This window comes from Hetaerina americana, unplaced genomic scaffold (genome assembly GCF_022747635.1).
Source record: "Hetaerina americana unplaced genomic scaffold, ioHetAmer1.1.p SCAF_24, whole genome shotgun sequence".
Lineage (NCBI taxonomy): Eukaryota > Metazoa > Arthropoda > Insecta > Odonata > Calopterygidae > Hetaerina > Hetaerina americana.
In genome coordinates, this window is record NW_027286808.1 from 1,668,506 (window position 1) to 1,740,594 (window position 72,089).

The window sequence follows — 72,089 nt, forward strand, 5'->3', positions numbered from 1 at the left end:
TGCAGCGTAGAGGAGATTTGTAAAATATTGTTATGGCAAACTGAAGTAGCATATAAAGATTATTAGGGTAGCTAGGTTGGGAATCGTGAAGTGAAGGTTAACTTACAGATTCAATCTCTTTTTTTAAATTTGAAGCAGGTCTGTTTCGTGACAATATTGAAAATATATTATTATTACCTCTATCATACTATGGTGTGAAGATCATGTCAAAATTAGAGAGGTCAAGTGTAGAACAAATAGATCCAGGGTGCAATGCAAACAATAACTTTCTGACAGCTAGAAAAGACTGGAAAGTCATGAACATTTCTGGGCCAGGTGGTGTTCCTTTCACCAGTAGAGGAAGGAAGAAAGGTGCTCTCATTTTTCTTCTGCTTATGAAGGGGCCACCTCTTGGCTCCAAACATCTGTGTGTTTCACAACAGTTCATCTATAAACTTATTTTTGATGTTGCATGCCTAATGTTGAGTCACTTCCTGCCACACGCCTGCGAGGCACCATGTAGAAATAAAAAAATAGAAATTCATTGTTTCTTATTAGCTTTTCTGTGCCTGAAATTTTAAATATTTCTCATCCTGAGTCTCTTTGACTACTTTTGGAAATGATTTTCTGTCAATCACTTCTTTTCAAACCATTTTCTCTTCTCTCATGTCTGTTGAGTTGTTCAACTCTTTATTCTTTCTCCCAATGTCATCAAACCTGCAAAACTTTTTCTTGTCTCACACAAGGCCCCCCAATCCACAGCCATTCATGGGCCACACATTCCTCTTCCTACCTCTCTTTATTTTTGCCTTTTCATTTGACATGAACTTCATACCCACTACATTTATGTTTACTCTAGCCTACCTATGCTTCCCTTCCATACAGTATGAAGGAATGCACTTTTATAGACTACCTTTTTTTCTAACAAGAACAAGCATTTTTTATGCTCTATTTCTTACCAACAATCTCCTATCACTGTAGTAATTGTTACCAAACAGTGAAAAAACAATTTGAGTACTCCAAGGCCCTGTAATAACCCCAATTTTTATGTCACAATAAAATAGATGGAGATCAAAACTGGTTCCATAGTCATTAGAACGTACTTGGACAATATATTCAGTTCACTGACCGATATTTTTCTGGGTATAATAATAAATTAGTTATTTGTACGTAGTTTGTGTGATCGTTGATCAGCTTAACATCATAAAAATCTCCAATCTTTTTGCTCCCACAAGCAACTGGAGTCATCGAACATTTCCTTATCTTGAATATTGCTGCTTTGAATATTAAGTAAAAATAGTTAACAGCATTAATCGCTTAATTCGGGTATATAAAATTTTAACTTAAGGAAAGATGCAAATTTTACTCAGTACCTTGAGGGATTGACCTTGGATGTTGCTCTGCAAGAAAATATTTCAAAGAATTTTTTTATCAGATAGTTATTTTATTCATTCAAATACTTATTAGGGTAAAAAGAAACTTAACACTTCCACAATAAAGGTTTAATATTTCACGACCATAGTTTCCATGCTCCGCACCATTATCAGGTGTTAAGTTTCTGTTTACCCTCATAACATTCAAATAGCTGGTTTATTTAGCTCAGATATTTGATAATTTATTCCTTGACCACTTTCATTTAAGTCCGTTGCCAACCAGGATTATGCGTTGGGATGGAATGATATTCGTGGGAAAAGATTAACGAGGATAGGGAAAATGGTTGCATCGGGGAGCATGATAAAACCAAGTTGGTTTCTACAATTTTCCAGGTGGCTTCAATCGTCATGATCGTTAAATAATTTTACAATGGACGGAAAGGTAAGAATAATTTCACGAATTGTATTAGAAGTACGCATGAAAAGTTTAGAAGTCATTATATATTTTAAATAGAACCATAACCCCGAGTGGCGGAAGCTATCAATGCGCTTAAACAACTAAACATGGTCTAAGACGAAGAGCCTATAACCTTTACATTTTTACTATCCTTCCAGTCCTTGAGCGCATTTCATTCAGTACGGTGTCTTAGAATTAACAATATAGTTGTTTAATTATTCTATAGGGGTTAGGTGATAAATTAAGATTAAAATCCGAATGCTTATTTGAAACGATTGTACTTCTAACGAAATGGTATATTTATTTGCACATACTCGTTACGCAGGTAATACGCCTCCTGCATCAAATAGTTCGTTCAGCGGTAAAGCATGTATGTATGAGTAGCACATTCATTTAATTGAGAGGATATATTCATGTCGTATGTTCAGTTAAATGCCTTCATAAACTTAGACGATGATAAGCTTTCACCCATGTATTGATAAGTGATTTTTTACGCAGGGTTGTTCAATCGCCCCAATTCAAATATCGCAAACCGCTTAACCGACGTCACCTGACAACGAAAAGAGCGCATTGTCTTCTGAGAGGTTATTTTGAAAATTAGAAAACAGTTCTTAGGACAGGTACCATACTTCCCTGGGGATTTTCAGGTATTAAATTATTTTCTCCAACAAAAACCAGAAATGGAAATCACCTTTCAACTTGAGGACTTTTCATGTGATTTAGAGGAGTTACTTATTTTGAGAAGGCTGAAGGTAGGTAATGTAGATGTGACGAAATTTCATCCATGGGCTCATTTTTCTGACTATAAAAACCAGTTTTTACAATGGTAGAAATTCAACCCGTCTTTAATAAGCATATATAAACAATAGTTTTCAATGATATACTATTTGAATATTTCTACAGAAAAAAATGCTTGTTTTTTAGTATATCGTTCTTAGTATACGTCAGTGTTCTCTACCTATATTTGTTGACAGTAAATGAACTCCCTATCATTAGAGCTGTATTTCTAAAGGCTTTGTGTTTTTTTCATTAATATTTAATTATATTGAGGAATTTACTACTGTAACAACCGATTAAAAGTTTTTGTTAAATATCTTCAATCTTTAATCAACCTGGTTATCAGAGCCTGTTATTGGAACATAAATTCAATATTTAAAATTATTTTAAGTATAGATGAAACTCATGAATACCTGCGGAATACACCCTGATAGCTTATGATTCATAAAACAGGCCCTTGGAAAACTTTTGAGTCATGTACCCGAAGACAACATATCTGCTACAGAGTGGAAGTACAATGATCTGGCTGTGCACTTATCCTCCGAAGACTTTATCTCGCATGATTCTATAAGGGTTAGGCTTTTAACAGCGTATAATCTTGCCCAAGTGTTGCGCATACGTCGATTTCAGCATCCATTTGGTCCTCAGTTATATGTAAGTTCAAAAAAACTATTACAGTTATTAGTTAGTTACTGTTTGAATGTTACGGTTGAATTTCAAGGACCATATTGTTCTTTTGTAGATTATGTTTACAGACTAATTTTATAATTTGGACTTTAAAAGGCTGTTTTATTTTTGAGTGAAGAACTAACTTCATGGCATTGATTTAAAAGAGTGGAGTCTGAATTAATTCTTTCTGTTAATTTTCAGCTAGACAATTGAAAAAATCAGAATAAATTATATTGACTTTCGGATTAAATTCCTAATGCCTAATTTAATTATGTTCCCCAATTTCAAGTATTTATTGTTATTAGCAAAAGCAATCCTTTTGCAATAATAACACCTGTGCAATAATGCTAGATACAACTTCGAGTAAATTTATTATTCACTTAATAATGGATTCAAATTCTATAAAAAAGAATACCCATTTGTATATGTCATTGTGTAGAGATTCCGGTATCCCTGGTCAAAGTTTGTGATAATTCAATAGTTGCATAGTGTCATCTTTCATTAATGTTATACATTGGGCAAGAAACTAATCTTAAATATTTTTTGAATAGTATTTTTGGCATATATTTCATCTGTATTAGTCATTAATGAAAAATATTTTCCATTTTCAGAATGTGTTGCTTTTCTTAATTTATCAACTTGAAAGGGTAGCATCTGAAAGAATTGATTTCCAAAAATATCAGGAAAAAATTGTAGAGATATTGTTAATGAAAGATGTTATTAAATTGTTTTGGAATTTAAATAAACTCAAGAATCTTGCTATTATTGCATTTTCAAGTATAATTAAATTGGTACAGTAAGTATGCAGAATTAAGATAATTTATTATTTATTGATTTTTTCTCCATAAATTGGTTTTGATTTCACCATTGATGTGTGTTCAATGAAATTTCTGTACTAAAATTTTGTTGAAATTTAATTTTCTGTTAGCCCAGACATGTCTTTAACCACTAAGGAAAGGATGATAACACTTGTAGGCACTATGGTTGAACATTTGCCAAATGTGCCATCTGAGATTATTGAGTTGACATTAATAAATTGCCAGAACAAAAACAAAGTATCAAATGTAATGGCATATGATGTAACAGTGGAATTCATCTGGAAATACAAAGATACTCTTGCCCCTGCAGTTGGAAAGGTAAGTATTTATAGTAATCCATTGCATATGGCTCTTAGTTGTAATCATTTTTAAAAGTGTTTTTATTGGGTATGTAATTATTAAATTGTATGTAACTAATACTATTTATCACAAGACTGTAAAGACATTTTGGCTTGTTAAATACTTATAAACAAATATGAATGTTGCTCATTGATTCCATATTTACTGTAAATAAATGGTGAGCAGATATAAGTAATGAAAATCTTTGTTAAAGTTCTACTGAATGAAAGAAATTATAAATTTCATTAGGACTGAACGGTGATTTATAGGACAAAACGACATTCTTTTAACTTTTTTTTAACAAGCTTTAGAAAATTATCACCATAAAAATAACCTTATTAAATTGTGTGCCACTTGTATCCATGTAAGATGGACACCCTAGTTTTGAGTGCTGTATATGTCGAGTGTGGGTCGCGGTAGTCCAGAGGTAGAGCATTGTAAAACTGACCAGAGGGTCCAATTACGAATATCCTGCAAGCCTCTATAGGTACCTTCGGCTCCACCCAAACTGTGTGATTTTTCAGGCACCAGATATTCCTGGAAAACCATAAACAGTACTGGGAAAGGAGCACGAATTCCACATGCCATCAGGCTTAGTAATGGGTTAACTCTACCATCTCATGCCAAACCAACCTTTGGGTTGTTAACTGTGTCTATGGTGTATATGCTGAGAGTGGCCTCTGTTTTTATTTTGTAGTGGTCTTACCATACCATAATATATAGTGTTACCATATAAAATCATTTAGTTATCACCCACGCATTATGTTTGAGCATTTTAATGTTCAGGAAAAACTAAAACACTCAAACATTGATGGATATCTTAATTCAAAATGGCAGCCAGCTAGCATAGATGTTTCCGCGTAAACTGTTACATCATCAATATCATGCCAATATCAACAACAGCCTCAAGAAATCAGTCGCAGGACTGTGTAGGTCAAAATTCCCTTTATTGGAAGAAATTATATGTCTTTTCAAAGTTAAACTAATCGAAGGGCAGCTTCACAATAGACTCATAGAACAGTTCAGTGAATATAAGGAGTAGATTTTTTACAGACCTTTAATTTTCATCACTCTTGCTATCTCTCCCTGGAGGAACTTGTGTTTAGCCTAAATGTAGTACTGCACCTATCCATTTTAGGACATATGGATGTTATGGGAGTGTGCTGTTTAAGCAGTATCAAAAACTTAAAGTGCTTGGTAGACACATCACAGATGCTGGGAAAAAACCATTCTTAATCTGGGTGGAATAAATGATATACCAATCCCTACACTAGATGGAATATGTTTTCCTGTACCTAACACTAACAACAGCAAACTTCAGTACAAGCCAGAGCTCACCACATGTAGCTTGGAATCTGTTTTTAGACTGACACCCTTTAGCAGGGACACTTGCTCCCTCAGTTAAAGAAATCAATGACAAATTTCAGCTTCATCCATGTAATGACAGCAATGCAAGATATAAAGTTCAAAGCAATAACAGTCTCAAAACACAAAATTCCCTTATAAAAGACATAAGACAAAACTGGAAGCAAATAAATCGCTAATAGAAGGATGATACCTGAGGGTGAAAGCAAGTCTTGATGAACATAATTAAGAACTATTTATGCCCCCTCCTCACTCCCAAGCACCTCATATTATATTTCTAAGTCCAAGACATGAAGTGGTCAGAAAAATTATAACCTTTTTCATATTAACCTGGATAATGACATCATGTAGGAGAGGAGGCAAGTTTGAGGGGAATACTTGTACGTAGGCTAGAGGTCTTTTGCAGTGACCCTTTTTGGCCTATGTGAGTCTAAGTTTAGAACGTTGCCTATCCAATAGAATGCATTTTGTAGTCATATTAGCTGATATAAACAAAATCACCTACTCAAGTGGAGGAGAGGAAACTGGCCTCTCTTGTTTCCTTTACCATTTCCTGTCTGAATCTATGCTTGTATATACTCTTGTGTTGATGCATGTCTCCCCAAGTGAGAGTTACCACTCCTATATCTAAGATTGACTAGATGCCTCAGTGGTAAACAGATTGTGGTGTGAAGGCTGTAGACTATTAGGTGTCATCTAGCTTATCCTGTGCTATGCCCTGGTACCTTTTAATTAAGCTGATATTACAGAGGAACTATTACTTGAGCTTTGTAAGATTACTTGAGAGAAAAAAGTTATGAGTAGTACTGGCTTATTTGGTATGCATGATCATCTTGATGAATTTCATGCACCAATGAAATAAATAGCTATATCTAAAATGTGCATATTTGAAGGCTTTTCTTTTGAGGCATCTAGTCTTGAAGTATCTATTTAAAATATTCAGATTTTCATTGCATTTGTTTTATTTTTTTATAACTGAATGTGTACAATATTTGTCTCAATAAATATTAGCTATTTTTAATGCATTAATACTAATATTTATGGTATTTTTTAAATTAATGGTGAAAATAGTCTACTGATCATTTTAGAATACAATTATTAAGCATTTATTATGCATTATCCCCTAGATATTCTAATTTAATAATACTTAATTTCCATCATGAATTGATCATTATATTAACTGGAAGTTTGGAGTTAAAAAAATGAAATTTTCATCATTATCTGGAAAAATAAATTATAATTAAAAACACATGAGGTATTTTGTTGAAATATATAAAAAAAGGATTTGTTGATCTCTAATGGATATTATTTTTTTGTTGACACTAGGTTATGTTCAAGGATATGTCAGAAGCATTCAATTGTACTCCACCGGAAGAGAGAGAAAGTAGTATGTTAATGTTAGAAACAATGAAGCGTTGGATGGCTCGTCTCTGGCGGTTACATGCTATTTGTAGTGATTTAACTATTTCTATACTGAGGCATCTGGAGTCTTCACTCTTCTCAAAGACGTATAAATGTCGTTATATTTTGATACTATTTCTTGCAAAAATGTTTGCAAAACCTTCCAATGTTCCTCTACATAAAGTGTGTTCATCTCTGTGGAAGAGCTTTCTTGGCAGGTAGGCATGTTACAATTATTTTATTTTCTAGAAATGAATAAGCAATACGAATGAACAGTATGAGTATGGTTGTGGAAAAGTGGAAATTCTGAATATTAACTATCAACTGAATTTGATGAGTATCATATGTTTTTATATTTCACATTTTCCTTATATACAAAATTTTATCTAGTATAATCTAGGCATAGAGTTCTGTTGATAGGTAAATTCATTTCATATTGTTATTAATTGTAGGCACTGGTATTCTTCTGCCTTATCATACATACATATTCATGCTGCGTTCAATTGATGACAAAAAATTGAAAGTTTTATCTGTACCAAAATTATTTTCTTAGTCGTACATAACAAGTTTGTTATATGAGCAGTTAAATATTGAAATGAATTTATTTTTTCTATTACATTGAATTTTTGCATATAGACCATATATAAAATATTATAAGACCTTTGAAATTTTTTTTGTCCCTTGCAAATAATTCTTCAACATATCATTTCGCTATGAATTTTATATATTTTAACAATAACTGTTACCCTTTCAAATTGTACTATAGTACCCCTGATGTAGTTGCTACTAAAGTATGATTAGCAAGTTAATTGTATAATTATAATACATTTAATAGCAATATCATTCACAATAATGGACATAGTGTTTTAGGATTTTTGGTATAGTATGTTGGAAAGGAATAATGTTAAAAAAATGCTGATTGAAAACGCTCTAGGAAATTTTCCTTCATCGATGGCTTCTTTTTTCAAACTTCCCCTAAGACTTAGACCTTGGTGTGGTGAGACTATTTATCACGAATAGGATACTGAGGATAGATAGTTCATGCAATGTATGTTCATCAGTAAGGTGCCTGCAAATGCATGTTATCTCAGTGGAATGGCCATTTAGAGGATAGATAGGTAGATTTAATCACCATAGAACAAGATATTATTGTATGGGCTTTGTTAAAGATTCAATCAAATTTACAGGTGCATTAGATTTATATACATACAAATTCATACAGATATGGATGGATTTGAATTACATAATAACAGGTATTAAAGATTTTAAAACACAATTTCCCTGCATTAGCCCTTTCTATGTATCCTTGGACACTATAAAAAACTTTATTTAGAAAGAAGTCTTTTAACATTTTTTTGAATTTATTTTCTTGGGGAAGTATTTGTTTTAGCTCTTCAGGAAGTCGATTAAAGATCAGTTTTCTTGAAACTCCTGGGATTTTTTGTTGTACTGCTACTCGGCAATGGCCATTGTAAAGATTATCCATACCCCTCGTGTCGTAATCATGAACATGCCTATTTCTGACCGGAGATGGGGTTTTGGTGCAGGCATATAGAATCACAATTTCAATTGATATAGATATTTAATCACGCAACTCCATATGTGCTTCTATTTTCTCACCAAAAAAGTGTTAAATTTAGAAATTCTTTTCACTCAAGAAATATTATATATATATATATATATATATATATATATATATATATATATATATATGTATATATATACATACATACATATATATACATATATATATATATATATATATATATATATATATATATATATAAACACAACACTTTTTGAAAGTCTCACGGATGTGAATAATAATGTATAACACTTACCACTAGTGGACACAGACAAAAACACACAGAAACACACAAAAAAGAGACTCACTATTTTTGTGTGTTTTGTCTGTGTCCACTAGTGCTAAGTGTTATACATATATATATATATATATATATATATATATATATATATATATATATATATATATATATATATATATATATATATATATACACTCATTTATATAGAAACAGATATAAGGAAAAGGGATAGGAACACACAAAGGATGAACACAATAAAGGTGGGGAAGGCGGAATCGAACGGATCACAAGTATTGTGTTCGTCCTTTATGTGTGTTCCTATCCCTTTTTCTCATATCTGTTTCTATATAAATGAGTATTTATTTGCCGTTTGGCGGGATTTTGTGTTTGAATGTGTATTTGGCCAATGTGGCTCATCTCTTTCTTCTGGCTATGTGTGCCACGAAACGCACTGTTCCTATCTTGTATGATGTTGTATGAATTCTAACCAACCCACTGTCCTTTCCTCTTGTGTTGTGTCTATTTCTCCTTTGGTGGGTGAAACAGCCCCCTTACGCCATCTCTTGGCTAAAGAATTGGGGCGCTTGGCGACATATTAAACCCACGGATCTCATGGTAAATTACGTTTCCTCGAGAGCTCAAGTGGTTAAGAGCATCAGCCTGGCAAGTGGAAAGATCTGGTGTTCGAGTCCCGGTAGTAGTAGTAGTAGTTTTTAGGGGAGGCGACCGACAGCTAAGGTCATTTGCGCCATAGGGGATGGACAGGAAAGGATGAAGGGTGGAGAGAAACCCGGCGTCGGCATTAGCCTACTCTTTACGAAAGGCGCCAAGGGGTCCGCAGCTTAACGTCCCATCCGACGGACGCCGTACTCACTCAAAGTGCCCTCCACAAAGCACCTCAAGTAGGGTTCGAGATACCTCTGAAAAATATTCAACACCGCCGGGATTTGAACCCGCGCCCTCAGGGTGGGAAGCCAGTACGTTAGCCCCCGCACCATCTCGATCCCCTTCGAGTCCCGGTTAAGGAAATATTTTTACTCTTGTGATTCGTTCGATTCCGCCTTCCCCACCTTTATTGTGTTCGTCCTTTATGTGTGTTCCTATCCCTTTTCTTTATATCTGTTTCTATATAAATGAGTATTTGTTCGCCGTTTGGCAGGATTTTGTGTTTGAATGTATATATATATATATATATATATATATATATATATATATATATATATATATATAACCCTCCCCGGACTACAACCTTGACGTGGTGGAAGGGCTTGTGCGTTCCGATGACCCCTAGAGCTGTGCTGGCGGGAGTAATAATTATTGCTCCTGGTAGGGTCACCCATGCCAAATAGGTCGAAGGTTAGGAGCCAGACGAAAGGTAGTCCATGCAGCGTCTGTTCCTCAGTGAGGCGGCTGCAATGGCGTCTGACCCCAGTGGAGCGGCTAGTAAATGATAGTGTCACGTTAAAAACACTATTGAGGAAGGCAACGGGAAACCACCTCATTTATCATTCCCAAGATTAACATGATGGACTATACAGAGATTTTGAATCCTGGCAACTACAGGGCTCATCCCAATCGGCCGTGTGTCGTGCCCGGCAGCGGGGGAGGCAAGGCTTCCGCGGTCGTCATCCCACGAAACCCTTGCAAGGGAAAACCAGCAGCAGCAGGACAGAAGACGCAGGAGAAGAAGACCACATTAGTTAGAATAGGAACGTGGAATGTTAGGACAATGATGAGGACAGGGAAATTGGAGAATGTTAAGCGAGAGATGGAAAGGGGAAATATAGATATTTTAGGTCTCTGCGAGGTGAGATGGAAAGATAGCGGGGATTACCGGAGTGATAAGTATAGAATAATATACAGCGGTGGGGACGAGAGCCAACGAGGGGTTGCCATAGTATTAAATGAAGAGGTAGGAAGAAGCGTAGTCAACATAGAGCAGGTAACGGATAGAATACTACTAGTGGAGATAAAAGCAGAACCGACGAACTTAGTTATTATTCAGGTATACATGCCACCGAGCAACCATTAGGAAGAAGAGGTCGATAGGATATACGATCAGTTAGAGGACATGATCGCGTGTGTTCCTTCAGGGAAACATTTGATAGTGATGGGGGATTGGAATGCGACGGTAGGCGAAGGAAGAGATGGTGATGAGGTTGGGGACTACGGTTTAGGCACGAGGAATGACCGCGGGGAGAAAGCAGTTGAGTTCTGCAGGAGACAGGGGTTAGTCATCACCAACACTTGGTTTAGACACCACAAAAGACGCAGGTATACATGGAAAATGCCAGGTGACTCAGTAAGATATCAGCTAGATTATATCCTGGTTAGACACAGGTTTAGGAGCAGTGTGATAAATTCCTGCAGCTTCCCGGGAGCGGATGCGGACTCAGACCACAATTTAGTTGTTATGAAATGTAGCGTACGTTTCAAAAAGATAAGGCAGGGGCGGCGAGTTAGAAAATGGAATGTAGAAGTGTTAAATGGGTTGAAAAGGAAGGAATACAAACAGGCGGTAGAGAAAATCATGGAGGATGGTAAAGGGCTTAGTACTATCGAAGAAAAATGGGAAATGATCAAGAAGGGGTTGTCTAAAGCCGCAAAAGACACTATTGGAACCGTTAACGCTAAAAGGACTAGGAAACCATGGATCACGGATGAGATGATTACAAAGATGGATGAGCGGAGAAAATGGAAGAATATGAATACAGAATTAGGCAAAATGAAGTACAAAGAATTGAACAATAAATTGAGGCGGGCAACAAATAAAGCAAAAGAAGCATGGTGGAAGACGCAGTGCGAGGATATGGAAAGTCTGCAGAGGAAGGGTGAAATCGATGCGCTGTACAGCAAAGTTAAATCGTTATCGGGAAGTAAGAAAGGAAGAGCTATGCTAACAGTTAGAGATAAGGCGGGTAAGGTAATAGTTGACGCAGGAAAGATCCAAGAGAGATGGAAGGAGTATACAGAAGAACTGTATGGTAAAGAACTCAGACCAACAAAGTTAGACATTGAAAAAGAAAATGACGTAGAGGAGGACAGCTTAGGTCCAGGCATACTAGACCATGAGATAGAAAGGGCATTAAGGGAGATGAAACTAAATAAGGCCGTGGGGGTAGATAACATTCCCGTGGAACTTTTAAAATGCTTAGGAAAATGTGGGAGGAAGAGGCTATATGGGCTGATCCGTAGTATTTATGAGGAGGGAATCTGGCCGGAAGACTTTGTGAGATCAGTTTTAGTTCCTATTCCGAAAAAGGTAAAGGCCAAGTCATGTGAGGACTATAGAACAATTAGTTTAATATCCCACGCAGCTAAAGTTGTTCTCAGGATCATAAACAAAAGGATAGAGAGTAAGGCAAATGATTACTTAGGGGATGATCAGTTTGGGTTTAGGAAGGGGAGAGGTACGCATGATGCCATTGCTTTAATGAGATTAATAATCGAGAGGAATATAGAACACAACCAGGAGGTATTTGCCTGTTTCGTAGATTTCGAAAAAGCGTTTGATAGGGTGAATTGGGAAAAACTTATGAGTATATTGCAGAAAATAGGAATAGATTGGAGGGAAAGGAGGCTAATCCGCAACCTGTACATGTCTCAGACTGCTCAGGTGCGGGTAGGAAACGGGGAGTCAGGATGGGCAGTGTTAGGAAGGGGTGTAAGGCAGGGTTGCCCATTAGCACCGTTGCTGTTCAACCTGTATGCAGAGGAAATGATTAAAGAGGCATGGGAAGAACTCGAGGTAGGAATGAAAGTGGGCGGGGAATTCGTAAAATCAGTTAGGTTTGCTGATGACCAAGCCTTAGTTTGTCAGTCAGCCAAGGGGCTGCAAGCATTGCTGAGTGAATCGGAAATTCAGTGCGACAGGTATGGGATGAGAATCAATATTAATAAAACAAAGGTTATGCGATTTTCTAGAAAGAAAAAGGCCAAGCTTAACATTAAAATAGGAGGGCAAAAACTAGAGCTGGTAGAGCAGTTTAAGTATCTCGGTAGTGTTTTGGACCAACACGGTCAAAGTAGTAGGGACGTAAGGAGAAGAATTGCGCTAGGCAAAGAGGCTTTCACAAGGAGGAGGGAGTTGATGACAGGGACTCTGAGTAAGGATGTTAAGAAAAGACTCGTAAAAACTTTGATATGGAGTGTAGCTATGTACGGTGCGGAAACATGGTCATTGAAGCAGGAGGATAGACGTAGATTGGAGGCTTTTGAAATGTGGTTGTGGAGAAGAATGGAGAAGGTGAAATGGACAGAGAAGAAAACAAATGAGGATGTACTTGGTATGGTGGGTGAAGAGAGGGATTCGTTGGGAGCAATCCTATGGAGGCAGGAAAAGTGGATGAAGGGGGTATTGACCGGCAGTGGGATGTTGAAGACTGTGATAGAGGGTAGAATGTTGGGCAAAAGAGGAAAGGGAAGGAACAGGATAGGGATGTTGGACGGGATGAAGGGAGGAAGAAAGTACTCAGAGATGAAGAGGGCCCTGATATAGAGTAGGATGATGGATTTTGTGTTTTGTTAGGAGTAATAAAATATTTGTTTGGTAGTTGTGTCCATCCAAAAACCTACCTTAACTGGTAGATTACCTTAAAAATATATATATAAATAAATAAATATATATATATATATATATATATAAATAAATAAATAAATAAATAAATAAATATATATATATATATATATATATATATATATATATATATATATATATATATATATATATATATATATATATATATATATATATATATATATATATATAAAATTGAATCATTTTTTCCTAGGTTTCAAGATGTAAAAGTAGAGATAAGAATAGGTTGCTTGGATCAGGTGCCAGATCTATTTAAAATTGAGGATTTAAGAAGTGACCTGGTTTCAACATTTGGGAAGAGGAAAATGGATCGGGTCTCAAGAGTGCGTAATAAGTTGGCTTCTTTGGTTTTCATCCTCCTTAGGAATTCGAGTTGCTTAAATCCAGAAGTAACATCTAATCTCTCCAGGATTCTCGAGGATTTAGCCATGGACTGTGAGGTTTGTTGTAAAGCACATGGAAAATGCTCTTGATATCTTTTGACCGTTGCACTTTGCATATCTTTCACTTAAGCATTTCTGTTTAATATACTAGAAGCTGTAGATGAGCATTTCTTAAATTTATGGTTTTTTAAAATCCTAGTGTTTCTTGTTTAAAAAATTGATAAATTTACTGGAATTCAAATTTACTTCAGTCCACATAAATGTATTTATTGATGACTCACTTTTTACAAATGGAAACTGGAACTTGTTGAGTCTCTGCTAAGCAATACTTTCCCTTTAAAAATTCATTACTCTAAAGCAAATTGCTTCTTCCACAAATAAAAGCAGCTCTGTGAGAGAGATAGATTTTTGTTTTTCTCTCAATATGATACTGCTCCCCTTTTATATTTTTTCTCTACCCCCATTGCTGTATATGAACAGCAAATTGCAGCATTAGTCATTGAACTATATATTTCCTCATGTATCTATAAATGCTGTTAATTTGCCCGGGACAATATTTTTGAAATGTATTCTTAACATAATTAAACTTATACAGGTGAATGTGCGATTTTCGGTACTGAAGTACATGGCTGAACTCTATGATTATTCCTGTGAAAATGAAAGAAACGATCTAATTCTGAAAGTAGTGGAAAAATATCCTAAGTACATCTTAGAGCACTATTGGGTATATGAGAAGCAGCTCAACAAAGAAAGGTAAATTAGGGATAATATATCGTATACATATTTGAATTTAAGCCTATTTTGTATTCAGGACAGGAATTAGCAATGCATGTAGAGTAAAGTTCAGTTATTATGCCATGTCACAAATTTTCCTGGTCGTATTAAATTCATTATATATACATATCAATAAATGTGATATATTTTTATTAATTTTATGATATCTTAAGCTGTACATTTTAAGTAAAAATAAAAAGACCCTAAATAATATTATCTCCATGAATTTCTTTGTGTAATTTTCACAGATTGACCGTCATCCAGCTATTGAACAAATATATTGTTCCATATTCAATGTCTCCTGATCAACGAATGAAAAGGCTATTGAAGGTCTTGGCTGCTTTGGACACTCGCTCATGTTTCACATTAGCTAAAATCAAACACCAACAGCATATGTTAGTGTTTATTGGACCATAGTGTTATTTAGGATAAACTTAACAGATAATCAAGACCAAAGTTTAATCTTATGGCATCTCAAAGAAAAGTATTGTTCATACTTTTATATTATTAATTCTTACCATTGCAGTCATAGTAAACATCTGCTAGATGTCATAAGATTTGTGAAAGAGAGTATAAAAGGTGATGATTCTATGAAGAATATAGCCATGTTAAAATCCATGGCACTTTGCCATCACATCCCTCTGCCTTTTGAAACAGCTCTTCAAAGCGTTGTCTCATTTGCTAGAAAGCTGTCTCAAGATGACCAAGAAGCTGAATTGATAACTAATGTCCTGGATCACAAATCTCTTGAAGAAATCAATGATATTTTGGTAAACTTAAATTTCAAATTATTGATGTATAATTTAACTCTTTGAAATTCAGAGAAGGCATCCATTTTTATGAAGATTTTTACATTTCTGTTTTTCGTTTGTTTTGGAATGGTAGCCAAGTGCATCATTAGGAGATTTGACTTTTATATTTAAATTAGTAAGTAGGAACTGGGTGTTGATAGTGTTCTACTGATCGTTATTAGTTGGCTACTGAATTTTAGTTATTGCCTATTAAAATTCAGTAGCATTCTACCAGTAGTCTGGAAAACTACTAGCCACTTCATCTTTCAATAAATATATTTGTAATTTTCCCTAATAAGTATAGCATTCAAATATTGACTGGAGAGTTCCAGGTGCAATGTCACTGGGTACTGATATATCAAGCTGCCTGTGATTTTTTTGTTACCAAAACTATACCTGATGAGTCAAAAGTGGTTTAGGGGAAGAATCAGAATCAACTCCATATGAAATTCACATGCCTTTGAGCTCTGCTTAAGATATGCTCTGCTCCCACCTGTAAAGCCACTTTTATGGGTGAAGACTATGGTTTGATTTGTTTTTTTTTATTTGCATTATTTGTCATCATTTGGTATGATATCTTGACTTGCCCATAAATCCTCTCCTCTTCACTAACTTGTTCCTCCTTCATTCCTATTACAGAAGCGAGTGTCATTTTTATCAAATAATTTAACTTAAAGGTTTCATTGGAAGTACATGTATGTAGTTTCATGTTTTAGGTTCCCTGCATATGATTTAACAATTTCCCTGATGCTACCTGTGTGGTTATGTACTGCATTACCATTATCTATTTAATGAGTTTGTAATTTTCCACCGACTTGCGTCGGTGGAAAATCACAAACTCATTTACTATGGACATCAAACAATTCCATGAAGTAAAGCCTGAAAGTGTACGGTATATTATTTGCTTCAGTTCAGCAATTATGAGCTGTATTTTAAAAAACCTTCAAATGAGGTTATACCTTCATTAAGTGCGTACAAACTATAGTCCTGGAGAGGATGACATCCCAAGTTTTGTGATTAAATTCTGTTATCCTTTCATTAGAGAACCCCTACTTTATTTAATTAACGAATCTCTCCCCCTAGGTATTCCCCAACACAATTCTCAAGACTTCAATAGTTATCTCTATTTATAAAAATAAAGAAAGCAAGAGCATCCTGATAACTATTGACCGATTGCTATACAGTCAGTGTTAGCTAAAATATTTGAGAACATATTTCTAAATAGTCTTACATACCACTTCAATAAAAATACCATATTTTCCAATTGATAACACTCACCTTATGTGTAAAGTGCACCGAGAACTTTGTAGTTATCATGAATTTGTATAGATACCGCCCAACTGGAGCTTCATAGTTATCTTGAATGTGCATAGATGCTGCACATCTGTATATAAATATATATATGCACGTAAAAATTTTATATAATGTGTGTAAAAATACGTCTATATCGGATGTGTGTGTAAAAATATGTCCATGTCTGGATTTTTTCAGTTTTCATTACATAATGTGCATTGTCATTTTTTCGATCATCTGAACATTTTTGTATAGATAATGCAAGCGTTATCAATGGGAAAATATGGTAATTTATTACCGTATTTTCCCATCAAGTCATCAAAATGGGTTAGTGAAAAACAGGTCCACCATTTCAGCCACAGATAAGACCATAAACTTCATTTTGACCCTCCTTGATAATAAGGAGGTAACCGGCTTTTTCATAAATTTAAACAAAGCCTTTGACTCAATAGATCATAGTATTCCTGCTGAAAAATTGCAGTGTTGTGGAATAACAGGGGTACCAAGGTAGTGGATCAATTCATATTTCAAAGATTGTGAGGATATAGTGAGTGATTTTGAATAAATTACCAAAGGCAAATCCAAGCCCAGTCTGAAACTGAGGAATGAGAAATCCCAGGCAATATATTTTTCTCTAAATCCATCCAAGCCGAATCCTCAAACAATAGTGAATAGTCAATGGTTTTGAATACTTTACCAAAGGCAAATCGAAACCCATCGAAGTGCCTCAGGGCTATGTTCAAGGTCCAGTACTTTTCTAGATTGCATTAATGATCTGCACTTACTTTTAATGAGGATAAGTGGGATTAAACCAATTCTATATGCTGATGATACCAATATATTAGTTTCTGCAACCTCCATAAATGAATTTACTTCAAAGAGTACATTAAGATTGCAGCTGGAACTATATTGGCGCCAAGAAAATAGTCTGAAACTGAACAATGAAAAATTCCAGGCAATATATTTCTCTCTAAATCCATCCAAACTTAGTCCTCCAACAACAGTTAATAGCCAAAATATAGAATTAATGCCACCCACAAAATTTCTTTGCATCCATTTGGACTCAAACTTGACATAGGAAACATACATAAACTGCCAATCAAGAAAATTAAGTTTACTGAGTTTCCTCCTAAGATCTTTTAAGAAAACAGTGAGCAAAGATTTGATACTCATGCTTTATTCTAGTCTAATCTGCTCCAATATTGCATATGGTATCATTCTCTGGAGCTCATCTTCTGTCTCCCAAGTCATATTTAAACTGCAAAAGAAGGCTATTTGCATCATTTTATCTAAACCTCCAATTTTATCTGCCCATCCAATCTTTCAAGATCTTGGGCTCCTAGCTTTCAAATCCATATACATCCTTTTCACAATAACATGTATGAAACAAAATCTGTCAAATTTCCATGCTAGTTCTCACTACCGCTGTCACCATACCAGAACCCAGTCATACCCACATATCAAATGCAATCAAACCAAAGCAGTAAGCCTAGTACCAAAATCAATGGGACTAGGCCTGTACAATAAATGATCACAGAAATACTAAGATATTAGAGGTGTAATAGTTTAAATGACAGAAAAATTCCTAACATAAATATTATGACAGTGAGCCTAAATTTATTATTGATAAAATATGATGTATGTATTAAATAAAACCTATGAAAAGACCTATATGTACAAGTATATGATAAAAATGCTTATATGTGAGTGTGTATGTATATATATATATATATATATATATATATATATATATATATATATATATATGTGTGTGTGTGTGTGTGTGTATTTATATATATATATGTATGTATGTGTGTGTATATATATATAATAATAATAATAATAATACTTTATTCATTTTAAAAATGGTACAACCATATTAAATGTCGTCAATCGTAATATTACTTAATATATAAACATAAGTTCTTAAATGTGATGAAGATTGTCACAAAAGAATTTATCCAATGAGTAAAGTGGGTGAGCAAGTAACCAGGTATACACCCTATTCTTGAAACTCTGGATACCATCTGATTTCAACTGAGTAGGCAGATAGTTATACAGTCGTATGTTCATATTGTGAAATGTGTTGTAAGTTGATGACAATCTACAATAAGTAGTATTTAGATTCGATTTACCTCTTGTGGAATAGTTATGGAGGTTGAATCTTAATTGGTAAGTTTCTAGATTAACTTTCACATGAATCAGAGCCTTAAAGATATACAAACAAAATACAGTCATGATTCTATACCTAATAAAAAAAGGTTTGCAGGAATCACGTGGTGGTATATTAGCAAGAGAGCGAATAGCTCTCTTTTGCAGTAGCAAAATTTGTTTAACATGAGGGGAATGACCCCATAACTCAACACCATAATTCAAATGACATTGAAAGAAGGCATGGTAAAGTGTTAAACGATACTCATTTGAAATGATAAAGTTGAGCTTTCTTAACATATAAACAGCTTTACTAAGTTTATTACAGGTCTGACTGATGTGAGTCTCCCAATTAAGTTTTGTATCAATATAAATTCCTAGTATTTTAGCAGTTTCAATATCAGTTGTTTTTGATTTAAGACTGCACACAATATGCTGAGTTTTGTTAGTATTTAATTGTAAATGATTAACATCAAACCATTCCTTAGCCTGTTTTTGGGTAGCGCTAGATCGTAACTTTGCATCTTCTGGATGTTGACACTTTTGCACAAAAGTAGTGTCATCAGCATATAAAACAGATCTAGGTTTTATATTACAGGGCAAATCATTAATCATGATAATGAAAAGCACTGGGCCAAGCACAGAGCCCTGTGGTACACCACATTTTACTTTAAGAGCTGCAGACCGACAGCCATCAAGTTCAACCAATTGGTGGCGATCATCCAAATATGACTTCTATATACATATATATATATATATATATATATATATATATATATATATATATATATATATATATATATATATATATATATATATATATATATATGCTTTCGTAGACGTAACACGGAAGTGCCGAATAGTACAATACACAGTAACACACAATATAGAAACACAAAAAAAGAAGAACACTCACACGTTATTTCTTGATATTTCGACGGAAACAATCCGTCTTCCTCTGAAGATATAGAAGTAATGCAATGCAATCCAATGAAGATATAGAAGCATTACTTCTATATCTTCAGAGGAAGACGGATTGTTTCCGTCGAAATATCAAGAAATAACGTGTGAGTGTTCTTCTTTTTTTGTGTTTCTATATTGTGTGTTACTGTGTATTGTACTATATATATATATATATATATATATATATATATATATATATATATATATATATATATATATATATATATATATATATATATATATATTTCCATGTAGGCTTCCGCGGAGATTATTGATGTAGGAAGTGGTTCTTTCGGGTTTTCTTCCGCGTGTATCCATTTTTCGGACGATATTTCGCCAACGTTCCAGTTGGCTTCCTCAGGTCCACTGAAGTGCCGATGCAGGTTTTGGTCCAATATATATACCCTCCGTTTGGCGCCTATTTTTAGGAGGTGTGCTCTGATTCGTTGAAATCCTTGAGGACACGTTTCCACGCGCTGGCGAGGGGGTAGCCGTCCTCGCGGTTGAAATTTCTGGGCGTTTTTGCAATTTCAATTGCCTCTCTGATGATCCTTGGGTAGTAGCGGCCTTCTTTATTCAATAAAGTGGCGTTGTCAAACTCAATATTATGTGTCGGTCCACTCCAATGATGTTCAGCCACCAAGAACACAGAAGGGCCGTAAAAAATAGACAGTTCCAGCAGTCAGCGGTGGCTGAACATCATTGGAGTGGACCGACACATAATATTGAGTTTGACAACGCCACTTTATTGAATAAAGAAGGTCGCTACTACCCAAGGATCATCAGAGAGGCAATTGAAATTGCAAAAACGCCCAGAAATTTCAACCGCGAGGACGGCTACCCCCTCGCCAGCGGGTGGAAACGTGTCCTCAAGGATTTCAACGAATCAGAGCACACCTCCTAAAAATAGGCGCCAAACGGAGGGTATATATATTGGACCAAAACCTGCATCGGCACTTCAGTGGACCTGAGGAAGCCAACTGGAACTTTGGCGAAATATCGTCCGAAAAATGGATACACGCGGAAGAAAACCCGAAAGAACCACTTCCTATATATATATATATATATATATTCACATTCTCTGTAAATGAATGCTCTGAATTTCTATTTTTTTGACATATCCTAATTGTTGTTTTACACCAATCCTTGGGTAAATATAATTATTATATTATTACTTCCTTGGGAATTGGTTTGTCCATTTCAATGTATGCGTAACAATCTGCTTAAGTGTTATGGAATTTAGTCTTTAGTCTACATAAAACACATGTATTTGTGTAATTTTTGAGGAAATATTAATAATTTTCCAAAGGCAGAATGGTGGAAACTCCTACATTAGTGACTGGTCCAGACAGCATTTCTCTATCTCTTGGCCTCTATAAATACATAATATTGATATTTTATAATATATGACACCTTAAAATAATTTTTTTTTATTTCAGGAATCCTTAAAAGCAAATAGAAATTACTCCAATGAATTCACTTGGATTTTGGAGTTGTCTTCTGATTGGCTATTTGATGAGTCATCTTATAAGGTAAATAGAAAAATGTTGTCTATAAGCATGGTCAAATTATTTATTTAACCATTATAGGTATTTCAAGGATTAATATATTCTCTCATTCAACCTTTCATATTATAATAATTATTCATGGTTCTGTATACATGTGCAATATAAATTTCTTCAAATAAAATTTATGAATCTAATCCTAATCAATGAGTATGATAAAAATGGGTTCCTAAGTTGGGATGAACTTAAGTTCTCGAGTTGGGCTCTGAAAATGAATGTTAACTTAGAACATTTTCTAATGTCATGGAATTAGAGGGAAATTTTCATAGTGAGGTTATAAATGTACAATGATTGTGCAATCAGAAGAACAATATAAATCCTATATACCTCCCCCTTCAAATGATTCTTATTATTTTTATAATTATGGTTTTAAACATAAAATAATATTGTTGGCGGACTAGTATTTAAGTCATGTGTAACTTAACAGGTAGTCACAGTAAAAACAAATCCTGGAGTATTGTTTCCAATTGTATATTTTCTTTCCATCAAAAAGTAATGAAAAGCTAACAGAAGAATGGTCCAGTGCTCTGAAGCATAGAATAATGCCATTATTTTCAGAAAGTATTTAATCTTCTGGAAGTTTCAATGCTCCCTGTAAACAATTAAACATTATTCACACACTCTTTTGTTATTTTCCAACTATTTAAAATATTTACTCTAAAAATCTATATTTTCTATTTCAGATATTGGTCTCATATGTTGATGATATTATTAGAGGGAGAACACATTTATTGGAAGAATTACATGTCAATGAATTTTCTCTTAAGAATACATTTAAAATACTTGAGGTAAGACTAAAGATAAATTCTAGTTAATTAAATACATATATATGTGTATTTTTAAAGCCATTGCTCATGTAAAAATTCAACATAAACCTCTGCTGTTGCCATTGCTTATTTTTTTGGAGTTTGTTTTTTTATTTGGCATTCACTGATTTATTCAAACTGTAATTATAGCTTTAAAAATCTAATTATTAACATTCCTCTTAATTAGAGTAATCAACTTGGTGGTTTATTTGATTTGGTCAGTTGCATAAAATCCTGTTTGCATAATAATGAACATTTACTTTAAAGCCTTAGGTGGTACATATAAGTGTTCCATACATAAGCCTTTCATTTACCAAGCTCAAATTTTGTGCTCAAGGTTCATGAAAAGATTGTTTATGTCAAGTGAATTAAAGCCTAGGGAAAGGAAACTATGTGCCGGTATTCGTAGGCAAGTTTTGGTGGCAGAATTTCTAGAACCTCAATTTCAGTATCTAGCACAAGAAATCTGTGAATCTAATGGTTCCCGTTTAGAGCCCTACCCATACTTAGTTGTATATTAATGGTTAAACATGCATTTTTTTAGCAATTTCTACTTCTTGACATCTTTGGAGATGCATTTCATTGAAAATTATAAACACACATCCACACCTCACTATCCTAAATTTAGAAATGAGCATGTTCCCATTTATTAGTGTCTCAACATCTAGTCATTTCAGTTAATGTATTTATGCATTTGGTGTCTTTGGTCAATAAAAATCTGAAGCTAAGGTACATGTCCATCAGTCTATTGGAAGTGAAAAAATATTCAAAAATAAAAGTTTTATCTTTTCATTTTATTTTAATTTCATTATTGTCCCTTTAAATCCATATCAAATTACCAAATATATTTTTAAACTATTATAAAATATCATACTTATCCATTTTCACCACCTTCTCAATATGTTGCGTTTTTTCTTGGTTACTCACAAATGAGGTTCTCCTTTCTCCGCCTTTGTATATTGTGTATGTATTGAATTGTCGTTGAGTTATAATATGATTTCAGGTATTGACTGTGACATGCTTATCCAGCTGCCATGATCGTGAGTTGATGTGTAGATTCATGAGTTGGTTTCGAATGACCAAAGATCAATCTGTGAAAATCCATGTGCTCAAAGTTCTCACTCTCTTGCAATCAGAGGATGAAGAATTAAGTATGTATTATTAATTGTTATAATAATGATAATCGGTTTTTTTGTTCAAAACTTAAACATTAAGAATCAGGTGTCTACTCATTTTGGAATTCCAGGAAAACTGGGAAAAAATAAGGAATTCTCACATAAACCTAGGATGTTAAAAGGGGCTCTAATTTTTTCCTAATGGGGGATTTGATTTCTTGGAAGGTTTTCAATGGCCAGGGGTTGCTACCATCAGCAATTAAAAAGAACCTTCCTAGTAATAACATTAACGCAGAATTTTTGATGATGTATTTCAATATTCTAGAATCTTTCCTTCTCTGTTATGTGAGATTTCACATTACTTGAATGTAGATATAAGCCAACATTTTGATAAATAACTGACTCTATTGTGGTCTCAAATTAGTCTTCACGTATCCCTAAATACTACAAAGTTCTATGGAATGTGAAATTCACATATTCAGGATAGATAAGAACTTCTTTCTCTGTACTATCTGTGATTTCCCCAAAAATCACAGCTTAGCTTTAGCTTGGTGTGTGCAGAGGCATCACCCAGATTTGAGCTTAGCCCTGTAGTTAGAAGCCAACAGCTCTATGAACTTGGCAATCTTATTATCTGTCACAGCTTCTGCAAATGAAAAGACAGGAAAATCTGAATGATGAATGAATCACAGTAATACTATTTTCAAGTTACTCAGATGATAGATACTTTAAGATAGTAATGATGGCAATGATATTGATGATCATATTATATTAATTCATTGCTACTTATTGATTCAAATAATGCAGGGAAATTGAAAAGAAAATTTAAGATTTAAAGATGAATTGATTCTGTTACGTATATCTTTCAAAATTTCAGGGTAATAGCACTTCCAGATGTTATGGATTGAAAAATGCTTTGAACAATTATATCAAACAAGGGTAAAATATTTTATATTCCTCCAATCTTAGGTGTAATTTGATCTATATTTTATTTACATCTACAGTTTCTTCATTTATAATGAGTTGTTATTTTTATTTCACACCAAATGAGGAGATACTGTTTTTCATCATGCACTTTGAGAGACAGAGATTGAAAATAATACGAGGCAAGTTATCACTCTAAAGGGAAAGATAAATTTGAAATTGTATTTTATTCAAAGGCTCAAATTTTTCTCACCTGGCTGATCTTTTCCACCATTTGCTTATCCTAAGTGAGTTTCAGTAGATGTGAGCTACTTTGCTTTAGTTGCACTCTGTTCTCTACTATGTCAAGGCCGCTGTCCTAAATTCTATTGCCTACACTTTCCTTCCCTAATCCTCTTCCTATTCAGTGGCTTCTCCAGCTAGAACTGGAATGCTGATTGCAATTACTCATAATAACTGCAACCATCATTTGGGTTTGTTAAACAGGAAGCACAGCACTTTGTTGTCTGAGCTGTGATGGTTGGGGAAAACAGGTATTAAAGGTATTACTGACTTGGATTCTCATTGGTAGATAGCTTTTGCCATTCTACAGCCTTCATATATGAGGCGAGTGAATTAAAGCAATTTGATACTCGTCAGGGGTGCCTGTCGTCATATGAAGTGTATCTCATTCATGTTCCTTTTCCATAATGTCATTACCTTTTGTGCATACTTTGATGCAGACTTTTTGAAGGCTAGTTAATGAATGAGGCAGGTCTTGTGCAATAGAAAAACGTTTTGGATGTTGTATCCATTAAGTTTGAAATTATCTACGTGTGCAAAATGGAGAACATGAATTAAAGTAAAATCACCAGACGTTATGGTTAATGGCCATAATCTCTTCACCATTTTGAAGACAAAAGGAAAAATCAAGTCTGCTTTCATATCATTGAACAAATATTTTGAGTGATGCAAGCCATAAATTGCTCCCAGATGCAAGACTTCATGCATTTGGGGAAGTGGGAAAACAATGTTTTCACCTTCGTTGTTATTTATCTTTGTTATTCAATAACCAACTATATTTTGTATGAGTTGCTCACTTAATTGATCTCAATTCTATGTATTTGGTGAATTTTGAATGGCTCTACTTACGTTGCATGGCATTCCTTAATACAGACATGTTCAACTATAGTTGGGGAAAATCCTGGAATTTATTTCTCTTTGTTTGGGGAAACCTTTTGGTAAGGGCCAGACTTGGGGAAGCGCATTTAGTGAAGTTAAATGTAATATATTTATATAGTTAAGTTAAAAGCTAAAACCAATAACATTTATTTCAGTTGATTTAAATCATGATAAACTTTTAAGTTAATCCTTAAGTTGTTTCACTATTCTTGTGCTTGTATACACCCTTCCCACAATCTCACTATACTGCCATTCTTCTCAAACAACCTGCCCAAATGTAAACTCATTCACCACTTCCATCTTCTTCTCATGCATACTAACTCAACATCTTGCAGATAATTTCCATCTGCGAAAACCACCATGTTCTTATCCACATTCACCTTTAGATTCATCCAGGAGGGACAGTCATGCAGCCTCTCTAACATGTCTTGCAACCCTTCAACACTTTCAGCCAGCAAGGCTGCATCATCTGCATATGAAAGCACAAACACCCTTGCATCCATCACTGGGCCTCCATCCACTCCTTCATATGGTAACCTCATGCACTCATCAAAAAAGATCTGGGAAAGCTATGGGGACATAACACACCTTTCATCACTTGTAATCAGCCATTCAACTATAAAATTCAGTTTTAGACCTCAAAAATTCTTTGTAGCTTTATATAGTGCTTCAGTTGCCAACAAAAGTCTGCCTTGAACCTCAAACATCTTAAGAACCTTTCATAGCAACACCATTCCCTTCCTTGTGAAATGCTTTTTCCAGTTTTACACACTCAAAACAATCTTTTTCTCATATTCATGTAATTCCTAAGGCACTACTGCATGTTATAAATCTGGTCTGTGCATCCATGGCCAGCTATGAAGCTACCCTACAGCTCCCAAATCTTCCACCCAGTCTCCTTTCTCACCCTGCTAATCCAAGAGTTTCCTTGAAATACATTCTTACTGTAATATTAATCCATCACTGCAGCAAACTCATTATTAATATTGTAGGACAAATATTTATTATGACTATTAGTAAGTGTATGAAAGTTTCCTTGGCCCATCCATTTTATATCTATATATTTATTGTATTTACTAATCTGTTTCTACAATAAAGTGATCAAGTATCCAGAAGTCATGAATGAGCTCATACTAACCTGTCAAGAGTTATGCACCACATCAGATACCACAATGGCCAAATGGTGTATTCGAAGCCTTATGATTGCTGAACCCAAAAGGGAAGAATTATCTCATTATCTTCTTTCACTTGTTCAAGTAAGTTTGGTATTGGAGAGAGTTAGTAAGAGCTATCATTAACATATTGACCTCTTGTTAAGCATCCTGATTTCTGTTTGCTGTGTTTACAAATATGTCAAATTAATTTGTGGATACATGGAGCGTCACTGAGTTCATTGCATCATCTATTTAATGACAGTGGAAGACTTGTAAATATAAATGATTTTTTAGATGATTTATTTATTTTTATTATCAAATTTTCTTTGGAAAAAGAAAAAGAATGAATCTTGAGTTATTGAAAATAACTCCATAGGTAGGATAAAATATTATTTGAGTCATGGATTTACTTCCAGGAACTGGTGGCAAATATGACTTCACCTGATCTGCTGAGGTCTTACTGCTCGATTTACTATTTGGGATACATATCACTATACATGGGTATATACTTTAAAGATGTATTACCCGATGTTCTATCTAAACAAGTAAGTCCTATGCGATTTAAAATGTGTTTACGCTCCAATAAGGTAATATCAGTAATTAAGTATTTAATGAGTGGGATTTAAGCCTCCTACCATTAATTTTATTTAAATATTTGCCTGTGTATAAGATTTTGCTCTTAATATTATTAATTTCACATAATATCTACTAAGAATATATTTAAGTATTTCTTTACTTCACAGAATGATTTTGAATGTTTGTAAAACTTCGGTCTTATGCATTTAAGCCATGCCTTCAGCCAGACAATGGCACAGATTACGATTTTTCAATAGGAATAACTAAACACAATACATTATTTGTCTATAATTATATCATACTCTTGGAAGCCATGGTGGCCTGAGGTCACCACACATTCCAGGCCACCATCTGTAACTCTTAACAAAGGGATTCTTCTGTAGAGCAAACCTATTCTTGGTGAATATTTTGTAAAAGTTTGAGGATTTCAAATTTCTACTTGTACATTCTCTTTTATCACCATTCTGATAGCGCACACATGCACTCATGTATGGGGTTATATGTGTGTATTGGTTTTCTAAAATTTACAAACTTTCACTACTTTTGATGCAGTGATGTCTCTCCAAATTTTTTCCCTTCTGTCTTTTTCCATATTAGGTGTTCAACTTGAACTGAAATTATTTTTTTAATGAATGTATTTCTTTGAATATTACAGGTAATTGATAAAGTTATAATCAGAGAAGAATCTTCCAGTGATGCTTCTTCATTCTCCTTTACTCACCCTTCACTCAGCATCGAAATCAAGGTAAATCTCACTCTTCCATTCTCCTCCTCAAATATTTCTTTCTACGTTTTAGATGTAATCACCCTCAATTTCATTGTTGTTTGTCTTGCTAAAGCTAACTAGGGAATTTCTTCCTATCTATTTGAGTTTACAGCCAGAAATACTCTATTTTCAGCATGTAGGAGGTCCATCCATCTCTCACTTATTTATCCATAAAAACCTTGAGCAACCATGATGATGTGTTTCATCCCTATGCCATGCCATATTTTAGTCCTTACTAGTCAGTCATAGTCCCAATCTCTGAAACTCAACTCACTATCTTCATACATCACTTCTATAGTATTCATTAACTGATCATTCACTTCATATCCTTTCACAATCTTTGGAAAATATCCTCTTGTTTTCTCCATTATATGCCTTCTTCAAGCCATAAAATAATATATCATTATGTAGTGCTTTTGATTTTGAGGCTTAATATATATTAGATTATAGTATTTATTAGTAATCATTAGGCACTACTTACTCACTGGTCCAACTGCATTGGCTGGTGTGGTGCCCATCCCATTTTGGGCAACTCTTGAGTAGCTTTGGAGGTAATGTAATATCATCAGTAGTAAATATTACTTGTCCCTGCATATCCTAAGCACTGCTAACTTTCTCAGTTGATGCTGTAAGATTTTTATGCTTTTTTTAGGCCAGATACTTTAAATTCTTGGCCCAGTGTGCTTTTGAAGGGGGGGCCATTTCCTATGATGATGTCCTTGAACTACTGTTTGAAGTAATTGAAAAAGAAGTAGACTCTCCTGCACCAAGTTCACCAAGGTTTGAGACAGAAATTTACTTTATTCTCAGTAGACCTAGATTTTATTTTTACAATATTCATAATAGTTTAACCCAAGATTGACCTTTCATCAATTAATATGATTTGCATTAGTACTATGAGGTCCAAAATATTATGGAGTAATCATGGAGCAGTGCCATCAGCATTAATAAATGTAATTTGATTATATAACTTAACATCGTTATGTATTATTACATGACAGAATCCACTAAATATCAGGTCAATTCAGCTAAATCTCCTATTAATGTATTTCGAGGAGACACAAATTTTCATATATTCTAATGCAAATAACACAAGAATTTGTTTTGAGCAAGTAATTTCAGCCTGCACACCTCCAGGAGTAAGTAGTTTTAACTTACGAAGTGTGGCAATTCATGATGATAACATGGGTTTTACATGATGACAGTTGACTTTTATCATTGAATTTCTCCTTTATTGTCTATACTCTTATGGGTTCCATGTTGTGTAAACATTTTATACATGTCATATTGTGTAAAATTTTTTGACAAATGACTAAATATACTAAAATGTGAACAAATTCAAAACCTCATCAGAAATGACGATGAGCTTGCCACATTTTCTACATCTACAGTCAAACTTAGGTCACTGCAGAATTATTTCATGGATTGAATACATTCTATTTCGAAGAGAAAGTTTCATCTTTGAATGAATATTATTTACTTACCGCACCCAAGATTTCCCAATTAAGTTAGATAGAACTCAGAATATGTGGTTTATTTAGTTAGACATTATAATATAAATAATTTTTGAGATAAAAGTTGTCATAATATTATTTTTTAAAGTGATAATGGAACAAGTAATACTTTTTAACCCTAAATGTCAATGTTAATTTAAAATCTGCAAATAGACTGCAAGAATTCATGTTTTTTATTCGCCTTGATTACCAAAAGTCATTTAACATTTTGACTAAAATGTTTTAAAATTTTGAAATTATTCAACTTTTTTGGAAATTAAATATTTTAATATGTTCCTGGCGTTAGGATCAGTAAATGTAATGATCTGTTGACTGATACAACTTCTCCCCTTCCTTTTGCCACACATCATTACATCACCTTGTCTCCCTTGCCTGAAAACCATATGGTTCCATTTTGAAGAATTAGCCGCACTGTTTACCTGGGATTCTGCAAAAGCCCATTTAATGTGATTCATCTCCCTGTATTCATGATACAATTTCAATGGCATTAGTCACCATGTTTTAAGAAGAAATCGCATGAAGTACTTAAATGGCACACTTTTTCGACAACTTGTTGCATCCAAATAAATTTGTAATTTGTAGGGAATTTAATGCTCAATATATCATCATTTTTCTTTTTTGAAACTTTGACCTGCCATTCAATGATTATGAAAACAGTATGAGAGGATCAAAGTACAAACTTTGATAATCTCCCCTCATTATTAACACATGCTCCTGAAGACCTGAATGAGTTTTCTTTCCATGGCATATCTCATCATATAGTTAATGACTTAACAGATGCAGCATGTAAATAATCTCTTTTTCCATCTTGTGTATACTAACTAAATTGATGTACTGTTTTTGTTTCATGATGAAGCCATCGTAAATCGACTTCTGGTGAATAAAGCAATACATAAATAAATAAACATGCTTTTAACCAGGGACTCCTTCCCCCCCTACTCAAAATAGGTTGTGTATCTGCATAGGGGCATGAGATCCCAAGCATGTTTTGTTAACTGCTGTAAGGATATGTAAGGGAGGGGGCATTTGAGGGGAATTTGATCCTAGGGATTTGTCATGATTCACTAGGGTGAAAGAAGAAGAGGGACAGTTAAAATGATGAGATCACTGGGAAAATCTCTGCAGTAGCAGGCTTTTTTGCTGAGTTTGGGGGATAAGCATGTTTTTATCTACTTACTCCTAATGGATAAGCGAGGTCCTTGAGTCATTACCTTTCCTAAGCAAGTTCCCTGACATATTAGTATTAATATATTTGTATCAAAAAGTTGCAATATCTACTTAAAAGTTAACAATGATGAATAAAAACTTCTGCATTTTGAATTAAAAATTAGGACAATATTTGAACTCTTTTTATGTGTGTTTATTTTTCAAAACCCTAACTCATTAAAGAATGATTTCTAGCAATTAATGGGCCATTTCCAGCAAATAAATTTATATGGTAATGACTAGGTGACTGGGAAAATCTTAGAACACTGTGACATTTTTACTGAGTTTGAGGGATCAGCATGTTTTTATCTATGTACATACCCATGCAGGATTAACAATTGTAGAGCACCTATTATTTGATGCCAGGTTATCTGATGAATGGATGATTGAGATCCAGACAAAAATAGGCTTTCTCTCACCACTCATCACTAATCCCCCTTCATCTTATCCAGCTGAGAGTAAGTTACCTTTAGAGTTGGTGAATCACATGTGTACAAATGAGCGATATTGCTTATAACACCCCAGAGATCTTCCACAGGTGTGGTCATACTAAAGTTATACATAGTCATACACTCTAGTGTACAAGTACAAGTATAAATAGTTGTACATTCTAGGGGTAGAGCATTGGTCTTCTGGCTGGAGGACCCAGGTTTGATTCTCTACATGCTTCTGGGCACACTTAGCTTCACCCAAGTTATGTGGTCTTAAGGGTACCAGATCTTCCGGCGAAACCATAAGTGGCACATGGAAAGGAACTGGACCCCTTACCCTGATGTGTGAATTTCACATTCTGTTGGGCTTAGTTCAATGAACTCTACCCTCACCTATCAAACTTACCTTCGGGTTGATAACTGTGGTATATAAGGTGTGATCAAATAAGACCGGACTGATTTTATTTTGCGCAAATTGTTCAACGGATCAAAACGAGATACAGTGCACCATCTAGCGACACATGTGACGACGAAAACGAGAGGTGTTGCGTTTGTTTACGCCCAGTCGTTACGCAGCAGTAACGGTGTGTGTCTTAACCTGTTCGTTGCCGCGTGCAACGGCAGCAATGAAGGAGCTAGAGGAGCAGCATGTGTGCGTAAAATTTTGTTTTGAACTTGGCAAAAGTGCTACGGAGACTTTGGAATGATTCAGCAAACATTTGTTAATGAAGCTATGAGTCGAAGCTAGTGTTTTGAGTGGTGCAGTCGTTTTAAATCGGGCAGAACCTCGACAGATGAAGATTCGCGAACGGGGCGGCTTTCCACTTTGACAGACCCAAACCATATCAAATTGGTGAACGATTTGGTGCGGACAAATCGCCGTTTAACTGTTAGGGAGATAGCCGAGGAAGTAAACATTAGTTTTGAATCCTGTAAGACTATTTTGACTTACATTTTGGGCATGACGCGCGTCGCATCAAAATTCGATCAGCGCTGGCTCACACGGCACTGTTTGTGACCGAGTTTTTCGCCAGAACCTGAACTTCCGTGATCCCGCAGCCACCCTACTCTCCAGACGTGGCTTCATCAGACTTTTTTTGTTTCCAAAGTTCAAATTAACCTAGAAAGGGTGCCGATTAGACTCTATTGCAGACATTAAAACTAATTGTACGGCAGACCTGAAAAGGATCCCTAAGGCGGCTTACTAGGCAGGGTTCGAGAGCTGGAAAAAACGTTGGCAAAGGTGTGTTGTCAGCCAAGGCATGTACTTTGAGGGCGACAAAATCGATTAAGCTGTATTTGTCGAATTAAACAAGTTATGAAATCAGTCGTGCCTCTTTTTGACCACATCTTGTTAATGGATTTGTGGGGGAAAACTTGATCTTTCTTATTATTTAAGATGCCATGTATTGATTACGTTGAGTGAATTCTCAAGAAATCTTATCACAGCTTAGTTCAATGAACAATGAAATTCACAAAACCTGGGCAGTTGTAAATCATCAGAGGCAATACATACTCATTCCTGCTTATTTACTAAACCTCTAATCAATCTCGTCCCAAAAATATCTTATTATGGTCATAGAGGATACATAATTTTGATGTTTAAGCACTATAAGAAACGTTGAAATGATTCATTTAGAGGAATTCTTGAGTCTGCGATTAGGATGTCATATTTAGGAAAGAGGAGAATTTTCAGTGGCATGAAGGTGGGTGTTTAAGACCAATTACATGTGAAGTATATCATTAAAAAGTATAAGTTTACAAAAGTAAAACTTTTAAAGTATGGGGGAACTGTTACAGAGAAAAATCATCCAAATGATCATAGATGAGACTGATCTTAGTTGTGGCAGTGTATGGAAAATTATTGCATATGTCAAAGGTGTTAGTACACACAGGTTCCACAATTTCAGACTTAATTTAAGAAACAATCATGGTGCGACCTCTCAAGGTAGATGTTTAATCTTTTGAAATAAAATGAGGTTTTTTTGGTTGCCAGTTAACTATGAATGAACCTTGGATCTATCAATGAATGCTGGGATCAAAGAAATGAACAAGGAGTGGATGCACAGCGAATGACCTCCCCCCAAGCAGGCTAAGGTGCAGAAGTCTAGAGAGAAGGTCATTCTGTCTTTTTTAGGACAAATAGTAGTAGTAATTGATTGCAAGTCAAACTTTTTTGAGCAAAAATGTTGTGCCACAGGGGTGCTATATTTGGTCTTCTGATGATCAATGACTTACCAAGTAACATACCTGCTGATTGTATCCTGAATGCTGATGACCCTACTTTTATAAATAAATATCAAAATCCTGTACAGGCACATGAAGAACTGAAAAAGTGTAACAACAAGGTAGGGACTGGTCTCAGCTAATAAACTATTTTTATATAGTAAAAAAGCATAATATCTTATATGAAACAGAAGTGCTGGTAAAGCTCAAAGCTCTGCCAAGTTCCTAGGGTTAGTTATTGGTTTTAATCTTTCCTGGAAAAGTCATGTAACTGCAATCTCCAAAAAATTTTCCAAGAATCTCTTCTTAATCAGGGGACGCAAAATCTGTGTTCCTAGAAACATTTGAGATTTGCCCATTTTGCCTTTTTTCAAAGTCACCTAAGTTATGGCCTAAGGCTTTGGGGTAGTGGAAGTGACCCAAAAGCTCTGCTTGTTACAAAATAAAACAGTTAGGATTGTAACCAGCTCTGCCCATCATGATCACTGTCATCCACTGCTTGTCAGGCTAAGAGTGATAACCGTCTTTAATATATACACTTACCAGTGCTTGATTCATGTAAAAGATAATGTAAATAACTATGTATTAAGAGGCTTTATATACATAGCCATAATACAAGGTCAAAAATATGGTAGACATGACCCTATGCAAATTGTCCAAAATCTTCAACCAATCAGATGACCTTGCCTTAAAATTCTATAACCAACTTCCCCACACTGCAAGACTGACTAGCTATGATAGTTTCAAATATATAATTGAGAATTGGTTGATTTTAAACCCCTTGTATTCTCTAAGTGAATATTTTGAACTGAACTTCTCAAGAGTGAAATTATAATACATGCATATCTTTTCACCATGGTAATTAATGTATGTATTTATATGTTTTTCTTTTGATGGCATCTATAGTTGCAAGTCCTGTTGTTTGATGAATAAAGATTATTATTATTATTTGAAAATTTTAATGTTCTCATAATATACACAATAAAGTTAATTATAAGGGCAAATGCATTTTTATTTCAGCATTGGTGAGAAAGCTTGGATGAGACTTGCTGCTGGTTGTGCTGTGTTGCGTGTCCTTCGAGCAGGATCAATGGATATGTTGACTCGCCATCAATTTTATCTTCTTTCTGACCTGATGATTGTAAGTGATATCTACCAAAATTTCTTGAAATAATGCTCCTAAATATAAAAAAAGAAAATCTCCCGTTTATATAAGGAAAAAGGAAACTGAATAAATGGAAAGTTAGAATTCTTCTAACTTATTTAGTTTGTAAATTAAATTTTCGTTAAATAGCATAATTATCCTCTGCTACAGTTGCTATTATAATGAAACTCAGTGATTGAGAAATATTTAATACTAAATGCTTACTTCCTCCCAATGAATGAGGCTTTTGCTGTAGACATTGCTCTAATTGAAGTAATTCAAGTTGGTCTTAATCTACTCCTTACTCTTAATGTTTGTTTTCTCTCTGCCCAACTGAGCTGCAAATAATATTCCCATAGGTTAAATACTGTAATCTAGGTTCAGAGTTATCATGTATACAGTCTGGGAAGGGGCACATCAAAACTTCACTGATGAACTTAAATCTCTATTGATTGACAAAATAATTAGCCACTTCATGTTACATTATTTTAATATTGCATTTACCTAAGTCAGCATATTTGAAATTATCCAATGGGTCTTCCATATTATTATGCTATATGTGAATAATACTTAAGATTTTGACTCATATAGGTTAATTGGAACAAAATCAAATTCAGCCCTTTCACTTCCCAGATTGAAGTGATTAGATAAGTTGGCAAGGGAATTGATAGACATTTAGATATTTTTGAGGAATATGTAGGTATTGTGGGGAAATGAGTATACCAGTTATGCGGTATCTTTAAATTGCTGACATTTAGCATTCAAAAGTTCATAGAGGATTAATAGAAGAAGATGATATTTTCTTTACTGGTTGGCCATAAACATACGAGGTCTGTCCCAAAAGTATCGTGACTGTTGTGTTTTTTCAAATATTATTTATTTATTCATGAATATCTATTTTGTCCCCTTCAAAGTAATCCCCATTAGATATTATACACTTGTGCCAACGTTTTTTCCCATCCTCGAAGCACTTCAAAAAATCATTTTTTGTGATCTTGTTCAGCTCCTCCTTTGATGCAGTCTTTATCGCATCAATCATAGCGTAGCGTTGTCCTTTCATGGGCCTCTTCAGTTTTGGAAACAAGAAAAAGTCACTGGGGGCTAGGTCTGGGGAATACGGTGGCTTCGGCATTATTAGTCTGTTGTTTTTGGCCAAAAATTCGCACACAAGCAACGACGTGTGAGCAGGGGTGTTGTCATGGTGCAAAAGCCAATTTTTGTTCTTCCACAAATTTGGGCAATTGTGGTGAATTGCTTCGCGCACAACTTGCAGGTAATATTCCTTATTTACCGTTCTACCCTGTGGCAAGAACTCATGATGTACCATGCCCCTGCAATCGAAGAAAACTGTAAGCAAAACTTTCACATTCAACCAAACTTGGCGTGCCTTTTTTGGTGTTGGCTCATAGGGTGCCTGAGGTAGCAATTCAAATTTTAATTCATGAATTTTGGCCATTGCAATTACAGATTTGTGAGCTGGTGCATTGTCTTCATGAAACAGCACTTTCTTCTTAGCCAAATGCGGCCGCTTTTGCTTGATTTCTTCGCTCAAATGTTGCAATAAGCTCGCATTATACTTGCTGTCTGCAGTTTATCCTTTTTTCATGATAGTCAATGAAAATTATCCCACGGGCATCCCAAATAACCGACGCCATGACCTTGCCTGCAGATGAAACAGTCTTCACCTTCTTTGGAGCCGGTTCTGCCTTTTGAATCCATTGTTTTGATTTTTCTTTTGTCTTGGGTGTGAAGTAATGAACCCATGCTTTATCCATGGTTATGAAACAGTGCAAAAATTCTGCTTTTGCTCGATTGTGAGCAAATGCGGCACCCATCTTGCTCACAGCTTTCTTATGTCCAATTTTTCAGTCAATATGCGATGTACCACACTTTTTTAAATGCCTCATATGTATGCTAGCTCATGCACTTTCAGTTGACAATCATCAAGTTTCACTTTGTGGATTTTCTTCACCAATGCTGGAGTTGTCACATAATTTGGTCGACCAATGAGATGCTTGTCTTGACAGCTTGTGCGGCCTCTTTTCTACTCTGCTACCCAATGTTTTATTGTGGTAATTGAAGGAGCAGACTCACCCAGAGTAGAATCCAGTTCAGCTTTTATATTGGTTGGGCTGAGGCCTTTCAAATAAAAGTATTGTATCACATAACGAGGACCAATTATCTCCATTTTCACAATTTCATGAGAAATGTTCACTATTGATGGCTGCCAAACAAATACTAAACCACGTAGCATCTTCAAACTTGAAACGTATGCTTTATAGATTGCATACTTTCTAATACAGTGATATATTTCAAACAACTACCGCCATGTCTAGGTCAGGCTGGGTACTTATGGGCCTTCCCATCTACATCAATATGCTCTATATGAATAGTAAAACAAGGTTTACTGTCAGAGATAACCCCTAAATCGGACATGCTCTGTCAAGGGTAATTACAGGTAAGTAATAATCGAGTAGATTAAATTTAATTATCTGGACTGCATGTGATTTGTGTGGCACCATTCACTTAGACAAACATTACAGAGCTGCAGTTCTATGATGTAACTACGTTAGTCAAGTGGACAAAAAGTATTTAAATCGTCTGCACATAGGTATTTAAGTGGCCAAGGAACAGATCCAATATCGTCAATAAATAATAGAAAAAGAATAGGGTCAAGGAGGGTCCACCTCAACACAAGTTCAACTAATACTATCTTTCCTAAAGATTGTGAAGTCAGGCAAGTGCAGTTCCAAAGGAAGTCCATCCCCATTTCACCAGGTTTCAGTTGAAACAATAGCATCTTAGTCAGAGAAGACAGCTGTCAGATTAATCATGTACAATTTATATTTCAGACTATGCACATTTGGATAATATACAGCAAAGCAATTTTCTTTTTTACTGAAGTAATGTGAGGTTTTTGTCACCGATTCTTTCTCAACAATTTTAGGAACTGTATTTTGCCACTAGGTTATCAGCTCCATTATCATGTTGCACACAAAGTTCATTCTTCAACGCCAAGTTTGCTGTTTAAATTAAATTAAATCAAAGCTTCTCCATTGTAAACACAGGCTTCTTTTATTTTTCACTGTTACCGAGTTAAGATTTCATTCAAGATGATGGCCAGATTTGTCAACCAGACATTGATCAGGCTAGATGTAAGTCACATAAGTCAGAAATATTTACAAAGGAATAGCATTTACTGATGTTTTGGCGTATCATGTGTTCATATGCTAGTTAACTACTTTTGGAGTTCTCTCATCATTATGAATAACTCTAGTTATATTGGAATGTGAAATTCACACTGCACATGGGTGCCAGGGTTACAAATATGCCACCCAAAAAATCGCAGAGCTTGTATGAATTTTTTTTCATTTCAACAAATGTTTCTTCACCACTCACTCCTTGGGGTCATATCTTTCTCATTTCTTAATATTAGAATTTTAAAGACTCTCATCCTTTATACTTACAATTCTGAGATTCAGAAATAAGAAAGATATAAAACCAGGGCATGAATAGTGAAGAAAAAGTTATCAAAATGTTTCTTCGCCACAAAAAGGGGAATCATCAGGAATATTGATGAAAATATCTTAATATATGAAATTTCATTCAACAGGATGAAGTAGCTGAAGTTGCAGAGGTATTTTCTAATAAGCTCCGTACTGCATTGTGGTGTGACTATCCCACTATTACCATGCCACCAGAGCTACTAAGTTTGTTTATATTGATTGACGTTGATGACTCAGATGTTGAAGCAGATGAGGTAAACAATTCTGTCACAACTCTGAGGTACTTATTTTCGATGAAACTGAACTTCGTCAATTTGCACATAAAAACTGAGGCATGTAAGTAAATACTATTATTCATCAGTCAGTAATTTTGTAATAAGGACAAATTCCAAAGAAACTGCGGGAGATGCCGCAGCAGTAACTTTTAATGGAGTCATCCGCCAATGTGCATTTCAATGCAACAATCTCAGACAATAAAAATCATTCACCTTGACCAGGATACCAGTCAAGGCGAATGACTTTTACACTGAAATTTTTGCATTGTAGTAAGGAATTTTAATAATAATCGAATCAGAAATTTCACCGAGTCAATGGAAAAATGTTTGGTTTTTGTGGTTTCATGATTACCATTTCATTGGAATAAAGGATCTTGTCTGTCAATATAGCCCTGATTTTTCCTGGATACCAGAATCCAACAAAACCCTGGTATCCAGAAAATTAAGTAATGTGAATATGTATTCGGTAGATGAAATTTTCCAAAGGGATTCCAAAGGATTTAAATGTGGGACCCTCTAATCAGTGACCAAATGCTCTATCCACGAGACTAATATATGGCTTGTACTCTAGAATATGACTTCACTACTAGGATTTAAACTTATCCTATATGAACAGCTGATCCCACGAAACACTCTTTTGCTTCTTGAGGACTTGAAGTACAAAGGCATGCCTGTTTATAAAATTTAGTTCATTTTTCAAAGAAGATGATTTTTCTTCATCCATGGAAAATTCTGATTTCTACTACCATTCCACTTTATTTCCACTGATGAAAATTGGTGGAAATAAAAAAAAGTTTAAATAAGGGCATGGTTCTAAAAAGGGCTAGCCGAAAAGAGAGCCGAGATCAAGGAGTGGATCAAGAAAGGACCGAGATGACAGATGTTTGATGAAACCAGAGCACAAAGCGTATGACAATCTCTCTTTTATTTCTGGAATACCTAGGAGATCATCAGAGTCCTGAGGAAATATAATGTGGCCACATGGTTCAACTGCATAATGAAGATAGCAGATGCATAACCTGTCTCACAAAACCTCTGCCGAGGAAATATATGGAGTAATTAAAATAACTAAAATACTGGCTAGTTTGATGTCTTTCCTATTATGCAGTGTGCCTATGATTTTGGTAAAATAACCATTGTTAATGCACTATGTTTGATAACTTGCTGTTCTCTCTTTATATGGGTATTTGGCATTGAGATGTTTAGCAGCCTGTGTCACAATGAGTGAAAGGTGGTCATTTTTTGTGAGAAATGATGCCTTGCATTGCTATGAATGATTTGATTAGTATTTGCATTATTTCTAAAGATGAAAAAGTTTAATTTTTGGTTGAAATTGGAAATGGTATTCTGAGGAAAGTTTAGGTCCCTTCATTTTCTATCTTCTATGTGAATTTAATGGATATGTCAATGCCATTGAGTTTTTCCACGAATTTTTTAGTGTTCTCCCTGTTTTCAACCTGGATCCTGGGTCATATATCTAAGAATTTAATGTGGAATTTGCAGTTTTTCATTTCTTTTAATCATGAAGTAGTTCTGCAAATTCATGTGGGAAACCATTTCCAGTACATTGAGTTCCATGTTCATTGGGAAATCATATATTGCTGAGGTATGTAGCTACATTAAAAGTCTACATATAGGATCACAAAAGAGCGGCAAAGTAAAAGGTATTCTAGCTCTCAGCCATCTCTGAGCATACATGGAATAAACCCAGACATAATATTGTTTATGAAGAAGTATAAAAAATAGCTAAGGAGAACAGGAATTTTCTTAGATTATTATAGGAGACCATAAAAATGAAACTCCACAGGAGTTCAAAAGGGATGGATACCACCTGAGCAATGCAGAGAAAGATGTTCTTATAGAAACGAGCAATCACAGACCTGCAACTAAATGGACTGACCAATATAAAGGTGGCCAAAATCAAAGTCTAGCAAATTGGACCTGAAGATGTGACTAAAATGCCAGAAAAACAGTTATGTGAAAAAGCTAATGCATGCAGCAAAAATGGGGAATCAATGCTGAGGGCAACAAATTATTTCCAATGAAACCTTTAAATGAACATTCTCTGGCTGATGTCACTTGGAACCACATTGACTCACTAGGAAAATTTCTTTCCCTGTTGAAAAATTCACACATATCTTTACTAATAGATTTTCAGATCAAATTCTGTGATAAATTATTTTCTAATTTTAAGTGGTAATTTTGCAAACTTCAATACATTATTAATCATTCTTTCACCATGTAGTTTCAGAATATGGACCTCATGTGAATGAAGTATTAGTCTATGGGCTACTGGCTTTATCACACAGCAAAATATTTAAAAAATTTAATGATTTAGAGGAACTACACCGAGCCAAATCAAAATTGAAAGTCTTCTTGAATTTTTTGATGAATGATAAGGATGAAGATAAGAACTTTTATATGAAGCAAGTGGGAATGGTGAAGACACATAAATTAAGAGGTGAAAATGAGAATTCCAATAAGGTATGTTTATCTCTAATATTTTCCGCATCGCTTCTGTAGTCTATCTTGATAAAATGGTGTATATTACATATCCAAAGCAAAAATATGTTGAATTTTTCCAAAAATACCTTAATATTGATAAATGTGGTAATTGACCTTCTTGTAGACATTGTTCACATGCATATGGCAACCTTGATTTTCATTATGGATTAATAGAATGCTCGTTGTGTCATGTGCTGAAACATTTTCATCTGAAGCCATTGTTCCTTTAAATTTTATGAGTTAATGGTGCACATTTATGATTAAATGAAGCTTAATAATATTCTAAAATATTTTTTGGTGAATTTTGGATATCTTGTATTTTTTAAAATATTATTGGGAAAAAAACCATTCTGTAGTTTTGGAATTCTATGTTTTTAACATTGGGAAATAATTTATTTTAGCTTATCAAACGAATGTAAATCAGAAGAATGTAAGGTCATGTAATATAGCCTTTGAGGCATATTCTTCTCTTTTATCTACGAGTTTATAATGGTTATGTGGTTCTGTTTAAAAGCACATAGCAGCATTAAAAACCATAAACAAAGTTATCTACCTGAAGGTCTGTTTGGTAGAGTTCACCCAATAAGCCCAACTGTTTGAAATTCACTCTTCAAGGGGGGTAAACCGCTCCTTTCACTGTACCAGTGATGGTTCCCTGGAAGTTCTAGTAACCTAAAAATCACACATGAAGCTGAGGGTTTGCAGAGTCATGTCCGGGAATTGAATCCAGGTCCTCCGGTCAGTAGTCCAGTGCTCGACCCTTGGACTACCACATCCCTTTAATAACATTAAGAAGTTAATTTTATCTTACTAGCCAAATAACTCACAGCAGTTACTCTGAAAGAGGTTTGTGAAAATTGGTGCATTGAAAAAAACAAATAGCAAATATTGAGGGACTCCAAGTACCTGAATGTAATTTGGGAAATAAACCTCTGTCCCTAGCTTAAGTTCTCCCATGTCCAAAGACTTGGCCATCTGTGGAAAGCAAGTAAAATCCTACTTCAGTGAGTGTTCATGAGAGGATCATGTGAGCTATTCAAGTTTGGTTTGAAAGGGAAAAATGAAAATTATTTTATTTTTACAAAATCTCCTTTTCAGCTTATGCATGTCATTCAATGAAACTCCAGTTTGTGAGCCCCTTCCAAATAACGGAATTGTTCTAACTCTGCAAAACAGGCATTTGTTTCTGAAATCAGCTCCTTGTTTGAATGAAGTCTTCTTCCTGCTAATCATTTTGAAAAATAGTCATTAGTCCAAGTGATGCAAAGATGGAAGGTTGAGGGAATGGAGAATGAATTAGAATTATGACCCCATTAAGTTTGTGTCCACGACTACAATGATCTGGTGTGTTGCCATGATAGAAATCTACTTTCTTGTGTCTTATTCTTGGGAGTTATTCTTGCAGATTGATTTTTAAAAGGTCTAATAATGATGGATGGAAGGTATCTGTAATAGTTTGACCCGGTTCCATATATTCAATGAAGATTATTCCTTGGTTTTCCTGAAAAACCTTCTCCATAACCTTCTCACTGGAAGTAACCATTTTGTGTTCTATGGTGCAGACTTCCAGGTTAAAACCAATTGCTTGGACTGTTCCTTGGTTTCAGATAAAAAGAGGAATATCCATGTTTATTCCATAGTAATGAAAGCCTTAACTCAGCATGATTTTGCTGAAACAGCTTTGAATCAACCTTGAAACATGTCACATGATTTTGTTTTGAATCAACTATGGGAAATCATGACTGCTATCTTGCAGATATTTTTTGCATATTCAAATATTGATACAAATTGTTCGTTCGAAGGTTTCCGCGGCGATGAGTAGGTGATTTCCACATTTTTCGGGCTGCGTCCGCGTATGTCGTTTAAATGTACAACAGTTTCGCCAGCTATCCTGCTGGCGTCCTCAGGTCAAGGATGAAAAGAAGCTTGTTGTCCCGTAGACACACTTGTCAACCGAGCATATAAAATATGTGACTCCGATTCTATTGCCAACGAGAAGAAACACTTGACAAATGCCCTGCAAAGGAATGGATACAGCGCTCATATGATCCAAAAAAGGGCCGAGAAGGAAGAAAAGAAGAGACAAACCACCGCTGTTCCTGACAGGGAGGAAGACTCCAGACCACGTCCGAAGGCTTACGTCACCATCCCCTTCATCGCAGGGACTTCGGAAAGAATCGCGAGGGCTTTAAGGAAACATGATGTGGTGACTAGATTCAACTGCGTCACCAAGATAGCCGACACCCTACCCGGACCCAAGGATGGAATTTCACCGTTAATATCAGAAGGCGTGTACCAAGTGCCATGCTCCTGTGGCAAATGGTACATCGGTGAAACGTGCAGAGCGCTGAAAACACGCATGAGTGAACACCAGAGGGCAACCAAGGCCAAACAGTTTAGAGCATCGGCCATCGCTGAACACGCCTGGAGTGAACCTGGACACTCTATTCTCTTCGACGACGCTAAAATAATAGGGAAAGAAGGAAAATACTTCCAGAGAATAATCAGAGAGGCCATTGAAATCGTTAAAAGGCCAGAAAATTTTAACAGAGAGGATGGATATCCACTCCACAGTGCGTGGAAAAGAATAATTCCGCGCAAATATGAGGACGTTCCCTGATTGGCCAAGAAATTTCCCGGTATTGGCGCCGGATTTTTCCTATATAAGACGGGACAACAAGCTTCTTTTCATCCTTGACCTGAGGACGCCAGCAGGATAGCTGGCGAAACTGTTGTACATTTAAACGACATACGCGGACGCAGCCCGAAAAATGTGGAAATCACCATTGATACAAATTATTATGTGCCCATTCAGCTGAGATACCTATGGTATGAGAAATCTCATACACCTTCAATCTATTACTATCCATCATCATATGGTAGATTTTATCAATGACTTCTGGAGTTATGACCTCAACGGTATGTTCAGAGCATTCAGCATCACTTGCGCTCATATGACCACTATGAAATTTTGAAACCAATTTCCTAAAAAATAATTTTTTATGACCAAGCAGACATAACTTATAAAAAATTACCTTTGCATCTTTTATTTCACAAAATCAATTATTGTTAGTATACAAATGCCTATAGTACTCAAATTTTACAAAATAAGTGAATCCCCAGTGTACTCGTGTAGGTATATGTATACAGTATTGGACACTATCCAGCTAGTTTCATTGAAGATATATGGTTTAGTTTTTTTTGACTGAGGTTAGGTAAAATAGTATACCTTTAAACATGCCGAGTTCAATTGCTCGACTCCCATGTAACCTAGAACTCCTACGGCAAATCTGTATCACTGCAGATTGACTTGGGGTAAAGATTTGCATATGATGGTTGTATGTATCCTGAAAATAAGCACTTTCAAGAAGAATTTTCTTATCATTGATTGCATAAAATTGAACCTGTAATGACTAATAACTGCATTGCATATTTATGACAGAAAATTTAGTAATCCAGGATAAATTATTAATGCATCTTTCTGTTCAATTATATTAAAATCTTGCTTTCTTGGAAATATGAGGTATTTGATACCCTATTACACAATAAATGTTACTAAATGTCTAATAAAGGAGTGCAAATAACTGACTATTGGTCCAAGGGGGCTGGTTCTCTACTGGACGAGAAGCTTTTAATGCCTTTCTTAAACTGAGTTCTCAATCAAGTTAGATTCTATTGAGTGTTTAGATTAAATTGCTTGCTTGGATACTTAAAGGTTTTTTAATGCAGCTTACTGTTGGTACTTGGTGAATCCATGTCAGCACTTTGTTTTAAATGAACTTCTTACTCAGTTAATTGAATTTTTTTTTACACATCCATTCAGGTTTTTATTATCTCAGTGGTATTTTTTCATAATTTTTTGCAGAAACTTTGGACCCTCTGCGATATTGCATTGCTTGAAATGAAAAAACAACCTACAAGTACTTCAAAAGTGACCAAAGAGCCAACCTTGCCAATGAAATTTTTTGAAAGCAAAGCAATCAAAAACAGAAGGAGTTACCTAACAGTAGGTTTATTTTCACTCACTCATGCATGAGTCTGGATTAATGGACATTTTTGGATGGAATTTCGTGGTTTTTGATAACTCTGCATTTTATCTGCTATACATTTAGATGAGATACTTTCTACAACCTTGTCTTGAGATAAGGACATTCTATTGATTGAGTTCAATAGTAATATTGTCTTTTTTCAAAGTTTTTGGTTGGGTTAGGGTAGGGCTGCCACCAATAAATTTGTATGATTCACACACTATGATCCATTTTCATTTCCACACTATGATCCAAGGGTGAGAATTTTTCTCACCCTTGACATTCCAAAATGAAATTTCAAGGTTGTGAACTTAGGAAGTAAAGAACCTGAAATTTTGTCATTTCAATGGTAAAATAAAATCATCAAACAGCCCCTTGTTGAGGACAGTACCAAAAATTAGAAACTGAATAAATGAAATAACTATGTACTCGTATATATTCAAAAGGGAAAAAATGAGAAAAGCTGATCTTGAGCAAGGTTAGGGCAAAGAGTATTCTGCTATGTCTATGGTGAGCTCGCGATTCATCTCATTACATTTGCCACTTTATGTATTATTCCTTCCCTGTAAATTATAACTTTTGTAACTTTTCTCTTTTATTGTATTTGATTCCCCTATCATTTTTGTTCCTCAAAAATTTGTCCTGAGCATGTTGTATTTCCACCAGAGTAAGAAAATGTTATAAAAATTTCATTTCCTCTGCTTACTTGGATCTGAACTTGAGGCTTCAGAAACGCCCTATACTAATAAGCAGCAAGCTTTTGGGCACATACCTTACCTTTCCCAAAGAGCAAGTCACAGGACTAACGTCAGTAGAGATTCCACGGTAGAACTGTGAGTGAATTTTGCAAGGGTTAACGCATCTTCGCATACCCAAGCAGTGGTGGGCCACTGGTGCAGAGGGAAACCTCTCGAAAGCCCTGGTTGTGTGAGTGCCTGCGACTAGCAAGGGCCAATGCTAGTTAGTACATCCAAGCTAGGGTGTATGTGATTAATTTGCTTTTATTATTATTATATTATGTGTGATTGACGGGCCACTGGCACAGAGGGAAACCTCTCGCAAGCCCTGAATGAGTGTGAGTGTTTGAGACTAGCAAGGATCATTGCTGTATAGTATATCCAAGTTAGAGAGTACGTGATTAATTTGCATTTGTTTCACTGTATTACGCGTGACCGGTGGGCAGCTGGGGCAGAGATAATTTTCTTGTAAGCCCCTGACTGCTGAGTGTTTGACAAGGGCGAGGGTCAATGCTATCTAGAACACCTTAGTCAGAGCATAATTTGGTTCTAACTGTTTGCCTCAAATATTTATTTTTTTTTAATTTCAGTTATTTATTTATTGATATTCTACAGATATCCTCTCTAATTTCCCTCACCCATCCTTTGCCCATTTATAAGAGTACGGATGGGGTTGCCTCTTCCCATAATATTCATGCAGCCATAGTTACCATTCGCTTAATACACTATAAGTAAGCCTCAAGCGAGGAACCTATGGCAATGAATTAGTAATATATTCAAGTTTTTCTTAACTTTTGACTAAATCTTGACTTTTATTTATTAAATTTTCAAATATTGTAAATAAAATATTCTTGACTTTATCATAATTATGGAAAATAATGAATGGCAATTGATCCTTTCCATTTCCATTCTTTCCAGTTATTGCTGTTAGGTATTATGCACTTAATATACATAAACATGCATGATATCTTCAAATTCATTACTATTTATAAAACCTTAAATAACCGATTCAATTGTGTGAACTGATCCAAACACTTTTCTTATTCTTCTGGAAGAAAAAGGCAATTGCAGAATTGTTTGCTAAAGGGGATCAAGGCAACCGTAGAGCAAGCAATATGGATGAAAAAGAAGACAGTGAAATTGAATCATATCAGTCGGAGGATGAGAACAATTCTGTAGTATTGGTGGGGGAGGGAACCATGACTACAGAAGATATGGATGATGAAATCTCTGTTCAGATTGATGAAAACACTACATTTGAACGAGGGGCATTTCATGCACGTAGATCCAGCCGTAAAAGGAAAATATCTGAAGTTTGATTCTGATTAAAATGGAAAAAATAATTTCATTTGCCTAGGGTTCACGTATGAAAGTTACTGACTTTATGCATTATGTATAGCAATGGGTAGGTGTGGAATTATTATTCATTACTAATGTAGTGGCTATATTCTGTGAAAACGCTATATGTGCAAATAATTGTACGAAGTAGTTACTTATATTACTGGTCTTGTTCATTGATTAGTTATAAATAGCAATTTTCATTTTCCAGTATGGTGTATGTACTTATTACAATTCTGAGCACTATTAAATAAATAGTATTTCATAAATAAAAACTTAAAAGGATGCATACCTTACATTCTAATAATCTCACTTAATAATTTTACAATTGAAAAATATTTTTCTTTTACTTTATTCTCGAAATTGATGACAAGTAATTTGAGCACTATCTAGGTACTCTGTTCCATTCCAGAGTGTATCCATTAATATAGAGTTCCGCAGTAGTCTTCCCAAGGGTAATTTTTTTTATAGGTAAATCAGTTCTCCCAAGACTGAGCCTGAAGACAAGTTAAATTCACATTCAGGGAAGGTAATCAGTATATATATATATATATATATATATATATATATATATATATATATATATATATATATATAAATATATAATTATTATATTGACGATTAATATATATATATATATATATATATATATATATATATATATATATATATATAAAGCAAAAGAAGCATGGTGGAAGACGCAGTGCGAGGATATGGAAAGTCTGCAGAGGAAGGGTGAAATTGGTGCGCTGTACAGCAAAGTTAAATCTTTATCTGTAAGTAAGAAAGGAAGAGCTATACTAACAGTTAGAGATAAGGCGGGCAAGGTAATAGTTGACGCAGGAAAGATCCAAGAGAGATGGAAGGAGTATATAGAAGAACTGTATAGTAAAGAACTCAGACCAACAAAGTTAGACATTGAAAAAGAAAATGACGTAGAGGAAGACAGCTTAGGTCCAGGCATACTAGACCATGAGATAGAAAGGGCATTAAGGGAGATGAAACTAAATAAGGCCGTGGGGGTAGATAACATTCCCGTGGAACTTTTAAAATGCTTAGGAAAATGTGGGAGGAAGAGGCTATATGGGCTGATCCTTAGTATTTATGAGGAGGGAAAAAGGCCGGAAGACTTTCTGAGATCAGTTTTAGTTCCTATTCCCAAAAAAATAAAGGCCACGTCATGTGAGGACTATAGGACAATTAGTTCGATATCCCACACAGCTAAAGTTCTTCTCAGGATCATAAACAAAAGGATAGAGAGTAGGGCAAATGATTACTCAGGGGATGATCAGTTTGGGTTTAGGAAGGGGACAGGTACGCATGATGCCATTGCTTTAATGAGATTAATAATCGAGAGGAATATAGAACACAACCTGGAGGTATTTGCCTGTTTCGTAGATTTCGAAAAAGCATTTGATAGAGTGAATTGGGAAAAACTAATAAGTATATTTCAGAAAATACAAATAGATTGGAGGTTAAGGAGGCTAATCCGCAACCTGTACATGTCTCAGACTGCTCAGGTGCGAGTGGGGAACGGGGAGTCCGGTTGGGCAGTGTTAGGAAGAGGTGTAAGGCAGGGTTGCCCATTATCACCGTTGCTGTTCAACCTGTATGCAGAGGAAATGATTAAGGAGCCATGGGAAGAACTGGAGGTAGGAATGAAAGTGGGTGGGGAAATCGTACAATCAGTTAGGTTTGCTGATGACCAAGCTTTAGTTTGTCAGTCAGCCAAGGGGCTGCAAGCATTGCTGAGTGAATCGGAAATTCAGTGCGACAGGTATGGGATGAGAATCAATATTAATAAAACAAAGGTTATGCGATTTTCTAGAAAGAAAAAGGCCAAGCTTAACATTAAAGTAGGAGGGCAAAAACTAGAGCAGGTAGAACAATTTACGTATCTCGGTGGTGTTTTGGACCAACACGGTCAAAGTAGTAGGGACGTAAGGAGAAGAATTGCGCTAGGCAAAGAGGCTTTCACAAGGAGGAGGGAGTTGATGACGGGGACTTTGAGTAAGGATGTTAAGAAAAGACTCGTAAAAACTTTGATATGGAGCGTAGCTATGTATGGTGCGGAAACGTGGTCATTGAAGAAGGAGGATAGACGTAGACTGGAGGCTTTTGAAATGTGGGTGTGGAGAAGAATGGAGAAGGTGAAATGGACAGAGAAGAAAACAAATGAGGAAGTACTTGGTATGCTGGGCGAAGAGAGGGGTTTGTTGGGAGCAATCCTATGGAGGCAGGAAAAGTGGATGAAGGGGGTGTTGACCGGCAGTGGGATGTTGAAGACTATGATAGAGGGTAGGATGTTGGGCAAAAGAGGAAAGGGAAGGAACAGGATAGGGATGTTGGACGGGATGAAGGGAGGAAGAAAGTACTCAGAGATGAAGAGGGACCTGATATAGAGTAGGATGGTGGATTTTGTGTTTTGTTAGGAGTAATAAAATATTTGTTTGGTAGTTGTTTCCATCCAAAAAAACCTACCTTAACCGGTAGATTACCTTAAAAAAAAAAAAAAAAAAAATATATATATATATATATATATATATATATATATACATATATATATAATATATCTATGTATATATACACATGTGTATATTAGTATACATGTACTTGTATGTTTATATTTATGCATATGTGTGTATATATGTGTATGTGTGTGTATGTATGTACATATGTTTATATCTGTATATGTGTATATATGTGTATATATGTGTGTGTGTATATATAGTGCGGGATGCTACACTTCATGAGCATTAAATTGTGATCAAATCTAATATATTCATCCCAAAAAAATGAGGAAGAAATACTTCATTAGTTAAACTTCAATATTATGGACAAATCTCTGAAAAATTAGCAAATCTATTTCCAAAATACAAATTTAGGATTACATACTGAAACAAAATCAACCTTAGAATATTTTTTAATACGACAAAGGACAAAGTGGAGAACTTGGGAAAAAGATGCATTTACAAACTAAAATGTGCAGATTGCAGCACAGTCTGTATAGACCAAATAGAGAGATAATTCAAGCTACATTCTATGGAAAACAAACAAAATCTCCAGAATGGGAATGTCACCATTCCCAGATAGTCACCCCTTTTGGAAGTTTCCTTGTTCTTGAACAAAGAACCATTGCCTTCCCTCCTATCCATAATACTTTCCTTCCTACTCATTTTCTCTTCCCCACAGTCAACCACCGCATTGTACCAAACCATGGCACCCCTCCCCCTGCGCAGTCACCTCCTAACTTGTCTCTTCCTGCCTCAAATGCTCTTCCATATGCCACCTTCCCTCCTAGAGAGAATATGTATATTTCTCAGCCATGTTTGCAATTGTATACCTGATGATGTTACCTATGCATTGCAACTGGTAGTAGTGTAATAATGTTTACAGTTAAAAAATAGGAAGTTTACTTATTTAGTGACCACTGCAACAAATGGTGTAAAAATTCAGAAATGCATTAGTTTCAGTTGACAGCATATGGATACAGAAAAAAAGGCAAAGGTTGGCTACATTTACAATATTGCTTCTAATAATCCTATCATGAACAAGCATTCCAGGAAAAACCAACCAGTCCTGTTGTACTTTGGAGAAAAAATGTAAAAAAATTTAATACCCATTAAAATCTGAGTATTTGTTGGCAATAATTTTATTGCCCAAATGCCAGCCATAATTTATAACAAGAAATGAAAACAACAGTACTAGTTTCATATGCAATAATTTATGATTAATTATACTTTAATAGAAGATGGCATAAAACAGGAATATAGGCATTTACCTCACCATTATGATGCACCTGTCACAGGTCAAATTCTAGATCAATGTCAGTGAAAGAAATTAATTTGACATCTGTGCCCATCAGTTATGTCAGTATTAAGTCAGGGTATCAATATAGGGAAAAGAACCTAATATCTTAGGTATACCTTCTTGCACCTCAACAGGATCTTCTAAAAAATATTTATAGATGCCAATTACAATGTACTATGTTACCTACAAGTGCCATAAAAGTGTATTGAATTTTATACTCTATGAATGAGATCCATGACAGACGTCTGGTTCTAGAGATCAAAGTCAGCATCAGTGAGTACATGCAGGACAGATATTCTGAGTTACCCTAAGAAACTAAGATGTTATTCGAGAAACGATGTCCTGAAGAAAAATCAGGCAAGTTTCTTTCCCTGAGGTTAAAATGGTATATGATAACTGGTATTGTTGCATTTAATCATTATGTTTACATCTGAATATTTAATTGGTGACGTGGTCTGCAATTTGAAGAAACATGAGAATTGAACTGATTTGATTATTCGTGAATTAAATGCAAAATAGGAAAATCAACCTCATACCATCAATTACCATGGAAATGTCAATTTCTAACTTTCCAGATTGTAAGCCACTTTGTCAACTACATTATAGGCATTTTTTTTGTTAGAACTGCAAATGGACATAATGAAGTTTAAAGATAAATCAATTGATTCATTCATTTGCCACCCAAGTACAGTCTTCAGTTTCTGGTCGAACTACATTAAAATCTGCACCAGTTTCAGAATTTTAATTTCAATGAAAGTTCAGTTTTAGATTTTTAGATTAAGTAGCTAATAATATTCTGCAGCTACTCTTTGCAGTGGTTGCAGGATTTCACTAGAAATTAAATCACCAGTACATATTTAATTAATGTGGGGGCTAAATTTTAGTTTGGTTTTCATGCCTACGTTAAGTGACATGGGATTGACAATGCCCCTTTAGTCAGAAGATCCAATATTAAGTCTCTGGATGAAAATAAAGCTGATACTAATCATTCACTTTAATTACTTTAATGTTTTCAATTTAAGTACCCAATTCTCCAGTATGCAGCAGGTTATATTACAAACTTATCAGCTAATAGATGATTCTTGTGAGGCTGACACCTCCGTAGTAGGGCATTCTTTTACATCAAATACTGAGATGCTCTTTTTCAGTGAGCCATTAATTCCAATAAAACCCTCACAACAATAAGCCTAAAAAATTAGCCCAGTATATTTATTCTAATTCATACCGCAAATATTTGCTGATTCCCCCACTCCAATGTTTTTTCAGCTAACAGTGGACTATCATGGAATTACATGGGGATAATTAAGCGATATCACGGACTCTTGTCATTTCCTTACGGTATGGAAGGAATAATGCCGCTATTTATTTTTACATTTAATACTATATATTATGTTTTGAATTTGGCTGACAAAACAGAAGATGGTAATACAGAATAAACAGATGAGCAGCGTCATTGAATATAAATGGGTCTGCTACAACCTTAACTTATCCTGTCACTACTTAAACATTCCTCTCATCGTTAAACAAATATGATGTTTTCCGGCTTACCGAATAAAAAGCTTTGGATTATACGATTACATACGCATTATAATTCATCATAAAATGTATTACCCCTGTTATGGATATCCTCCTCTTTATACATCCATGTATGTGCGGGTACATATATATATATATGCGCACCAGTTCCCCTAATTAATGCGCTCGGTGTTGAATCATAGCTTCTCTAGAACCACAATAAGTTTTCATTTTATCGATCCCTCGTACAACAATCTGGGAAGGTGTGACCCAAGTACATCATTTCATCGCATGACCATCAACAAACATTTTTTTGCTTAGCGAAAGGTGAGACCTAAAACAAACTAGAAAAGTACCAAGAAAAATAAGTTTTGCTGAATTGTGCTACATTTGGGATGATAATTTTTGAAATTTTAATTTGCAGAACACTTCCTATCACGATTAACTCGACCAGTTGTGTCGAGTCTATCATTTTGCATACCTGCCCACTATCGTTACTCATCTATTTTTAGTAGCTCATGTCTCCACATTGTGGAGGACAGGAATAATGTCACTAGGTGTGCGAAGTGTACGTGCATAATTGTGTCAAAAATATATCTAAATCTCCATTATCAGCTCTTATTTCGGAGAATTATCTCATTTTCCGAATAATTCTTAAAACAGTAAGGCTCTGCAGCATATGTTTGTTTTCCTCTCATGTGATCATTTGACTGCTGTTCATTATTGTCGTGTATTCATTCTGGAGTTAAGGAAAAATGAAAATGCTATTTAAACGTTTTCTTCGTGGTGTATTACGGAATCGTGGGTGGTAATTTTCATAATGAGATTATTCATGCACAATGTTGTTCCATATTTTTGATTAATACATTACTCTGCCAAGTCAAATTAAGTCATTCCTCGACTTGGTTTTAGTATAATTTTATTTCAAATGAGACAGCAGCCGTATAAGTTCTGAGGTTAATGTGGACGTTACAAGGCGAATGGGAGTGAATGAAAATCTGGAAAAATGGGAGAGACTCGAGTGCATTTACCTCACCATCAGCAACAGATGTATTGTTTCGGTCAAAGTCGTCCTAGTGCTCATCACTTTTCGCACGCTTCACATTCTGATCACCGCAATACCCAGTTATGTGTCCTAATTGATCAGCTGCATTTGTCTTATCTTCACACTGAAGCCAGTCCCCATAAGATTGAGCAGCGAAGTAAACTCGAAAGTAAGTATTTCGAATGTTATTAATGTATTGTTGTTCACCCGTAATTTACCTAATCAGTATGATCTTGATTTGCAAATAAGATCAATGCTGCAATACTTTTAACGTACTTTATAGTTGATTGTTAGAGTTGGTATTAGCATGTAAAATTCAGGCTTTCGTAACCCCTGAACGAGTTACTTTTCTAATCAATCACTACTTATTTGTACTAGTTGTACATCGATTTTTATTGCTCCTTGAGGCTATATGAAACAAACTCTTAACTGAATGTCCTGTGCCCATTTAATTTTAGACTTACTTGTTGTTTTTGCTCTGATTTTGTTTTTGACATCCACGGGTCTTAAGCCATCCATATTCTTGCTGTAATGCTATGGAAAGTAATATCAATTGTTTACAACATTCTGAAACTATGTTTACACACCTGTAAAATACTCTTGGTTAGAATTCTACGGGAAATTTATTTATAAAAACAGGGAATCTATTAAGTAATCTTCACACAAAGCCCACTTTCAATTACCCTGGCGTATGAATTGAATTGTAAAATGTTTTATATATTCATAAAAATGCTGTCATTCAGTTTTTATCATTTCATATTGGAAAGTTGAAAATGCTTTTTATGTACACTCTCGTAAACAACCGTGGAATATTAATTAGTTTTATACAATGAATGCATTTGTTATTAACAAGACTATATAGGTACAAGAAAAATCCCATTATGCTATGATTCTGGGTAGTAAACCTAGTTCTTATCAACCGGTAAATACCGTGATGCTATATGCACTTCCCTTTGCTCTCAAGCTCCAGCTAAGGAGTCATCCTTTTATGGTGGCAGAATGTAATGGTTTTCCTTGTCAAGCCCAAAGTACTTTTTATTTGGGTTCTCTAAAAGTAGTGGTACTAATAGGTTACTGCTTACAAGGTATTTGGTTTTGTTATCCAAAATCTGCGTAGTAGATCTTCATATTAGAGATGCTTATTTGCCTCACTTAACCCTTATTGTTTTAAACTTCACTAGAAATACAATTAACTCATTTCATCACATACTTTACCTGTAAGTTCAACGGGAATAGCTGCAAAAGTCATTGCTTTTGTTTTATATTATTGTTTACCTTTTCATTACTTTCGGGTGACATCAATGGAATAGTTGATCCAGTGAAATATGTAAATGATTGCCTAATAAAAACCTCGTTTTTTGCAGGCCACATCTGGGAATATTTATGTGAGGTGCCTCATGATCGAAAGTTTACTTTTCCCCAGACTGCACAAATCCTTCGCAGGTCAGCATCTGTAGCAACATCTCCTTCAACAAGGACACCTTATCAACAAACTGATAGTTCTTCTCAATCTGCTAATTATTCTTTCAATGGCTTTCGAGCTGCATCTGCTTGGAAAGCCCTTGATCATTATGCTGTTAATCTTCTATCACAGCCATGGAGGAAGGAGTTCAGGGAAATGAAGGTAAACATGACTACCCTTAATTTCTATTTGGAATTTATGTACCTGCTCTATCATTAATGTTATCCATAGGGTGCAGATATTATGAATAAATTAAATTGCTCTTTAGCAATATTATGGAAATTTTAATGAAATTTCTTAGCATTTATGATAAAAATTTAACTTCTTTCTGGGATTGCCATGTTTGAAGACATAAGACTCACCCACATTCACTTGGGCACACAAGAAAAAAGTTTCAAAAGCCTGCACTGCAGCACATCTGCCAACTTGATTTCTGTTTACCTGGAAAATCTCATATTCCTAAATTTGCTAGGGTCGTATTTATCTTGAGTATCGTCGAATTTCAGTTTCTTTCTTCATCATGAATAGTAAACATGTGTCTTCTGCCAAAAAAGAAAACAAGTGTTTTGTAAAGCTGATGTAGTGGATGTTGTCCGATGCATCTGATGAAGAGTGTAAAAAGTTCATGGATGTATTTATAGTTCTTCAGAGGCAAGTTTAACCCACAACAGTGATTTTAATGACAAGATGAATAAAAGTTAACTAGTTCGTTTTTGTAAAAGAGATGACATCTATATCTGATGTATATTAATTAAAAGAGCGAACCATTGCAGTAGTTAATCCCAAGGTTTAAAGTAAATTTATTTTTCATACTAGTTTTTGCAACTCAAAGAAAGAAGCTGTTGCAATACATTTTCGGTATATATATTTCTCTGTGGAACATGAATATACTCCTTATTTGCATATTGATGAAGTATTTTCTTTTTGATGGTGAACAAATCAATCTAAGTGGCATTTACTCGTGAGCAATAGTTATCCCAGTTAATCTTAATGTTTACCTTGGAATAAACATTGAATCCTCTCCTAAATACAATGAAGGAAGGAAGGCCAAAAATGCTCACAGGTACTGGAAAATTTAAATGCCACTTGGCAAGTTGCCTCCAGAGGCCAGCTGCCATATTGAGTAGACTTTTGGCATCTTTACTGCACTGAAAGTATTTCTAAAACTTCTTGATGGTATTTTCCTCTTCCAGGGATAGGGTTTTGGGGGAGGGGATGGGGGGGGGTGGCAGGTAGTAAATTGTCACAACTGTAGTTGGTCCTTCTAAATCATAAATAAATTCACTTGTCTCATTATTGTGTTGATATTTAATTAAATGTAGATGCAAGTGATTTTAATTTTATTGTTATGCGTAATACATGTACCACTTTTTACTAGATGTATAATAAAATCCATGGTCCGGAATATCTCTAGCAGGCATGTATTCTCAACGATTTTGAAAGGTTACTTCCTATATGGATAAAGGAATAGCAATTGCAATGTGACACTATTATTGAGCATATCATTTGTGAGAAGTGGAAAGTGATTTTCGCCGACTTTATTAGAAGATGTCTGTATCATAATCAGCTAAAGAATTATTTAAGGGGAGCTGTGTATGGTTGGAGAAGATTGCGAGGAGAACTGGCCTCCAGTGCATGGTGAAGCAGCAAGCTCTGAGTGAAAGGGAGCAGAGAACTTCAAAGGCAACTTTCAGAAGCTTGTAGATTGAGAGGGTTTCCTGCTCCAACAGGTTTTTAATTGTGACGAGACGGGTCTCTTCTGGAAGAAAATGCCAAAACAAAACTATACTTGTATACTTAACATTAGAAGAGAATATCGCCCGGACACTAGCTAATGAAAGGCCATCTCATGTTGCTTGTTTACCATTCAGGAACTCTACGAGCCTTCAAGAAGTATGAAGTCCAAAACAGCAAGCTATATGTGATGTGGAGGTTGCAGGAAGTTGTTGTATCATACCATGCATATGGGGCATCGCTCTAGTAAGGCAGTGGCTATGTGCACCAGAAATTAATTTAATGATAATTTTGAGGTGCATCTTTACAAAATTTTGAAGCATTGGCAAAAAAAAAATGTCTCTAGACAGCTTTCTAGTAAATAGGTATTAGGTACATATCATAAATGATAAACTATTTAATTTGATTCTTTTTTGCTTTTTAAAATAAGAGTTCTAATTCCTGGTTGTTTCATTCCGTGAAAGAAAAAGAGATGAACATGATCTTAAGCAATGCGAATATAAAAACCTTAAACCATAAACACAGTAATCAACCCTGCGGTCGGTTTATATAAACAATATAAACAATTTTTATTGCTCTGGGAGCAAAGTCCCTTGGAGCAGAATACAGGTTACATTAGGTTTTGAAACCTATGGAGTGAAACTGGTTCTAAATTAGTGAAACAAGGCATAATTTAATATCAGTTGAACGAAACATATAGTACAATACATTCATACAAATACAAAGAACAATAGTTAAATATTTAGCCTGATAGAACAGTAATAAGGTCATTTTGGTAGTAAGGTAGACAGATATTCAAACATTTTCCTGTTGAATTGGTAGGTAGGTGATGGTAGAGTTCACCCAGACCTGAGTTTGAGTCCCAATGGCAATCGGGATTCGAACCCGGGCCCCTCCAGTCAGCAGTCCAACGCTCTACCCCTTGATCTACCGCAACCCACAATGGGTCGGGGTAGTCCAGTGGGTAGAGGAGTTTTTTTAATGTATATATAATTTTCTATAACTTAACCTTCCACGTAATTTTTTTTGGCATGGAACACATCGTATTTTAGATGATATTATATGCGAGTAGTAGTTTCACTTTATGAGAAAGATCACTGAACAAATTATGCTTTATGTACCAGGTTCCATTGTACTTAGATATAAAGTGATTATCTGACTAGGCTTCTACCATGTTGTCAGCTGAACTGAGTGTCATCCATTGAGGATATGCATTAAGTAATGATCAATGAAGAAAATCTTCTTCATAAAAATTCTTATAAAATTTCAAAGCATACCCTCATGGGAATGAATAACCAAAGATTGCTATATCATTAGAAAACTACCAGAGCACTTCTAGAAGAGTATGATGATTGCAATACCAAGGAAACCAACATCAGATAAATACAGATAACTCATGATGTCTTCAGCATTGAAAATACTTACTCAGATAATTGGCTAATAAATAGAAGGCAAGCCTTGCCGAAAAACTCTTCAGGTTCAGGAAAAACTGACGAATAAGAGAGGCAATACTCAGCTCGATATGTATCTGGGAGATCCAATAAAAGAAGCAAAAAAATTGGTTATCCAAGGACTCAAAGTAAATGGCAAAGAAATTAACATGCTCTGGTTTACAGATGACATGACAGTAGTTGCTGAAACACAAGAGGACATTCAAGCAACTCTGAGTGCTTTGGATCAAGTACTTGGGGAATGAGTATCTAAAAGTAGAAAACTAAAATGCTTGTGTTTGGAAGAAGGAGCTAAAGACAGATATCACAATTTGAGGAGTGAAACTAAAGGAAGTAGAATCCATTATCTACCTGGGCAGCAGTAAAACCAGGGATGGAATACGTTCGATTGACATTAAGCGAACAATGGCTCAAGGTTAGAAGACATTCATGAAGAAGAGGTGGAATATTATGTTTAAAGAACTTAAGAGAGAGGAACATAAGACAAATTAAGGACTTGACATGGAGAAGTTGTCAGAGGGTAGGATAATAACACTGGATAGAGAAGAATGTAGAGTGCAGGATCTTAGGATTGAAATACTGATAATAATGAATGAATCAATATGACTGCATTGGAAATTTTACATCTATTGGACAAATTATAATTTTGGGTGTGTTAATAATCTTTGTATGAGGTGCCACAATATCAAAGTCTAAAAATCATTTGCCTTGGCTGGGGTACCAAGATTGAATTTTAGTGTCAATTAGTTATTTTTTCAATTTTAATGTTAATAAAAAATTTTTTAATTTCAATGTACATTAGCAGATGATTCTATTGAAGTTACTGTCCTTACATCTCTCTCGATTTCGCCGAATTTGTTTAAACATTTTATCTTGAATGGATGGTGATATATTCTCTCTGTATTTAATTAAATTGGATCATCCTGTTGAATATTATTAAAAACTTGTCTCTCCAAAAAAAATTACATCAAGGGGTAATAAAGAATTCGAAACAGTTTTCAGCACTGTACAAGTGTCATCAGTCAAAATAGGAATGTTGTCATTTATTATTTGTTTCATATTTTGCTTGCTATTACTTAGTATGCTGCTGTTTTCGTGCATTTGTATCATATTCTTTCATTAACCAGCCACTTCAAAATAAATCTACACATTATATCCAACTTTAATATCTTGGTGGCCATATTCTATATTTTTATTTTTTCTTCCAATAAAAAAACAAAATGTCTGTTTTTTCCTCAATCTTTCTTGTATTCTTAAGTTGTAAATAGTGATAAATTGAGCGCCTTATTATATCAATTGTATTGTGATTCAAGGACTGATTCTGCTTGCTAAAAGTAATATGCATTATGTAATTGTTCACACTTTTATCAAGCCCACGATTTCAAATTAATAATGCCATTTTCTAGGTAAAATCAGAGCTTTAAGATAGAGACAGTCCTGAAATCCTTCATATGCTTATTTAGAACAAAGAGCATGTTTTCGAAGGAAATACTACCTTGATCAAAAAGTTCCCGGAATAACCACCGTGTGGCGCTCCCATCGTTCCGATTTGAGTTCTGTTTTTTTTGTTAAATTGGTACATCTGTTGTTGATATTCCCTTTAAATCTTAGTGTCATAACTTGACATTTGCAAAAGTTACGGTCGGTTTTCGGTATGTCCATCAGTGCTTCCTGCGATTTTTCCATTACTTCCTCTCGGCTGCTAAAACGCGTTCCCCGTAATGGTTTTTTAACTCGATTGAACAGAAAGAAGTCACAGGGAGCCAAATCAGGTGAATTCGGTGGCTGTTGGATGGTATTTGTTGCATTTTTCGTCAAAAAATTACGAATAATGATAGCACTGTGCGACGGTGCGTTATCATGGTGCAAAATCCACGAGTTTTCTGCCCACATTTCTGGTCTCTTTCGGCGAATTGCTTCACGCAAACGTCTCATAACGCCCAAATAATACTCTTTGTTTACTGTCTGGCCTTCTGGCAAAAATTCATGATGCACTACACCGTTGTAATCCATGAAAACCGTCAGCATTGCCTTCTTTTTTGACTGAAAACGACGTGGTTTTTTTGGTCTCGGCTCATTTGGTGAACGCCATTCACTTGCCTGATGTCTGGATTGCGTGTCGTACTCATAAACCCACGTCTCGTCTCCAGTAATGATCCTTTTGATGAATGTGGGATCGGATTCAGCCTCGCAAATCATGTCTTTTGCGACGTCAACACGGTCTCTTTTTTGCATGAAATTGAGGTACTTTGCTGCTACACGACGGAAACCCAAATCATTAACCACAATGTCTTGGGCGGATCCATAGGCAATGTTCAAGTCCTCCGCTATTTCTCTGATGGTTAATTTGCGGTTATTGACCAACATTTCTTTTACTTTATCAATTTTTTCACCGACTTTCGATGTCGATGGTCTGCCACTGCGTTCATCATCTTCGATTGACTCACGACCACTTCTGAACCGCTCGTGCCACTGGTAAACGACCGTTTTTTTTAGAGAATCGTTGCCGAAACACTTTTCCAACATTTCCAACGTCCGTGCGCCACTAAATCCGTTTTTTACGCAAAATTTAATACAAGTTCGTTGTTGCAAATTTAAATCCATTTCTGCAATTGTAAAAAATCGCCAACACACACAGAGATAGATGTACTCTTGGCTACGTAACTTTTGCAAATGTCAAGTTATGACACTAAGATTTAAAGGGAATATCAAAAACAGATGTACCAATTTAACAAAAAAACAGAACTCAAATCGGAACGATGGGAGCGCCACACGGTGGTTATTCCGGGAACTTTTTGATCAAGGTAGTATATATAATTTTGCTGTGAAAAATCGGGTTAGATTTTCTTCATTCTGTTTTTACTCTTTGATACATGACATAACATTCCAAGTTCTTTTACCAGTATAAGCATTGTTGTTGCTAAACCTGAAAATCTTGGAATATCTTAACAATTCATTGACCTGGCAAAATAATGGGAATCAGGAATGCAACAACTTGGCTTAGAAATTCATTAAATATTAATGACAAAATAAAATGACTTTCATGTTTACTCATTTCAGTTGTTCCTCTTTTCAGAAAGAAAAAAGAACTATCTTGTGTTGTTCACACCATTATTTAGTCTACATCACATCTGTTAAAATTTCTAATATCTGTTGTGAAGGAAATGTTATTTCAGCATTGTGATTCATTCGCATGTGCCCTTTTTCTGTTTTTTTGTGAACTGGCCTGCACGTACTATCATAGGAAGGGAATAATATATATTTTGACTTTGAAAATTGTGCAACTTTAATTAAACACATTTGAACAATATGGTCAACTATTTAGTACCCATAGAATATTGAAGAAATGAATTATCCATAAAACAGGATGATTAGGTTTATTCAGATGAAGAGGGAATACCTTATGTAACACTTTTTTATGCAACTTGTGTACGTTAAAATGTTACTTTTTGTGGTGAAAATATATTATTTCCAACATTTCCATTGCTCTGTAGATAGGATGCATGCAATAAATAATGTCTTATTTTGGAAATGCCTAATTTCCTTGAGGGAGAAAGTACAACTCCTTTAGTCACTAGTTAATATGGCCCTCCCCCAGGAACTATAATCAGATCCCATGCCTTTTTAACTCAGGAAGTTAAGTCAAACTTTCATAAAGATGGTGGAACGATTGCTGAGTCAATAATGGTGGTTCTAATTTCTACGTTTTTTTAAATTCATTAAACATTTCTTGTGAATGTTTGTTCCATATGTTTTACCTTTATTCTGCAGCTGTACAGTGGATTTTACAAGTACGAAGTGGAAACTCATTTAATTGGTGCAGAAGTGATGTTTGAATTGATGGGTTACCGGAAGTTGGGCTCAGGTGCCATGTCTCTGGAGGGGCCTATTGATCCGGACAGAGTAGCCAGTGTTTCTCGAGATGCTCTTTTTGCCTACGTGGAATGCCAGGTGAATATGTTATAGAGTAGAATCTTTTGGATTTAAATAATAATTTTTTGATTGTTTATGTTTTAAATTCTGTATGCAAGTATTAGATATTTGTCCAGAGGTTGTAATATCTTTATTGTTATTTGTTAAGTGATTAAGTTGGTTGAAGTAATTTCTAAACATGAAGGTACCATTGTTCTATCTAGCCACGGTAGCTAACCTGAAGCAGTAGCCAAGCTGTTGGTTTTCATAGGCAGAGCTCATCCTGAATTAAACCTGTTTTCATAATTAGGGTAGGAGGGTCAGTTCCTCCCCCTAGTTCTATTCGATTCAATTTGCCATGAAGTTGTAGTAACAAGAAAAATGCACTACCGTGGTTTGTTTAGATGGAGTTATTAAAAGTCTATACTTGGGATTTGAACTATGGGCTCCCTGATCAACATCACTTCACCCACTAGATTATGAGTATACTTTTTTAAATCAATTCATATCAGTTGATGGCACATAATTTATTCAGTGCCAACTTACACATGAACATTACACATTACAGTTTGGCAAAATTTTTTGTTAAAGTGATGCTATGTATTTATTTCCTGTTAAAGCAGCAATTTTTAATGGCCAATTCTGCCTGAATATATGAATGAAGTAGTCAGTATTCAAAAGTAAATCTTTTCATTTTCTTTTCTTAAACATATGATTGATATGATAAAAAAATGAACTTGTTTTTCTTCCTCGATGTAAACATATAAGCAGTGCAAGATTTGTGTCATTCCCTTTCAAAGTTCTCATGGGGGAGCATGAATTATTTAATATTATTTGTCGTCATGGTTATTAGACGACTGCTCTTGAAAGTTCAACTGCATGTGGGCTCTACTGTTGTTTATCACCTTAATCCTTATTTTTTACTGTAGTTTTGTGGTTTTAAGTTATTGTGGGAGCTGATTGGTGGATGACCTATGTTAATGCCCTCTATAGGTAAATTAAATGGTGGGAATTTAAGTAGTAACTTGAAAGTTAACAACGAGGTTTATTAATTACTGATCATGTAGAGTGGTTGATGAATTGTTTAACTATGCATGGTTTGTAGAAAAAGTTTCAGAAAAATAGATTTTTTCAGATATTGCTACAATTCCTCAAAATTCTTCAGATTGTATTGTAATTGGTCTGTAATTATTGTTGTTGTTCTTACTTGCTTTATTTTTATAAATAGGAATTAATTTCAAAGTCTTAAGAAAAGTTCAGAAATTACCTTGGAAGAGGAATTAATTAATTTCAAAAATTGGGGGTTCTTTAATAAAAGGATAGCATTATTTAATTACAGAAATTGGGAATCCATTCTCTCCAGGACTACCATTTGTATGCATTTAATTTACTGCTGTACCTAACTTTTTCCAGACATGAATGTAAGAGAGACTTAACGTGGGAAGTGTTATATTTTAGATAGAGGTCTTTATTTGGGTAAAATAATGGTCTTTATTATAGGAATTAGAGCTATTTGTTTACTGTTAAAATTATTGTTAAATAGCTATGATACATGTGCATTAAGCTAGATTACAGTTACCATTAGTGCCTTGCAATCCAGTGCATGTGGATTTTCCTTTAAGTACCTAGCTTATATTCCCTGATGCTCTCCTTTCTTATTAGCAACATTTTTATAATCCTTACCTCTGCAATTCAGTATCTGAGTCTTTATAGCCTAAATTGTCCTTTGATGTCTCTGTCAGCCCTGGTACAGTTATCTTAGATTATTAAATTATTTATTGGTATTGCTCATGTCTGAGACTGCAAATAAGAAAAATGCCTATCCCCTCCAAAAACTAATTGACTTATAACCTTGTGATTCCAATTGTCTCAAGAAATTCCAGCTGTTCAAATGATGCACACTTGTAATGTAATTCTATCTTGTGCAAAGGCTCTCTCAGCATGGGACCTGGAATTGTAGCTCCTGTTACACTTCCCTTAAAATACCCCTGATTTATAATTTGTGCATTTTATGCAGTAAATTTATTCTTTCAATAATGGAAATAATTTGTGTGATCTTTTGTTGATGCAGCACTAACAAAATTACTATTTCCCTCAGGCATAGGGATTTGACATTTAAAAAGTTTGTATATAGGTATTCAATCATTATAGCATGGTTAGAAAATGAATGTTTTTTAATATGACTCCATTCACTGGAATTAGGATTGATTAACCCTGAAATCAATAAGAACTATGCTTAGCACATGCCTATTAATGTCGCCTGTATATGTTGTCTTTGGAACTCAAAATATTACTAATTCTATCTTTGCAGATTCTTTGTGCCATTTGGGGTATGGTTCCACGAAAATTTTCTTGGTTAGATCTAATAGAATTCCGGGAAAGCCATGTCTCAGGACCTGAAGCTGCTGCTCGAGTACTCACAATGAGGTATTTATCTGCCACGTCTAATAATCCACCAATAATTGCTGCATATTGCGCAGAACGTTCAGAGCATCAAAGGAAAGTTATGGCAGCTCATCAAAATCATCAGTACAACTATAGTACACCTGCTTACCATCAAGTACCTGTCAGCACAAGTTCATGTTCAAACTCCCTAGCAGTAAGTAAAATAGTATAATAACATGTTTTGTTATATACCATTATTATATTCTTTAGTGAGATTTTTCACCAATGTTTACTGTTGATTGCGATGGGCATGAAGGGAAATACCACTTATAATTAAAATTGTTTGCATTTCATTATATGGGGATGCCCTGAATATCAGGGGCACTCCTTTATATATTTTTAAATTTAATTCTTGAAAAGAATGCCATGGTGACTAGTGAATTGAAAAACCTGAAAGCTCGGGAAAGTCCTGGAAATGAAGTCGCTCTTGGGAAAAATCTTTGAAAAATCAGGGAATTTTTTTCAATGACTACCACAAAATTATTTTTTAGGAAAAAATTATTTTTTATTACATGAAAAATAGTTTTTTCTCATTGAAAAACTAAAACTTTACAATTGCAATTTTTAAGAGGAAGTGCTCCTCAGCTGTGGCCCTCTACTGAGAGATATTGCATTGAAATTATGCAAATTGAAACAGTGCTTCATATGATGCATGAAAATAAGGTTCTAAATATTTTTATAAATTTTTTATTTTATTTTTTGTGTTATCTATAAATTTGTGATTTCTATCATTAAATGTTTCATTTTGTTATTCTGTCATCCAGTTGTCAATATGTTATTTTCTTGTGTTTGTGAGTGATTTTCAGGCGCTCTATTGATCAATGAGAAAGATACAATTTTAATGTGACTGAAATAATACTGCCCTCACCACTGTTGATAATGTTGTTGTTATTATTGAGGTATACCATGTTAGTAAAACAGTAAATCAGTATTTAAAGAATATTGGTTTCAGTTTCCAGAATTACATGCTCCTATAAGGAGGAGTCTACTGTAAATAACTTCATCACTAAAGAATTTCTGATCAGGATAGTGTATGTATTTGACATTATTCATGTACACTTCAGACACATAGCAGCATATAATGGTATGTGCTGAGGATCATTTTCTGACCATTCTTCTTTGAGCCATTCCTTGTCATTCCTGATATATGCAGTTAATAATTATACTAGTTGATTTCAGTTATCTATGATTTTTTGGCATCCACATCTAGAGTCATATTTTGGGGACTAATTTTCTCCTTGTCTACTTTTGTGTTGCCCTCCCTCTGTAATCCTTATAGTGCCACACTTCTCACCAAAATATTCATTCACTGCTTCTTTATTTATAGCAGCGTCATCTTTAAGCATAGCAGTTACACCCTAACCCAATGGCTGGTTGTAAACTCTTATTGCTAAATATTTTTGAGTAATTTTTGTAATTACCTAAATGTTTTCAGGTGTCACTTTGTAGTAAATTATTTCATATATTCAAGTCCACAGAACTTTTTATATCCTTGGCACCCACCCAGTTGAGTGGCCCTCATGAACTGTAAAATTCAGTTTGTTGGTACCTTACCTTACAAGGCTGTGCTTACCCAAAGGATAAAATGTTCTTTTCCTACAATCCCCATACCCTGGGAAAAATTCTTTTATACTCTACATAGTTTTCATTACCCAAAGACAAGTTAATCCTTTTAACCAGAATGGTATGTATGGAATGAATTGTAGCACCACTTCCAATGCAGAGGTCTAACTGATATCAGTGCTAACTTTTCAAAAACAGAAGTGCCAAAAGTGCTTCATATCTACAAGAAGGTGCAGTGGTGGATTTACTTTAACAGTGGGGATAGGGATGGTGGGTAACGAACATACTGGCTTCACACACAGAGGGCCTGGGTACGAATCCTGGAGACAGTTGATCTTTTTCAGGGGTATCCTGATCCCTACTAGAGGTGCTTTGCAGAGAGCACTTTGAGTGAGTATGCCATCGGTCGGATGGTATGTTAAGCTGCAGACCACTTGGCATCTTTCGATAAGAGTAGGGTCATGCCACACTAGGTTTCTCTCCACTCTTCCTCCTCTCTCATCAATCCCTAATGACACAAATGACCTCAGCTATCAGTTTCCACTCCTAAATCTAATACTACTTCCTTGAACCGTTATTTCTAGCAGCAGCTAAATCTAATGTGAACCTTCTCTAATGTGACTTTTTCTTTCACATTCACCTCTGTCGTCTTTACCTTTCCACCCTCCCATGCATACTTTGTGAGTCAGTGCCACCTCAAATTCTCCATAGTGCCCTCGCTCACACTTATCCATCAATTTTACACCCTTACTCATCTCGACCTTATCTAATTTCTTCCAGCCAAACTTGACCAATGTGAGTTTTAAAATCCATACTTTCCTCCCTCTCCACCCCTCCCTCTGATATTCCCTCCATCATGCACCTATGAGTACATGGGCTCCACAGTCTAAACTCTAGTCACCTTGAAAATAACTTTTGAAGCCGAGGTCAGAAATAAACTTTCTAGACTTAACTAAGCATGATTTATTCACCGCTCTTGTGGTTAGAGTAAATAGGGTACAAGAACTCCGAAGCCCTTAAAAACAAACTGCCTTGGCAGTAAAAGTATTTTTCATTGCCAAAGGATGTGTGTACTCCTATAACTACTACTTATTCTAGAATTTGTGTACTAAAAATGGAATCACACTTTTGTCCAGGATATGTTATTTCAACCTTCATAATAACTTTTCAGAATTTATGAAACCACAGCCAAGTAATAATAGTATTAGTGTGGTATTGTTTCCCTGTGCTTTGCAAATTAGTATACTGTTTATCAGTGGGAATATTAAAAATATGGAGCTGAAAATGTTTTGTGATGTTTCTGTGATTGTTAATTTAATTTTCATAGTTGTAATTTTATATTCCCCTGAATTGATGTGAAAATAAAATATTCTTCTTTTTTTCAGATGCCTTCAAGAAAATTGTCACAAACAGGATCTGCATATGGATGGCCATTGCAGGGACCTGCAATGCCTAATCCAAAACAAAAAGGGCTTCCTGCAATGGGTTCTGCTCTTGGGTCTGATGACTTTTACCCTAATGGCTATGCTGTGCACCCTGGACATCTGTTACAGCAGCAATGCAATACTTTGGCTCCCTCTCACAGGTTTTCTGCAGCCCATGACTGTGGCCAATCAGGTTTAGTTTATCCATGCACAGACCATTATCATTGTGCTACCCATGCAAATGGCTACCATGCCCATGTATTGGACACCACAAATCCGCCTGCTGTGGCTGTTCCAACTGCTCAGTTAGTTGAAGTTGATGGTGCTAGAGCTCTCCCATATTGCCCACAGTCGGCCCCCAACTACTTTTCACAGCTTCAAAGCCATCCAGCTGTATCTGTGCCTGTTTCTCCATGTCAGGCAAATGTGGCCTTTGGTATTGATTCGCAGAGTGGTTACTCTCAGCAGTCACATATGACTATCCCTCACTCTTTGTCCTACACCACTGTGCTTATGGCTAATGCCACTCTTGATTCAGCAATCAGAAGAAGAGGCAATGCTGCTGAAGAAGCAAGGGATCGTCAAAGGGCTAGTTTCCATACACGGAGAGATGAAACAGATGGAATAGCTGGTGATAGAATGACTGCCACCATGGGTAGGGGGTACAATAAGCCAAAAATGAGCTATGTTTCAGATAATACTGCTCCAGTAGATGGTGAAACTCTTGGCAGTTGGAGTTATGTATTTCGAGACTTAGAAACACAAGGTTACACTAAAGACCTTGGTGATAGGGAGGATGTCTTGAATCCTAGATACAGGGAAGGTAACAAGTTGTTGTCTGAGGAAGAAGTTGCTAGAAATGTTGAAATGGAAATGAAAAATGTGATGTCAGAGAGAAGCACAGCTGTCCCACTGGCGGATCCTGTTGTAGATAAAATGGGAAAAACCCTGCAAAAGTTGAGATTAGATCCTAAGAAAGTAAGTGGTTCTGAAGAGGAGAAGAGAAGAGTATCAAAATCACAAGCTGCAAGTCATGTTCCTGATGAGAAGCCTGTAAGCATCGCAAAGGAATTGGCAGGAAGTGAGGCTATGAGGGGGATTAGTGTGGATAGAAGCTCTGACAAATTGGGTGCCAGTTCATCCAATTCCATAAGAAACCATGAAACAGATCGAGGTTCCGTTGGAAGTGGCAGGGTTGTCCAGCCTAGTGAAGAGGAGAAATATGAGGACTGGGAATGCATTTACTGCACCTTCAGGAATGTTTCCGGTGGTGTTAAACGTGATGTGTGCGAGATCTGTGGGAAGTCAAGGAGGAGGGGAGCAGAGGAGAGGCCCCTAGCAAGTGGTGGCAGAGAATGTCCTAAATGCACCTTGGTCAACGTGAAGGAGGCCTCAGCATGTGAGGCATGTGGAGCATCTCTGGCACACTCACCTACTTACATCTGATAACCTGCCTCAGTAATGCGACCTCTCCCTTGTGATATGCTAGGTATGGAATGTTTCAATGTAAAGCCAAATAGTCCACTTATGTTGGCTTTAAACCTATTTTCCATCTTATTTTTGCTAACGAAAATTGAGAAAGTATTGGGAAAGTTTGAAATAGTGTTAAAATTTTCTCAATTTTCATATTTAAAAATGATTAATATTTATTGATATATAGATATTTTCATAATTCTGCTAATAGGCATGCCTTACTGCAGTGAATCCATGGTTTGTTCATTTTCATAATCTTGAATGTGGCATTGGATTTGGAGGCACAAAAATTTATTATGATATCAAGCTGGCTGTTGAAATAAGATTGTCTTTTTGTAGAAATTAGGAAGTATTAATTTTGTTTTGACAAAATGAAGAGTGACATTAAATCTCAACTGCAGCTTTGCTGTCCATATGCAGTATTTTTTCATTTGTGAAAATCTTCTTTATTGACATTTGTGGACTTCTGTTTAGCAGTTTAATATGTTCATTATTACATTTATGTATCTTTACAGATAAACTGAAATAACATTATACATAATGGAAAAATTGTAAACAATTCATACACTCTTGTGCATAATTATTCTTATTTCTATGAGCAAAGTTTGAAAACTTATTCATTATTTCCTAAACCATGCAAAAGTTATTGCATAAAAGCTTATGGAAGCGTTTGCCAAAGATGTGAACTTCTAAAGTTAATATCGTAATTGTAACCAGTTTTTCCGAGGAAATTTAATTAATTTAATAGATAGGTACGCACATTCATCCATATGGTCGAACTCCACATTGTTCATAGTTCAGGTACTAAGCAGTTAATAATTTTTAAGGCTTTCATGTGGAATTACTTGACAGTTTTTCTCAATACCCACAATGGGAATTCATAATTCTACTGCAGATGTATAGAATAACTCATATTTTTTTGTTGTTAAGGTGGTGTTGTTTTATCAGTAATTTTTTAATGCTTAACTTTGAACCTTATTATTATCCTTTTTTTAATTACTTGTTTCCTGTGCAATTTCCATGAAATGTATGAATGCCTGTTGCATAAAAGATATTAGAAACTTCTGGTATGAGAAAATCTATCTCTCCTACATGCAGGAGAACACACAGTGCCAGGGTTAGGTATCCCATTTTGAATATACATCCATTCAATTATACATATCTACCAGCTATTCTTTCATCTCATACTTTTCAGTAGTTAATGAATCTTCCTGATTATTGTGTGTTCATTTGAAACATTTGTTGTCAATCTAAATGGAAGGTTTTGAAATTTGTTTGGAAGATGTTATGGTCCACATTTTATCATTAGCAGCCACTTCATAATCAACATCTTAACGGATAACCTTTGCCATCTGTGCATATTCCTTGTTGGTCTACCCTTAGCATTCAAACCTCTGGAAAGAAATTTAATTCAACTACCCACTCCAAATTCAAATCATCCTTAATCTAAATGCGTCAATAAAGTATGTTTAGCATAAAGTGCTTAGGTAGTAAGCAATGTAAATCATTTTTCTTGTTTTGAAGCAATCATTCATGAATTTATGCAGTTATGCTGGTATCATTTGTGTGAAGCCTGTTTTGAAACCTTGAGGTTTAAAAGTGTGTATCCATGCCGTCTAAACCTGGTCATGAGATGATGGTTTTGAAGTGACTGGTTATAAGTGGAAATTAAGCCATGAAAGTTACCTAGGTATTAATTGAAGTTTAAATTTCTTCTGTTGTTTGTTCAACCAACCCATATCCCTTTATAATTTAAAGCAGTTGAAATATTTTGGAAGTGTATGAGTATTTGTCTAAATGAATTATTTACAGGTGTTGATTTAAAGTACTGTTTCCATAAAATGTCTATGTTTTTCCTTTTTTATTGTTAGTTTTTGTGTGTGGTATTCATTGATGGCTGTTCATGAGAGTAGTCAATTACAATCATGGCAGCCTTAACTTCTAGTCCAGTTTCACCAAAAACCTGAACGAAGGATAAATGGTGTTATAATTTTCTGCAAAAGTTGTCGTACAGTTTATTATATGCAGTGAATACAAAATTGAAGTTGTATGTATACTCATTTTGAAAAGTATTAAATGTAAATGAAATTTGTTAGTTGTATGTAGTAAAAAATTCTACTATATTCTATTATAGCATTCAATGACTTTAAATGATGCTGTTAAGAGATAAAAATAGTTTTTTCCTGGATATGAAGCAATATAAAAAAACAAGCTAAGAACATTATTCTTAAAGAAATAATGTTATATTTCACTATGAAAAATGTTTGGTCATTGTTTTATACAGATTCTTGTTATAACTTACTTTCATACTGTACAAAAGAATGGAAATCAATATCTTTATTGATTTCTCCTTGTAAATAAAATTGTTTCTGCTTTTTTATGATTCGGTGTTTGCTGAAGAATTTTTTTGATGTGATACTTTAGTTCTTTTTTTTGATTATGATGCCAAACATACAGCTTAATCTTCCCTTACATCAATATAAGGCATTATAGCTTTCATAGAAGTGGTTTTCCTGCCATAACTTGCACCAAGTAAAGCAGTTTCGTTTAATTCTTTCTCTGCCATTGATGATCAGTGTTGTCAAGGTTATAGGTCAGCCTTTGCAAATGAGTACATCTCATCATCTCTGCTGTTCATATGTATTTATGCAGGGGGTAATTGCAGAAGTACATAAGAGAGTGAGAGGCTATCATAATATACATCTACCAAGATTGCTGAACAACTATGGCTATTTCATTTATTACAACCATAGTGCATGGCATTAATACATTTACATCAATGCGATATAAAATTTAAGATTAAGCTCTTTCATGTAAGAAAATTTTTTTGTCTAACCCCAATGATATCTTACCAGTGAAATTTTAACCACAGTGAAAGGGCTAAAATACTTCATTACTATTGGAAATTACCTTCAGATACCATATTTAGCTAAAATGGCATTGACTATAATTTTCATATAGAATCCATATTCATTAGTGGGTTAATTTGTTGTTCCACTTCATTTTTTTATACACGTCTTCATGTGTCCTTGTAATTTTAGTCATGTGTTTAAGAAAGTTATCAGTTGTCTTCAATCTTTTGAGGGAAGCTTTGAGGATAGGTCAAGTATTTTGTTTTGAATTTGAATTGTTTATACTAATTTATTCTCTGCTATTTACCATGTAAGAGTTTAGAAAAAGCTAATAACTAATAAAAAGAGAACATTTAAGTAACCCAAAAAATGTATAGTTTATCAGTGGTTAAAGCAAATTTGATTCTACCTGTACTTTTAATGCAAAATAGAATGCTTGAATCCTATGAATTCCTCTTATAAATATTTAG

The 72,089-nt window shown here is 35.1% G+C and overlaps 2 protein-coding genes across 2 annotated transcripts; both read left to right on the forward strand.

The window, feature by feature from the left end:
• The first annotated feature begins 4,235 nt into the window (after positions 1-4,235).
• Positions 4,236-46,914, forward strand: LOC139689525 (sister chromatid cohesion protein PDS5 homolog B-like). Its single transcript, XM_071586698.1, has 13 exons — positions 4,236-4,391; positions 14,580-14,737; positions 15,007-15,153; positions 15,285-15,528; positions 21,396-21,488; positions 23,331-23,478; positions 25,979-26,059; positions 26,626-26,783; positions 27,913-28,002; positions 28,676-28,803; positions 34,421-34,541; positions 38,158-38,304; positions 46,651-46,914. Exons 1-13 carry the CDS (start codon positions 4,236-4,238, stop codon positions 46,912-46,914), a joined length of 1,935 nt encoding a protein of 644 aa, XP_071442799.1.
• Positions 46,915-52,805: 5,891 nt separating this feature from the next.
• Positions 52,806-71,147, forward strand: tamo (PUB and ZnF_RBZ domain-containing protein tamozhennic). The gene is made up of 5 exons (XM_071586653.1): positions 52,806-53,472; positions 54,668-54,927; positions 61,722-61,901; positions 64,174-64,461; positions 67,256-71,147. Exons 1-5 carry the CDS (start codon positions 53,265-53,267, stop codon positions 68,738-68,740), a joined length of 2,421 nt encoding a protein of 806 aa, XP_071442754.1. The 5' UTR covers positions 52,806-53,264; the 3' UTR covers positions 68,741-71,147.
• The last annotated feature ends 942 nt before the right edge of the window (positions 71,148-72,089 follow it).

What these genes read in the sequence shown, in the direction of transcription:
- LOC139689525 (XM_071586698.1), top strand. Translation starts at nt 4,236, where the DNA reads ATGGTTGAACATTTGCCAAATGTGCCATCTGAGATTATTGAGTTGACA. An exon ending in TTGCCCCTGCAGTTGGAAAG is followed by an intron (nt 4,392 to 14,579) that starts GTAAGTATTTAT and finishes AAACTTATACAG; the next exon opens with GTGAATGTGCGATTTTCGGT. An exon ending in ATCAGAGGATGAAGAATTAA is followed by an intron (nt 23,479 to 25,978) that starts GTATGTATTATT and finishes CAACACTTTCAG; the next exon opens with CCAGCAAGGCTGCATCATCT.
- tamo (XM_071586653.1), top strand. Translation starts at nt 53,265, where the DNA reads ATGGGAGAGACTCGAGTGCATTTACCTCACCATCAGCAACAGATGTAT. An exon ending in GCAGCGAAGTAAACTCGAAA is followed by an intron (nt 53,473 to 54,667) that starts GTAAGTATTTCG and finishes CGTTTTTTGCAG; the next exon opens with GCCACATCTGGGAATATTTA. An exon ending in AGGAGTTCAGGGAAATGAAG is followed by an intron (nt 54,928 to 61,721) that starts GTAAACATGACT and finishes TTTATTCTGCAG; the next exon opens with CTGTACAGTGGATTTTACAA.